General features: G+C 34.9%; 1 protein-coding gene across 3 annotated transcripts; it reads right to left on the bottom strand.

Moving 5' to 3' along the window:
- Positions 1–13,921: 13,921 nt before the first annotated feature.
- On the bottom strand, positions 13,922–27,340 carry LOC121247630 (mitochondrial adenine nucleotide transporter ADNT1). 3 transcript variants are annotated; one of them, XM_041146019.1, is made up of 9 exons: positions 26,869–27,340; positions 25,984–26,032; positions 25,376–25,539; positions 23,811–23,848; positions 22,738–22,850; positions 19,728–19,841; positions 18,241–18,585; positions 14,888–15,010; positions 13,922–14,151 (listed from the first exon to the last, which is right to left on the bottom strand). In XM_041146019.1, exons 1-8 carry the CDS (start codon positions 27,021–27,023, stop codon positions 14,927–14,929), a joined length of 1,062 nt encoding a protein of 353 aa, XP_041001953.1. In that variant the 5' UTR covers positions 27,024–27,340; the 3' UTR covers positions 13,922–14,151; positions 14,888–14,926. The 3 variants fall into 3 exon arrangements, with proteins under 3 accessions (XP_041001953.1, XP_041001951.1, XP_041001950.1); XM_041146017.1 differs by having other exon boundaries at positions 13,922–14,214; positions 26,869–27,339; XM_041146016.1 differs by lacking the exon at positions 13,922–14,151 and having other exon boundaries at positions 14,647–15,010; positions 26,869–27,339.
- Between the last annotated feature and the right edge of the window lie 44,749 nt (positions 27,341–72,089).

Raw genomic sequence — 72,089 nt, forward strand, 5'->3', positions numbered from 1 at the left:
TTTTCACGTTTAAAAAGTCACATTAGGGAATGAGTGCGGATCCCATTCTTCCATGAAATACCATGCCGCCATCACACCATGACAGGAAGGGAGGGGGCGTGTGAGATCATTATTTCCGTACACCTCTGGGCTACACGGCCGGTGTCCATTCTTCCCTACAAAATAATTTTGTGTACAGAAGGCCAAAGACCACACAAACCTGGCGATATTAAAACTTCGTTAAAACATTTGGGTGTACTCAACTGTATGTTAAGGTCAATATAATTTGTAATATGATAACAATAAACTTACTAAATACATTATTTAATAAGAATCACCGCAAGAGATATAAATTGTCTCAAAAAATCCCAATTTCATTCCAAAATAATTTTGGAGACAACAAAATTTCGTGTCTATTTTGTCTCTAAAAGACAGTCTCAAATGGTTTTTGGAGATGAAATTCAATTTTCGTCTCAAAAAATCACTTTTAGGGACGAAATTTGGCTGAACCAGTCGAAACTGTTCGAACTGGAGTTTTTTTTAGACGAACCAATTTTGTCTCAAAACATTGTTCGAATGGAATATTTGTCAATTCGAACCGACCCGTCCATTCAAACAAATTAAAGTTTTGATTCGAACAAATAACCATATTTGATCCTGTTCGAATGAACAGAGTGTTCGAACTAATAAATTTTGTTCAAATGACTTTTGTTCGAATATAAATTATGTCCGTTCGAACAAACATTTTATTTTGTGAAATTATGTCCGTTCAAACGGTTTTTTGAAAATTAATGTTGTTTGAAGAAATATTTTATTGTTCGAACGTTCGTACGAACTGTATTTCTTGTTTGTCATTTGAATTGATTATTTTTTGTTCGGATGGGTCTATTTTTGTTTGAAAAAATTTTTAAATGGTAATTTACAGTTCGAACTGGTTATTTACCATTCGAACGGTATTAATCATACAGAATATAATTTAATTAATTAAAAATATCATACTAGTATTACACAAATTGTAATTCAAACATCAATTGTTCAAATGTTTTGGAACATAATAATATAAAAGACAATGAAAGAAAAAATAAATTTTAAGATTGTGGCAGTGGTATAGAGTTTTGGGACATAATTGACTGCAACTATTCAAGTACAACTTTTTGTACCTCCGTTCCAGTCTCCTATGCATGTTCTCTTTTAATCTCGCCTCAAGATCCGTTGTTTGATCTAATCGGGTTAGTAACTTTTTTTCCTTAGACCTCAACCGTTCTATCTCAAGTGTTGCTTCCTCTAATTTCTTAGTCTTGTTGCCATTCGATCTGGCTCGAGAAAAGGATAATGATATTGAGGATGGCTTTACGCAACTTCTTAAGCCCCTCAAATATCCAAAACATGATCCAAGAACTTGAGAAAGGATCTGAACATCATTGACAGATGATGCATCAGATGGATCCACAACAGTTTCCTTAAGAGATATTATTTTGTTCTACAAAAATAAAAATATTAAAGTTAGTATAAGTAACAAAAATATTAAGTGACAATGAAATTAAAGAAACTTAAACTTATATAATTTGTCTCTGTTTCGGGATTGGCCCAAACATCATCACGATTTTTATGTGTTTTAGCATACAATTGAGTCAAATCATAGTCAACGGGACTTTTTTCTTTCTGCAAAAGGAAAATATATATTAGAACTTAAATCATAAAAGTGTATTATATGTTAATATTTAATGGGGACTAAAATAACTTATTATTTTGTTAGACAAACGATGAAAAGATCAAGAATCTTCATGATGGTGTATCGTTAAATTTGATCTATTTGTTTTGTTCACAATACTCTGTTGCTAAAAAAATATTAGTCCATATGTTTAATACATCTATCATATACTACTATAAAAGATAGTAGTGAAATTACCTGATAAGCAGGATCTTCAAACATATCACAAATCTTCTCCCATTCATTTGGTGGCATTGTTTGGAATGGATTTTGGCACGCCTCTATTATAGTACTGAACTTCTTATAGTGTGCATGACATCAACTTTTGTACCTCCAGAATGCATTTAACATCAGTTCCTCAACCGTTAATCGATCCTCTCGTTGGCTAAAATTAAGCTCAAAATCATCCTTTCAAAAATTATAAACAATTAATATAAATATAAAGTAACTTGAACGTAACATATTATATACTTAGTTGATTGAGATGTAGTTTATTACCGAGCAAAGCTTTTTGATGCGATCTTTCACATCTTGGAAAACTTTAGACCAATAGTTGTAGCAATCAGTGCGAGTAAGCGAACCAACATAAGAAGTAAGCCATGCTGCAGAATCTCCAAAACCACCGGTGTGATCATCAGGAATATCAACTTTAATTTTACCCACTTTCCTTACTTTCTCTATGCAAACACCTCTCGTAGTGCTTCTACATCGGCGCTGGCTTACAACAGCTATATATACAATAATTAAAGCATGTATTTTAATTAAATTATTTTATTTTATGGATATATTACTTAAATTGAGCATTAAATGTGACATTTAATTTGATAAAATACCTTGTTCTGGGTCTGGTGATGTTGGCTCACTATTCATGGCAGGTGAACCAAATGGGGAGTCAGTAATAGATGGGAATGACACACGTGTTACTTTGCGTTTAAGAGGCATATCTATTTGAAATTGTAACAAATTATTATTCAAAAGAACATTACGGATATTTATAAGAATAATACTTACAAAAATTCATGTTTAAAATTCATTCACTATCTGTTTTGCTGGACCAGTCACCCTTATCCTCACTAGACACTTCAATTGATTCATCTTCTTCCGATATTTCACCATCAATTACTTCGAGTTAAACCTATTCTCTATGCAATGGGACCATATCATATTGTCTTAAATCAACAAATAGATTGATGCTTACTTCGTTTTCTTGATATGCTTTTTCATTTGCTGGACTATCAACTTTTTCATGTGGTTCGTCTGCCTCAAGAATGTAATCATTTACATTTCTTGGTACAAACTTCTCCACTACCTACCATAGCTTTTCGTACTCCAGATCATCTAAATAAAAAACTTGATTCGCTTGGCAAGCGAGAACGAATGGATCGTCCTCATACCATGTGCGAGATGTATTGACACTCATAAAATAATCATCATTACGCACTCTCAACCTAGGATTTGAGACATCCCACCAATTACATTTAAATAACCAAACCATATATCCCCTATGTACTTTAACGCTATGATATCTTCCACAATTTCGTAGAAGTCAATATTATTATCCCCATGGCTTCCTTCAACTATGACTCCACAATTTTGAGTTTTCCTATATCGTTCTCTGTCAGTTGTGTGAAATTTATATCCACGCACCAAATAGCTTGACTACTGGATGGCCTTCCTGGATGGACCACATGTCAAAGCATACAATTCTGGTGAGATTTCTTATGAATTTTCACCATATTTCGATACAACCAACATCAATAAATATTATTATATAGAAAAAAAATGAAATTTAGTGGTATGAAGTTCGTACTATAAAATGAGGCTTTACAATAATACCATATGTTCAAATCACGAGGCAAATTCCTCTTCGTGAGTCTTTTTTATATCAATTACACCATTCATACGAAGTAGTTGTATATATTCGTTGTGCATGTTCATGTGAATGGTTAATTTGTATGAAGTTATACTATGTTATTATACATGGACTTAAAGATAATATTGATTTAGAGAATCATCACTAACCTTAAGTAGTGGTCAATCTCTGTGCAGTTATTCAAGACATACCATCGAGCTCTTTCAAACTCTCATCCAGATAGGTCGTAGACCCCTTGTGCGCCTATGAGATGTACGATCTAGGAAAACAGGGTAAATGTCGATGAGACTCTCATCTCTTGTCCACCTTCATAATTTCGGTCTGTCTTGTAAATCTAGTATCAACCCCACGGAAATACATTGAACAAAATGTTGCCACTCATTATCAATATATGACTCTTCAATTAAACCTTCTAAACGAGCTTTATTCCCTACAGATCGCTTAAGTTTTCCAAAAAAACGTTTATTAGGATACATCCATTTATATTGAACCAGGCCAACGACTAAAGCCTCACGAGGTAGGTGCACAGCCAAATGAACTATTAAATCAAAGAATAAAGGCGGGTACAAACTCTCCAATTTGCACAATATTACTACAATGTCAGCTTCCATTTTTAACAATGCATCAACTTTCAACGTTCTACTACAAATGTCTCTGAAAAATCCCTATAATTCTGTGAGAGTTGTACAAACATCTCGAGTAAGCTTTCCACGCACACCAATCGGCAACAGACGCTATAGAAATACATAACAATCGTGACTTTTAAGACCAGTTATCTTTCAATAATATGTTCAAACACATCTTGAAATGTTTGAAGCATAGCCATTGGGTAATTTGATTGTCATAAACCAATCACAAAATTTCTTTCTCTCATCATTTGAAAGTGTATACCATCTAATGGGTACATAAGCTGGCAACCCATTATCTTGCAAATGCAACTCTGGACTTATCCCCAACTCCTTTAAGTCTTTACGAGAGTTAGCTGTATATTTTGCCTTCCCTTATATTGACATCAAAGTGCCTAATATATTCTCACATATATTTTTTTCAATGTGCATAACATCTAGATTGTGGCGCAGTGTTAAGGTAGACCAGTATGGTAACTCAAAGAAAATATTTTTTTTTTTGTCCAATTCAACTCCACTGCGTGTTGTTTTCTCCTTTGAACTCTTGTATCTTTCCCAAATCTACATCCTCCAACAGCTCGATAATATCATTCCCAGACAACTCTGGCAGTGATGACCTGCACTCAACCCTTCTATCAAACATCGCTCTATTTGAATGCCATCTATGATAATGTGATAAATAACGACGGTGTCCCATAAAACATAATTTCATACCATGACTCAACTACTAGACTGTGTATCTTTATTGCAAATAGGACAAGCCATTTTACTTTTTGTGCACCACTCAGACAAATTTCCATATGCTGGAAAATCATTTATTGTCCACATCACTGCAGCATACATCTCGAACTCCTGCGACGAGGCCCCATCATATGTACTAACACCCTGATCCCACAACTCTTTCAACTATGCAATCAGTGGTTGCAAATATACATCTAATTCGTTCCCTAGTGACCTTGGCCCTGGTATCAGTAGAGTCATCATAAAATACGGATCCTCCACATACTTCCAAGGTGGCAAGTTATAGGGCATTAATATGACAGGCCAAATACTATAAGAAGTGCTCATATTGACAAATGGATTAAAATCATCTGTTGCTAAACTAAGACGTACATTGCAAGGTTTTTCGGCAAACAATGGATACTAGACGTCAAATTTCTTCAATTGTAAGGAATCTGCAGGATGCAGAAAATTTTCATTTTTGGACTATTTCTGTGTGATGACAAGACATATCTTTCGCATTCAACCAGGATGTAAACAATCTTTGAAATAGAAGAAATAATGAAAAATGTATTAACACTTTTTAGGATACATTACGTTTATCGAATATCCATCTTGACTCATGACACACTAGGCATGAGTCAAATTCTGCATATTGCTGCCAGTAAAGAACACAATCATTTTTACAAGCGTTAATGATACTATAATAAAATCCTAGCCCTCACTTCAATTATTTCACTTCATAAGAATTACGGGGTACTACGTTATCCTGAGGAAGAGCCACTTTAAATCATTCTAGCAACATGTCGATGGCCTTGGCAGAAATACGACAAATAAACTTAATATGAAGCAGCCTCACGCTGAAAGACAACTTGCTATGACGAGTGCACCCCTCGTACCTCTCTTTGTGCATTCTCTCACAATCTTCCAAAGTTTCCATTCCTTCAAATGACTGTACAGATGTACCTTTTTCATCTCTCATCCCAAATATTCCTGCACCCAGATTGCCTAACGTCTCAATTATATCCTCTTCATTATCATCACTGTCATCAGGATCATCCACATTAATATTGTCCATGTCGATGTCGTTACCCTCCTCCATTTGATTGGTCTGACTAGTAAATCTAATTCCTTTGGGAAATGGTTTGCCATGTAAGAGCTAAGGTAAGTATTTAGGATCGATTCTATTTATAAATAAATGATCCTCCACTACCACCAAATTATAAAAACTAATATTTTTACACTTCTTGCACAGACATCTTATAAATCATCGACTGTCAACACTCATGCAAGCAAACTCTATAAAAAAACTCCACCCCTTATGCATACTCTTTATAGTCTCGCCCCAAGTCTATCTCCCAACAGCATCTAACTTTTATCCATTGTATTTTCATTACTTGTCAGATGTCTATAAAAAAAATCTAATTCATGGAATAAACACTATCAAGAGTATATTCATACTTGTTTACTATTTATTTTATAAGATAGTTGATCATATCTCATTAAAAGGACTATCATCTATATCGCATATTACTCAATCCAAAACTCTAATGTTAGTAAAAATTTCAGCAGCATTTCCCTACAATTCTCCAAGTATGCTAGTCATAATAAGTCATCGACCCTATTCATGGGTAGAGAAACTTACAGACCACATACCCGAAGAATGTAAGGAATCATTGAACCAAAATTTTAATTGACTAACACAAGAATTTAAACTGAATATATCTACCATATAGATAATAGAATCTCAAACTGTTCACTTTGGACAATTCAAGAGTTTTACCCAAACATTCTTTAAGAGAATATTTGGCCACATTTTCAAACGGGTCTAAGGTTCAAGTACATATAAAAATTACCCTGAAATCCAAAATTGTCTAACTCCTACAATTATAAAATAAATTTGAAAACAAATCACATTTCAAATCACAAATACATTGCAAAATTACATTACTAATCACCAATATTATAAATTTTTATAAGTATTAATTATAAATTTAAGTATTAATAAATGATATGTTATATTATATTTTAAGTTTCCATTTTAATTTAAGTGCAAAGTATTTTGTAATTATACTATATAGTTTTTTAATTAAATATTTTATAAGTATTAATTATAAATTTAAGTATTAATAATTGCTATATTATATTATATTTTAAGTGTCCATTTTAATTTAAGTATAAAATATTTTGTAATTATACTATATAGTTTTTTAATTAAATATTTTATAAGTATTAAACATTAATTTAAGTATTAATAATTCCTATGTTATATTATATTTTAAGCATTAATTTTAATTTAAGTGCAAAATATTTTGTAATAATTATTAATTTTTTTATATTTTAAGTATAATTTATATATATATTAATCTTTTAAGTAAAATCTTGTAAGTAAAATCTTATTAGTTTGTTCAAACAAGATTCTGTTCGGACAAAATTCTATTCAAACGAACATTATAGTGTTCAAATGGGACAAGTCCAGATTCCAGACATGAAACAAAGACAAAATATTTGCCACAAAACAAAATTTTCACAAACACAATCACATAAGATACATATTGGTATAGGATACATTTTAAGTGGGATTGCACAAACACAAATATACTAAAAATCTTAACATAATTAATTAAAAACTGTAAATTATCAAAAATCTAAAAAGTAGAAATATTACCTCAAATTTAAGCAATCCAAACAAAATATGAATCTACAATACCTATATAAGCATAAAACACATTATGGGAAAAATCCTAAATCATGTGCAATAAACTAACATTAATGAAACTCGAAATACAAAAAAAACAAAAAAATAAGTAATACCTCTTATAAACCTCTCCTCTCTCCCAAGAATCCCTTCTCTCTCACTAAGTTTGTTCCTCTCTCTCTCCACAACTCTCTCACACATACAAAATCGTCTGTCGTGCTCTGCCTCCAAAGAAATCCAACTTCATTGTGAAAATGAACTAGAGATTAAGGTATTTGAATCAATGAAGTCCCGTTCGAACTAGACATTTACGCATTCAGACACAAAAATTTTAAATAGGTGCCAAATCTGCCACGATTTAATTCACGCTCGAACGTGTAATATTGTCATTCAAACTAACAAATTAGTCTATATATAATACTTAAACTATAGTAGCTATATAACTAACAAGTACCATATATATAACTTATTAATATATATTAATTATATTAACTTGTACAGTTATCATAACTTATAATAGTAACTAGTAACTATAATTAGTGTTATAATATTATATAAACTATATGAGTATAGTAATATATATAGTAGCTATATAATTAAGTTAATTATACTAAGTACTTAGTATGTTATAGGTAATAGAATAAGTATATTACAAATAGTATACTAAATATATTAAATAAATTAAAGTATTATAATACTATTATTAGTTTTATTTTTATATTTTGTACTTTGTAATATTAGTATTATTATATTACTATTAGAAATATATTAGTATAATAACCATTCAAACAGATATTTATCACGTTCGAACGAGACACCACAGTCCTTATATACCCAGTTCGAATTCAATGAAACAAATCATTCCAGTTCAAACCAGCAGCTGTCGAGTGCAACGATTTTGCCCTTATCTCCGTCACGAAAACCGCCACTCAAACACCATAGCAACCCCACATTTGAACTTCTAAGAGGTATGGGTCAAATCTCCACATCTATTGTTTGGTTTTATGTTCAAATGGATTGTGTTTGGGGGGGTATGGATTTCGAATCCAAAATCCCCCATTTTGGTGTTTTCCATAGGAATAATATCAAAATAATCAGTAGAAATGATTAGGATTCACTCCTTAATCATTTATAACTATTAAAACAAAGGATAACATCTAGATTGGATTTTTTCATTCAGGGCTGAGTCGACTCAGCCATGGTTGTTTGGCATGTTCCCGTTCGAACGAACTCTAGTCCGTTCGAACGCTCAATTGTCAAATAGATTTATTTTGGTTCGAACAAAATAAATTCTTTCGAATGAATACAAATTGCCGGTTTAAATAAACAGAACAGTCCATTCGAATAGATCTTACTAGTGCAAACAGAATATGTTTCGTTCGAACTTATTATTTCAATTCAGTTCAATATAGTATAATTCTTCAACAATATAATTTAAAATTATGGTTAATTATATTCTTACTTTCCTTGTAGTTAAATAGTCTACTAGTGACATCCAACAGAAGAAAACGAGGCCTATACTTGTCAAGCGTGAGATCATTTTGTCTGACTTCTTCGATCTTTCATGGGATGGACGGAGCATACAGTCCATCTTCACCTTGCGGGGATAGACACCGATATGTCAGTAGCAGGGGATTGCATATCCATAGATGGTCGGTGAGTTTTACTATGCCATGGGAGAGGATAACGTTGATGCTCTATTCTACATCATAGCGGTCCGGGGAGTGAACTTTCTCTCCCCGCATTATAGTTGAGTTCCTTGATATCCCGCGCATGGGCGGCGCATATCCTGCAGACACACTGGCCGCATCCTCAACGCTAGCGCTGAATGTAGAGCCGGATGCTAGTGAGGATGAGGATCTACCTGATGATGGTCTCACAGACGATCAGGTCCGTCAGCTAGTGCGAGACCCTTTGGCTCCTCAATATGATGGGAGCAAGGTGATCCGACAGGCCGATTGTATAACATTTTTCAGAATGCTTAATTTGATTATTGGCTATAATATCGATCCAAAAAAACACAAGACTGGCATTATTCCAGACTTATTTGTTGATAGCACGGGAGGACCCCATTGATCTGGCATTGTTTTTCTTTTTTCACATTCGATCGGAGTCACACTATTCCAGTAGATGTAGTCTACCATTTGCATTGTTAATATCTAACATTATACTCCGATCGGGGGTTACAGCGTCTATGACTGAGCGAAGGTCGCCACAGATGGGGCTCCCTAACAAGAACACATTCATCAAGAGCAAGGGACACTTGCCGAATATTGCACCAGAACAGCCGAGGGCCACGCCGACAGATCCAGCTTCTAGTAGTACTACTGATGTTGAGAGACAGCCTCCTAGGGCTACTTTGGATCAGGTACGAGTTCTATTTGTGGAGTTCGTTGAGCCCATCATGGAGAAGTTTAGGGATCTGGAATGACACATTAAAATGTTACAAGAGGATGTTGATCTACTTAGCAAATAGATCGTTTTAGTTATTATTTTACTTTTTAATGTTTGTATTAGCTCTGTTTGTAGAGTTCATTGAGCTCATTATGAAAAAGTTTAGGGATCTGAAATGACATATTAAAATTTTACAAGATGATGTTGATCTACTTAACAAATAGATCGTTTTAGTTATTATTTTACTTTTTTATGTTGTACTGAACATTATATATTTGGGTTGTAATTAATGTATAGTTTTTATTTTTTGTGTTTGCTACCTTGTTTATTTTTTTCATTTTACTTGTTCATGATACCATCTTTAAAGTTATATTTATATAAATTTAACATAAAAGAAATCACTATAAAGTTTTGAAATTAATTACATAAAATTTATTTATAAATATTTTAACTCACTAAAAATCATAATATATAATTTATACACATTTTTATATTTTGAAAATGATAACAAATTAATAGAAAAAATTTTCCTTCGAGCAAATAAATTCAAGTTCGAATGGTATTTAACTTTCCCTAGAAAAAATAAATTAATTTACTGCCGATATTATTATTCGAACAGATTATATATTGTTCGAACATACATTAATTCCATGTTCAAATCTATTTTGTTCCGTTCGAAAGGTTTTTCTTTTTTGAGACGATTTTGTTTGTCACAAAATATCTTGTTCGAATGGATATTTATCCGTTCGAACGAATTTAGTAGCTCAGGCATTTTTGGAGACTAAATGTAAATTTCCTCACCAAAAATGACTTTTAGGGATAAAATTTAATTTGTCCCTAACAAATTTTGTCCTTATAGTGAACAATAGCAACCACAAAAAATATTAATAAGAAAAATTAAACATCATGTAACAACTAAAAAAAAAAATAGCAATATTAAATCCTAATACCAAATAATTAAACTTTAAGCTAAATAGTACATGAAGAAGATATGACTAAAACCTAAAAATAATAATTATATATGTTAAGAGAACACAATAATAATAACAAATAGAAAGAACGTTGACAATGATAGAAAATCAAAACAAAACCAAATGATAACAATAATAATAATAATAATAATAAATTAAGTGAAGAAGGGATGATTACTGCACGTGTAATTGTCATCGTAAGAAGGACTTGAGAGCAAGGTTTTGAATAACGTGTCATACCGGCCGGCACATCCAATATTTGTCGTGGGGGAGATAAGTGTTTCGTATCGAATCAAATACTGATCACTTCAGTGCATTTTGGCCAATATTGGCTAATTTTCAGTGTATTGGCCAAAATTTTGTATTTTTTTTTTTTTTTTAATTTTAGTGTATTTTCATAATTTTCACTCAAATTTTCACATCTAAAGATTATTTTCTTCTAAAAAAAAACTATTTTCTTAATTTTTTTAATCCCCTTTTTTTGAGAACTAAAAATCAAATCTCTACTCTCCTTTTTGTGATGAAGATGAGTGTTTATTTCTTTAATAGTTGAATTGAGAACTTAGAAATATTACTGAGTTTTATAAATATATGTTTTAACTTTCCAAGACTTGCATTGATGTTATTTTGAAATATAATTTATACATATGTAATTAATTTATCTATATATAAACTATTCCGAAACGATACCGGTACCAAAATATTTCATTTCAATGCCTTAATCGAAACAATCACCAAAATGAAATTCAAAACTTTGCTTGAGAGTATTGCCTACGCGCACTTGACAATTTTGGCATAGCTTCCTACAAGATGTTATCTACCCAAATATCAAAAACATTATATAATATGTGAGAGAGAGAGAGAGAGACCAATGCCTTAATCGAAACAGTCACCAAAATGGAATTCAAAACTTTGCTTGAGAGTATTGCCTACATGTACTTGACAATTTTGGCATAGATTCCTACAAGATGTTATCTACCCAAATATCAAAAACATTATATAATATGAGAGAGAGAGAGAGAGAGAGAGAGAGAGAGAGCAAAACTCCAGTGCCACATGACTACCACTTCCACTGTGATTTAAAGTCTAGAGCATCCTCAGCCATCCTAATTCATTGAGTTCTGTTATATACAGTCATTTTTTCATATTTCTTGCGCACTTTACTGGTATGATTAGCCAAATTAAGTTGTTATTTTATATTAAAAAATTGATGGAGCCAATTAAATTAGTGGAGTGCTCAATGATTATGTAAGTGACTATACATAAAATTTTTATAGCTCATTGGCTCAGGAAAAAACAAGTATACTAAATAATCATGGGTTGTGTTAGACATCTAATCATATCGAGGCAATAGTCAAGCTGTCACCTAGTCACCAGACTAAAAACAACTAATTCATAAAGTAATGTTGAAAGAAATATGCACAACCCCTTAACTGAAGCTCTTGGTGATGTAATTTCAGAAAATATTAGGTATGTACATATGTTAGGCATTGCCAGTATTACATTTGGTAGACAGGTTTAATGTATTTGACCTTATTTAGAAATTTAACTGCTTTATTCTACCATTGATAGAACTTGGCGAAGAACTTCTGACTGATTTTTTATTTTTATTTTATTTTTATTATTATTATTTTATTTTTATTATTATTATTATTATTATTTTTTTTTTTTTTTTTTTTTTTTGGGACCGGATCTTATTCTACCTTTGATAGGGAATGAGATTTAGTGAAGAGCAATAACACTCGAACGGATAATAATAATAAGAATTATGAAGACGGTTGAAGATTATAAAGGATGGATGATGTTAAAAATGATGGATGATGGATGATGAATAATGATGATGGATGATGATGATTGATAATAAATAATATGATGATGATATAACTACCCTAGTGTTTTATCCTATTCTAAAATCCTTTTCTTGTCTCTTTAGTCATTTCTTATACATTTGCATATGAGTACGTATTGATTAACAGCCACCACTTCATTTTTTAAACCTACTTTCAACCCCTAAAGCATCTTGTTTAATTATTCATTGATTATTACTTTACATTGTTTAAAAGCATAACCATCACATAGGACAGGTGGTGATTTAAAAGCATAGTGCTGCCAGATACAATGTTTAGAAAAACACCACCACCAACTTCCCTAGTCCAAGCCACATCCCACATTTTAATTTTTCAACAAATTTCTCATCACCAATCATCATATATACTCAATTAAAATCACAAATTGGAAGCAGTGCCAACTCAGTAGTTTGGCCATTAAGACAATAAGTAGTGATAAACACACAACACTTTGCCTAAGGCTCCCCAAAGAGCAAGGCCCCAAAAATTATAAATGCCTTGGTACATTTTGATAAATTAATATAAGGTCAGAAATAAGATAGAAATTATAAGTTCATTTATAATTATGATGATAAAAAGCTCATGCATTGAGTAAAAAAAACCTACAATTCTTTCAAAATATAAATGACATTAAGTGATATCATGTTAAAATCAAGCGGTCTCATCTTAAACTTTTGTGGGAGTCCCCAATTAGGACTCCCAATTGAGGATTGTACGTAGACAAACTCTTTGGTAATCTCTCTCGACTCTCGCCTCTAACCTTAAAGCATTATATAGTTGAGTGGAAGTGGGAATTCTACTCGTTCGTTCTGGTCGTTGGTGGGTGACCCTGATATCGTATTTTACCCAAAACATGCCATTTATTCGAGTAGGGTTGGCTGGAGCTTTGTTTAGTCAAAGGGAGGTATGAAAGTAGAGTTGTATTCCAGTCTATTCAAAGGAATTGTCCGGTTAAGCTTGGCTCAATTATATTGAATCAAGTTCGAGCTTTTCTAAACTGACCGCCAACATACCTAAACTTTTCCTTGAAGCCATGATAACTAAACATGCCTAAACCAAGTTAAACAAAATTCCGAGCAAAGTTTACGGAAAAGTGCAAGAGGCCATGAAGCCAAAGCTTGCATATCAAGATAACTCACCCAAAGGTGGGGGAAGAAATATGAGTAGTAGCTAGAGCTCTTGGTTTCGAACGACGACACCTGATTCCAGATACTGTTACTGGATGTCTTTTACAGACCTCCAGAATATACAATAGTCTCAGTTACAAACAAAAGCTCCGTCTTTCTTGTCATCCAGTATCAAGATGCTGATAATGTATTCCTCAGCAGCAGCCTATTCTCCAACATCAAAGATTTTTTATGATGCCTTTGTCTTGCTCTACGCAACAGAAAATTTCTTCCAAGATGAAGAAGACAAGACACATTGCCAAGAGAATAATTTAGAAAAAGAAGCAAAAATGTTTATCTTACAGTTGCTGAGAAAAATGTTACCATGCATATCATGTTCTCTCATAATCGACTACTGGGAAAAAACCACAAAACAGTTCTTAGTTTCTGTTCTCTTTTTCTCATAAAATACCAATATAATATATAATGTAGGGTGACAAATGTGAAGAATTGAGTTAATATTTCGGGACACCTCTAATCCCATCCTTTAGGTAATTCAAACCCACAAGATAAAATCACAAAATATACTGAAACCTTTTGGGAACAGGGCATTATTTATCTCCGTAATTTTCTCTGTAACTCTGTTATCGTAAAATAAACAAACGATCTCTGTGTGGAGTGAGAGAGAGAGAGCTCAGGAATGAACCACAGTAAATATACATGGAGAAAAGCGTTCTGTGTTATTATGGAAGGGCATGCAAATGCGTTCTTGCATTGTCAAAACATTTATTTGACTTGGCATATCAATAAGAAGCCAAAAGCTAAAGAATATCCAGAAGGAAACATAGATAGGAAAACAAGGGAAAACCATTTATAAACAGACTTCAGCATGCTTCTAGCTCATTATTGGAGAAACGAGAAGGAAAAAATTACCCCTAGTTTACCTCTCTCCATCCCCTTACCTACAATAAAGAGAATATTTCTTCAATAATTATCACACTTCAGTCTGATATTCTGATCTCAACTCCCAGAATGTCCTTCACCACCTCGTATGTCACAAATGCAATTGCTATAGATGGAACTACCTGGAAAAGTAGGCAGCACATCAAGCAAATCCTTAGATATGTTCATTAAACTCTGACAGATGGGTATTAATTTCATGAACATACTAAATTATCTGATTATCAGTTACATTTCATTCAAAAAACATGATTTGTAAAGAAAAAAGTCTACATAAACCTTAAGTAGATGGTAGAAAGTGGAAATTGGAGGCAATCATGGGTGTATTTGCATCTTAAGAGGCACACTTACTGGGTAAATTAACAAGCAAGGGACCGATTTTCAATATTTAAGAGCTGGAAAGGAAAACTATGCTTTTACAGGTCATAAAAAGGTAATGACTCCCTGAGGCACAAAGGACCAACCTCGTTGTATAACCATCCTTCACTTCAAACCCTAAACATTTTTTTTTTTTATATATAAGTAAAAATATTGTATATATCAAAATGAGAAACCAAGTACATTGAATGTATACACGAAAACACCTTACCCAAAATGACCCAACAAGCCCCTAATGACCCAAAAAGCCTATAAAAAAAAAACCACCCAAAATACACCAGACCCGACCCCGACCCTTGCTTCCCGTAGAACTAAAACTCTACCCGAACATCAACCCCAACACCTTGATTCCCACTAGTTGAGCTATCACCCTTAGCATCATAGTTGATTGTTGAAAAAAGACGTTGTAACTCCCTACTTTTCTTGAAACTTGATTTGGTTTCAAGCACGCCGGTTGCCTCGATCACAGTAATTAGTTTTTTAAATTGGTCTTCACATCCTCCATGTGAAATTCCCATGAACTCCTGAATCTTGTTAATTTCAGGCAGAATCCAATTCACAGTTGGAGGAAGAGAGACCAGGGGAGCCACAAAATATCCCCAGACAGTATCTAACTGCACTCCCAACTCTAGATATTCCTCTATGCAAGGCACCAACGCCAAACCCATTGGTTCTTCAGTAGCTCCATTCGTTCTCTCCAATGGTATCGGGGTTTCCATTAGAGATTTTGGGGTGACAGCAAGTCCCTTCACCTCTCAGGTGATAGCGGATCCTACATCTCCTTCAAACCTCGGCAGTACACCATTTTCCTTCAACTCTGCCAAGGTTGCCATAGTTTCTTCGAGGACCAAGGGTGTAATACTGACTATCGGTCTATCCTGTTACATGAGACGAATGACATTCCATTAATGATGTCTCTACGCAAATACCCAATGTAGACCCCACTTCAAATAATCCTAATTTCCTTTTTACCCGCCATACTCTCTTCGATCTGGTTATAAGGCTAGGGCCGAATCCAATCTTCCGTTTTTTTAAAGGATTCGGGCCTATCTTGTTTCTTACCACCCTGTTGCCTCCAGCAAAAAGCCGATCTATTTTCGTAGACAAAAAAGTTATAACTGCCTTCAACTCAACAAGTTGGGTTTCCATCTCCTTTAAAGAATTGTGCATCTCGACAAGCTGGTCCTAAAGCGTGATTTGCAAACCCCTCACTCTGAACCCCCGAATCATGACCCGTCTTTAGAGCTACCGCATAGGATTGCCTCGCCACTGAGAATGTACTTGGGTCTTTATGCACCTCCAAGTTCTCCCTCTCTGCCACGCCACCTACATGTCTGCTATGCAACTCCCTAACAGAGTCATGTCCTACAGCACCTTGTCCTTCCAAGCCGTCACTCCCTCTCTTACCAAAGGCAAAATGACGCAGCACCTCTCCATCCTTCTCCAGCCATTGCCCCCCTCTTCAGGAATGAAAATAAAATTCCTCCGACCACCACCACCATACTCCTCCACCGCCATATAACGTCCTCGAGCATTCAAGCAGCGAAGCACCATGAAACTGCGTCGACCTTCCCGGATAGTGGAGAAAAAATATTGTTTCTTATCCTTAGTGCACACTTCCATGGCCTTGGCCAACCACTATACTGTTGTTGAACCCAGAACCAACTTAGATATCACCCTTCAACTCCTTTTAGTAATGCCCAACATGCTCCCCTCCTTCACCAGTATAAAGGATTTAGATTCTATGACCAGCTCCATAGAAGAACCCATACTAACCCACTCCCCTTCTTCAACAACCATTTTTCATCTCAAAGAAACTAGATCAGAAATCCGTTGAGCTAACTTTGACAGCTACAAGCACTGCAGAGTTGTCTTGGACTCCAGGTCGTGCTCACTACAAGCACTACAGAGTTGTCTTGGACTCCAGCTGCAATACTGAGATCGTGCTCATAGGAGACGCCGGAGTACTCGCCGGAGCCTTCTGAGTCGACGACACGACCAACAGAACCTTCGGGAGGATAGACGGAGTACTCTAAGAGACAATACAGCGAGATCTAGGTCGCCAGAGGTTGGACCAACGTCGGATGGCCCTCAGCGAAGTTGCTGAGGTTCATCGGCTTTATCTGTGACGACGGTGCGGTGTCTCTCACTGGCAAGGGTGAGTGGCGGCATATCTGGTTCCTTAGGGTTTTCAATCTTCGTGGTGGTTTCTCTCTCCTCAGGACCGACGCTGGACGACCCTCAACGAAGTCACCAAGGCTCGTCGGCTTTGTCTGTGATGTCGGTGAGAGGTCACTCGCCGGCAAGGGTGGTGGCGGTTTCCTTAGGGTTTTACGTACGGAGAGAGTTCTCAAGTGTACTCAAACGCTAAACATCAATCACAGTAGTTTAACCCAACTGTCCTACACGTACTAGGAACCACATTCTAGACTCTGAAGAATAAATAACTCCACAAAAGGGATAAATGTAGCATTTAGGGGCCCACATCTGGATGAACCTTAGGTAGGAGATCCCACAGCCCAAATTTATGACTAGATGATTGGAGAAACGCAACTCTAAATCTAATAACAATTCGAAGGATCAAAACTCACAGATAATTTAAAACCTCAAAAGCAGCTCAATATTTCAGGCATAAATCATACACAACGGATAGCAGGCTTGAGTACTTGACAGCCAAATAAAAGGTCTACATGCCACAGCCATTCATAATATTTAGAGGCACTTCTCTTTTTTTATTTGTTCCTCTATTCAGCCAGTGTGATTTTGGTCCTAAATCTTGATATTTCTATATTCCAGTGAAAAGAAGTGCCAAAATACCTTGGTGTCAGGAATAATGGAAATTCCCTTAGCAGGTGAACCTAAAATGTCAATTTGACCATCCAAAACAAAAATTCTATTTGGAAAGCGTCAAACCAATTAGATCTAATAATATTCCCACACTTCTCAAAACATAGATCGCATATAATAGGAGACTGACCTTCACAGAATTGGGGACCAAACCCTTGTACAATGCCCCAAAGCCCTCATGTCGAACGGTTTTCCTGAATGCATCAATCATACCAGTATATTCAAGTGGGGCCTTGTTCCTTCCATCACCAGTAACAACAGAAGCAGCATTATTCCATCCCACCATCTGCATTCGTCTACGTATGACATCAAGAGGATACGCAACCGTTTGTCCAACAGTTCCAGCAGCAGCTCCACACGCCAGCCGTGTTGTCACACTCAACTCGTTGTCTTCAACCAGTCCAAATGGTTTAGTTTGAATTAAAAAATCCTTTAGAGATTCATACACAGAAAAGTTCAGACCCACATATGGAATCTGCAAACATCAAATGGAAAATATAAATTTGCATACTATACTTCAAGAGTACATCTTTCCAGGATTACACAAAAATTGGGTGAGAATTTTTTTTACAAGTAAATCTCGTGAGAGAAACTAAAAGTGCCTAAAAAGAATACAAGTAATTCATTATGCATCGGCAGAGAAGGGGACAAGAACAGATGGTATCTAATATTTTAATTTCTCCATCCTTCATTAAACTCTTCTTTCCCAGTTACCTCTAAACAGCAGAAGAAAATCTAGACCAACATTAAGTTTTGAAATTTATCACCAATAAATGTACAGATGTTTGTGTGTACGTGCTTATGCGTGCAAGTGTTTGTGTGCATGGAGGTTAAACAGTATCAAAAACAGGAAACAACTGAAGCACAGGCCATTATTAGAGTGCAAAATTATTAGGGGTTATCCAGCCCTCTCTCTCCTCCATCTACATTCCTTTTTTTTTTTTTAGCGTTACCCCAGGAACATTCCTCCAATTTTCCCATCAATTCTTTCTACCATATTAGAACAAGAAGCACTCAAACTCTTAGATCACGAATTCAACTCGGGGCTTACAGCTCCTTATGGCATGTTGTGACGAAGATTATACAAACTAGTATTCTAATCAATGGTCGACTACAATAATTCTAATAGGAGGCACAGACAGATAAGAATCAGGAGCTTAAGCCATTTAGTCCTTGTAAAAGAATAAATAAATAATCCTTGCAACCTGAATGCAACTTAATACAAAGATCCATACAATAAAGTATTTAACAAAAATAACAACTAATACACAACATGAGAGTAACCATTTGAAGTCTAAAACCATACTTATCAATCAAGATACCAGACTCAAGGTATACTTGGTCATGTTGAGGCCTAAAATTTCATCAGCATCTCTATTATTTTGGAGAAAGAAAAATATAATCATGGGTGGAGGAAACATTGCCAAAAGTACAAGGTCGGCATGGTTGCTAAGATGAGCAGGGCTTTAGCTGCATGCAGATGTCGATATGATTACTGGGAGATATTGTGCTTTTTATTTCCTACATCCTCAATGATCAAGAACACCATACAATGATCCTAGTTGTAATAATCTACTCCAAAGTAATGGCAAAAAATATGAATAAAAAATTACTTACAACTCCAATAACAGAAGGAAGCCAGCCCTTATATAAAGCCCGTGGGCCTTCTTCCCGGAGTACAGTTGATAGAGCATGGAATATTCCTCTGTACCGATAAGGAGAATTCTCTGTCTGCAAATATACGACCAAGAAAAGGTTAAACACTAAAAGTGGAAATTAACTAATGATCACAAAAGGCAAAGATATTTTATATGAAATGAATTTCCATTCACTTTGATAAATAAGCTTCCTCTAAAAGATTAAAAATTTAAACCACCGCTATCATCTCTTTTTGCTGCCACTATTAATGGAAGCTCTCTCTGACTTTTATGAGGGAGCAAGCAAGCGTGATGTTGTGCTTAACATTTTTCATCTTTTATTTGTAGATGATACCTTGATATTCTGCAGGGAAAACTCGGACTACCGTCATCCTTTTCATATTTTAAAGCTGTTTTTGGGTTGAAAGTGAATTTCTTCAAGTCAGAGCTGGTTTATATGGGTAATGTTTATAATGTGGGATGGTATGGTTAGCTTATAAGGGTGCAAGATATCCTCTCTGTCTATATAAACATATTGGCCGACCCTTGGAATTATGTCTGTTTGAATGATGTGAATGTGAAGACTAAGCATTGACTAATTGGGTGGAAGAGGATGTATTTATCTAAAGGTGTTAGAATCACCTTGATCAAGAGTACTCTCTCTAAATTGTCTACATATTTCCTGTCCCTATTTTTCCTTCCCACTGGCATGGTCAATGGTATAGAGAAGTTTCAGCAAAAAAAATTATGGAGCAAGTTCAGTGAAGACTTCAAAGTAGACCTGGTTGACGAGGCTAGAAAGCGCTCCCTGATTTTTTACGGAAGTTCAGAAATACAAAACTTTCTAAGTGGCTTTGGGGTTAAACATGGTTGTTCTTGGGGTGGGCAGTGTTCTCATGAGGTGTATGTACAGGGTGAGGTTATGAGAGAGAGAGAGAGAGAGAGAGGATGAGAGCTTTTTTTAGTCATACCAGATTTGAGGTGGATGATGGCTTTAGGACTAGATTTTGACATGACTTGTGATGCGCTGACAGAGCCCTCAAAGAAGCTTCCCCAGAAGTGTATAATATTGCAGATACACAGGAGGCTTTAATGGCTGAGCTATTGGAGTTCTCCAATTGCTCCCGTCATGGAATGTTACTCTTTTCATATTGGCCAGGGAATGTTACTTTTTTTAGAGCAGCTCATGACTGAGAGGTTAATGCCTTCACAAAGTTTTTCAATCTCTCCTGCGTCACTAGATTATGTCTTGTAGGCGCCGATAAGACTCTTTGGGCCCCTTCTAAGAAAGAAAAGTTCACTGTTTGATCTTTCTACAGGGTCTTTAAACGAGTCCTTCCCTTCAAATAGTATTTTGCAAACTAAGGTACCTCTGAAGGATGCTTTTTTAGCATGGAATACTTAAACAGATCCTCACCATATATAACCTAGGGAAACAATTATGGGAAATCGGTATTCTAAGTGCAAGAGAGAAATCTGTAGATCACCTTCACTCCATCGTGAGATTGTCATCGCCTGGGGGAATGATATTTTAGGAGTGGGTTTGGCTAGGCTTTATGCCCAGAAGGATAGTAAACCTCTTTGCCAATTGGAGAGGATTATATAGAAGCTTTCCCAGAAATGTATAATATTGTGGATACACAGGAGGCTTCAATGGCTGATCTATTGGAGTTCTCCACTTGCTCCCGTCATGGAATGTTACTCTTTTTATACAGGTAATGGAATGTAACTTCTCTTAGAGTAGATCATGACTGAGAGGTTAATGCCTTCACAAAGTTTTTCAATACCTTCTACTTCACTAGATTATGTCCTTGGGCCCTTCCCGAGAAAGAGAAGTTCACTTTTCACATGAAATACTTCCTTAAACAGATCCTCACCATATATAACCTAAGTTAACAAATATGACAAATTGGTATTGAATTGCAAGAGAGAAATCTGTAGACCACCTTCACTCCATTGTGAGATTGTCATTGCTTGGCGGATGACTTTTCCGGACAAGGCTTTATGCCCAGAAGGATAGACCTCTTTGCCAATTGGAGAGGATTATATTGAAGCTTTCCCAGAACTGTATAATACTGCAGATACACAGGAGGCTTAAATGGATTATCTATTGGAGTTCTCCAATTGCTCCTGTCATGGAATGTTACTTCTTTAAGAGTACCTCATGACTGAGAGGTTAATGCCTACACAAAGTTTTTCAATCTCTCAGAAAGAGAAGTTCACTGTTCGATCTTTCTACAAGGTCTTTAAATGAGTCCTTAACTTGAAAGAGTATTTCACAAACTATCTTCAAACGAGTCCTTCCATTGAAAGTGTATTTTGCAAACTAAGGCACCTCTGAAGGATGCTTTTTTGCATGGAATACTTCCTTAAAAAGATCCTCACCATATATAACCTAAGTTAACAACTATGAAAAATCAGTATTGTAGGTGCAAGAGAGAAATCTGTAGACCACCTTCACTCCATCGCGAGATTGTCATTGCCTGGCGGAATGACTTTTTCAGACGAGTGGGTTTGGATAGGCTTATGCCCAGAAGGATGGTAGACCTCTTTGCCAATTGGAGAGGATTATATTGAAGCACATAGAGTGCAATGGTGTGAAAGATGGTCCCTATCTATCTAGTATGGTGAATTTAAAAGGACATGAATTACACAAATTTTGAAGATCAAAAGCAGATGATAGAGGAGCATAAAACTTATTTATTTTCAATACTTTATTCCTTTGAGCAGCTTTCCTTAATTTTAATAGGCTGAGTTTTCATGACTTTCTTAATCGTCTTTTTCTAATTCTAGTTAGGTGGTCCCCTTAAAAAAAATAAAAATAAAATAAAATTGTGAATCCCTAGTATATCGTTGTGTACTTGGGCTATCCCTTCTCTGTTCTTTAACAATAAAATCTTCAATTACTTAAAAACAAATAGAGATGCTGATTCCCAGAAACTTCCAAGAATGTATTTACTTCAAGCTATTAGAGTTAGAAAACTATGTACCTGTACAGTTAACCTGCCTCGTACCAAGTCCATTGGGTAAGTTGCAGACATGGCAATTATTCCAGCACATGCCCCAGCCCCAAGACGTAAGAGAGGAGTGAGCTGAGCATCTTCTGCATGAAATAACGAGAAAAGTACATTATACAACCGGCATGTCCACTTAACTTTTTTTATAACTGGAATGTCCACTAACTACCATCTTTCCATTTATGAATCCTAAGACACAATAAAGTTCATCATCGAATTGTCTAACTAATGAAGTCCATCTGTAGGCCATAGGCATAAATTTATAGGTTCTAACTTGAAATAGTAGAAACAGGTGCAAAGCAAGCGAATGCACTACTCACATGTAGTATGCTCATGCTTTATTAAATTAAAATGAGGCTAAACTGCATTTTTTTATTCAAAAATTCCTTTAATTATTCCATGTGTGACCACGAAGGAACAAAGAGTGCCCATGTAATGCCCCAATGAAGGCCCAAGCCACATGACCTATACTTCAAAAGAACTAGTCAATGATACAATTGGAGTCTTATTAGAACCATTATAAAGAGTAAAAATTTCTCCTTCCCAAGCAACGTAAGATCCTATACACCACCTACCATTATCAAAACGGGATATCACAATTTCCCACCCTTAAATTCCCGACGTCCTCGTTAGGTCAATCTGACGTGGGTGGCACGCCTCAAGTGCCACATTTCTAGTTGGGATAGGCTCTGATGCCATTTGTAACGCCCCAATAGAAGGCCCAAGCCACATAATCTACACTCCAAAATGACTAGTCAATGATACAATTGGAGCCCCATTAGAACCATTATAAAGAGTAAAAACTTCTCCTTCCCAAGCAATGTGAGCACTCATACACCACCTACCCACCCTTATCAGAATGGGGTATTACAACCCATCAAATCATTCTTGTACCAAGTATCTCCCCCCCCACCCCATGTCTCTTCATTCTTCTCAAATCAAAGCAAATTATTATGTTTCAACCAAGTCTCCCAATGAGTCTTGTTAATGCAAAAACAATTACACAACCCATTAATGTGAAAATATTATGGTCAAGACGAACATACCATTGCCAGTTTTTTGCTGATATAGACGCAAGATTCCCCTACATAGAAATTTAAAAAATATATATATAATCAATTGTCCTCACTAATCAGTGGATATTTCTCTTTCTAACCATACAATTACTAATACGCCTATACAATATCAAAGAATGTATAGCTATACTACTTTATGGTAGCTAATGGCGAAAACATTCAAGTTTAGTTCATCACACAGTATCATTACTTCATATTGATAAGACCCAAATTGGCCCTGCCTTGGAGAGGTTCCCCGACATAAAAAAATAAAAATTGCTAAGACCCAGACATGCACATAATGTAGAAGTATCTGAAGGGTATATAATAACTTTTCCTCTCCTTTAGAAAGTTTCATGTGATTCAGAATTATAAATACAATCAGTAAATTCACACATGACAGCTACATCTTTAAAGTTAACAACACAACCAACAAACATAGTTTGGCTCAAGTTCATGTTTCACTGAATTTGCTAACGATAGGAAATTAAAATTCATATATTGGACTACGGGTGAATTCGGTCCGGTCGGTCCATACGGTGTTTTTGGGACCAGACCGGACCACTTCGGTCCACGCTTTTCCCACTTGGACCGAACTGAATTTCCTTATGGACCGGACCAGACAGTTAAGTATCGGTCCGTTCCGTCTGACCCAATCCCAAATGGGTCAGTTTTATATTTTTAGGTCCAACTAACCTTTCTAGCCAGATTTCGGCCCAAGTCCTGACATTTTATCCCATTCTCAGCCTAAAATTATTTATATACAAAAAATAGAAAAAAAAATTGAAAAATAATCAAGTGTAAATAGTAAAGTATGTATAAATGTATGATGTATCTACATATGATGACATAAATTATCATATGATTTATGATATATTATTAATTGATAGCATATATTATTAATGCTTGCTTTCAACTTAGGTATCTTAAAAAGAACTACCTAGTTACTTTAATTAAGTGTAAATAGTAGAGTATATATGAATGTATGATGTATTTATATATAATAACATAAATTATCATATGATTTATGATATATTATTAATTGATAGCAAATATTATTAATGCTTACTTGCATCTTAGATATCTTAAAAAAATTATCTAATTACTTTAATTAACTGTAAATAGTAGAGTATGTATGATTGTATGATGTATCCACATATGATTACACAAATTATCATATGATTTATGATATGTTATTAATTGATAGCATATATTATTTAAAATTTTATATGGTCAATGATAATAGATTAAATGAAAATTACATAATTAACTTAAACAATTACTATATAAAATAATATTATCTATATAATATTTTTTAAAAATATATATTGTTCAGTCGGTTTCAATCTGGTCCGGTCAAAAAATCACAGACCCCATTCAGTCCCACAAATAGAGAACAAAACCGACCAAACAAATTTTCGGTTCGGTTCGGTTCGGACCGAAAATTTTACACCCCTATATTGGACCACAAAATAAAATCCACAAACACAAATTAAAAGCATAAGATAGATAATAAAACACAGAACTTAACATAGGTTCTGAGCAGAAAACCTTACTTTGAAGCCTGTTCATAGCTGAAGAATTTGACTGCAGAATTCGGAACAATACGTGCACAGTTAGTACCATTTCCTTTGAACAGTCCACGAAAACCCTCAGCTCTCCATATATATTTCAACCCTTGAATTGTTCCATTGTATTTTATGTTATGGGGATTCTGAACCTGCATATTGCCTGAGCTAATTAACATATCATAAAATATTTCACTCAGAATTTCACTTGGAAAAGAAAATTTTCCATACTAATGAATTTGGGTCCGTAAACATTGATTCCAAATTGCGAGATCTTGTAGCACTTACTAATGGGGCCTTTACGCTGAAGAAATTAATTATAGACAGTAAAATAATTAGATCTCTCCTCTTCATTAAAATACTTGGGATTCATGATCCCAAGAAAGATTGGTGCATGATCACAGAATTTTTCTATCAGGTCTCAATGGCTCTTTCACAATATCTATTTCCAATAATTTCCCCATAGATCCTTTCTATCCATATGACAGGAAATCACGTAAAGAATGGGATATATCCTGTCAAAGTGACTGTGCATATATAAACAAGTATAAGTATCAATTGCAATTAAAAGAAAGAATAACTGAATATAAATGAACCTGGAGCAGTATTTTCAATCTTTCCAAGGGAGCAACAGCTGTGCGTGACCTGCATAGACATGAAAACTTTTCATTCTATGAAATGGCACTACCATGAGAATGGGAAAGAAATGTGCAGCATGCTGTCTCAGCCATCAATCAGCAATGCTTAGGTGCAAACATGAACTAGTTAATAAATATTTCCACCAAAGCAAGTTAGAAGTTAGTGATACCATAGTTTGCCAAGGCAGCTACATTTTATAAAACTTGGAAAATTCTGGAGGAAATACAGTTTTTCTAGCCACTTCTTGTGGAAATGGGATGATTCTTTTATATCAGGTCCCATATGAGAATAGTAACTAAATATTAACAATCTTAAATTTCTTTCTTCTCCCAACAACCAATAAAAATCTCAGTTTCAGTTGATTATCCTACTTTATTTTCGCAACTAGGCATTTGAGGCTTGGAGATGTTAGAGATAACGTTTCTTTTTTCTTTTTCTTTTTTTTTTTTTTTTATTTTGGCTCCATCAGGGAACAGCATCCCGACCAACTAATCCCGGGGTGCACAGGCCCTCGGCAAGGAGTTTCCGCTTGTGCACCTCAGGGAGATTTCATTTCTTTTTTTTTTCACCAGTAAGCAACCAGAAACACAAAAGAATCAGTTTTCCAGTTTTGATCTCCCATTTTTCCTCAGCAATCCAAATGTGCAAAAGGCATTTGACTACATAGCTAATAAGATTCAATCCTTTCCATCCTCTTTTCCAGATTTTCCAATAGTCAAGCAAAATTAAATAAATAACAGACCAGGAGTTCCGTTTCCATTTCCTTTATAAGAAAAACTCGTATAACAGAAAAAAAAAAAAAAAAAAAAAAAAAAAAAAAAAAGAATGAAAATGCAACTCACACGCCTCCAGCGACCCCACCAGCGACCAGAGACTTGCAAATACTGAGAACAGCATAGCTCGGAGCTCTCACACCCTCTCTAGCCAGTTTCGCCTCCTCCGCCAAATTCACGATCGTCGACACCGCTGATTCGCTCTTCACATCCTCCGAAGCCATTGGAAGAAAAAATATATCTATATTTAAAGGGGAAAAAAAAAAAAAAAAAAGACCCTCAAGGAGAATAAACAGCGAAAACAGACAGAGTCCTAACGTCTTCGTTTCGCTGACGAAATCGGTTTCACGACGTTCTTTTTCCACACGGATCAGATGTCCGGCGATGATATTGAAAGGCTCGAGCCTTTCCGCGGTTCAGAGTTCACTGTGTAGTCGCAGGTGTGGTAGTGACGGCTAGGGGTGCAGAGTGAGGGTTTAACCGTGCGATTGGCCACTAAGTGACGCCGTTTCCGTTTGTGGCCTAGGGAAGTGTCGTCTACGGGGTTGTTGAGAAAGGAGCGATAACATTTACAACTGCTCAAACAAATTTTATTTCGAGTATTTGTATAAGAGGAATGAGAAATTATTTTAGTATTGTATATTTTGGATTTACTGTATAGTTATTTCTAGTTAATTATTTCTAATATTTATTTGGAGAGATGTATAGTCTAGATGATATTATATCATGTGTACAAAATAGATACTTCTAATAATAATTTCTATCTATATTTATTTTTTATATAATATAATTTAATTTAAAAGATAAATTTTAAATTTTATGAATTAAGAATTAAGTATTGGACAATGCTAGAGTCGAGAAAACCCACCGAGGAGTTGTACCAAAGGTGTAAGCTTTTTTGTTTCTTTTTTTTAAAGCATTTTTTACGTATTTTTTTTAAATACAGAAAAAAATAAACAAACACAATACTAAGAAATAAACAAAAAACAAATCTTAAAAGAAAGAAATAATCGGTACAAATGATAGGTACATATTATTTTTTTAAAATATTATCATTTAAGTGATGTAAATAGTGTGCTATACATATCTATTTAAGAATAAAATAACTCTAAATAAAATATTACTTAGAATATAATACAATTTGAGATGATGAAAATAATTCATAAAATTAGATCACAAAAATATAAAACAATGAAAGAGAAAATAAAATTATTGAGATTGCCAATACTGAAATTAAGGTTCTATTTTAATACTAAGCCCTAATTTGGATTCGGAGATGAGTTGAGATCAATCTCAACCCATATAGTAAAACTATCTCCAATCCAAAAATGAAGTGAAGTGCATCTCATATTATTCACATACAACAAAATGCTCCATGATCGTTACTTTTTACTTTTTAAAATGGACTTTTTTTTTTCACAGGTGTAATGAAAACTCCTCTGCCCCTCATCCACCCTTTCAGGCACCCCTCATCTCGACGCTGGGATCATCACTATGGGCAGACACACCTCGTGCTGTCATCAATGCTAGGCCTCACCAGTTCAACTCACTTCACGGCATGGGCGAGGGGGCACCCCTGCAATCATAGTCGATTCTTCTTACGCAAGGGTTGAAAGGGCTCATTTGGATACATAAATAATCTCACATCATCTCATTTCATCATCACAATTTTTCTAAATTTTCATCCAAAATATAATAAGTAATTCAATTTTTTTAAATTTCAAAATAATAATAATATTAAAAAATAATATTATCATAATATTAAAATTAATATTATAATAATATTTTATTCAACTCATTTAAACTCATATCATCTCACTATCCAAACGAGCCCTAAGAGTATTTCAGATGATTTGTAAATAGTAGTAAAATAATTTATAAATAGTAGTGAAATAATAGTGAATAATTTATAAATAATAGTGAAATAATCTGATAATATTTAAAAACAATTATATTTCCAAACATACTAATTTTCACTTAATTAATTGAATATGAAATTATAAATTTGAGTCTGTACAACAATAAAATAAATAAATAAAACATGTTCTGGTAATATAATTTATAATAGATTTGACATTATTTTTTTTAATATAAAAATGAGTTGCTTTTCAAATAAATTCCACGAGCTATTATAATTATTTTTAGTTTTTAGCATAATAGAATTATGTCGGGATAGAAAAATAAAACATAAATATAAACACACGCGTACGTACGTGTGTCGTGCAAGAGTGAGCATCTTGAACAGGAGACATTGGACAGGAGACATCTACAATTAACCCAGGATGCGCAAGTTTGAAGTTTGTACGGTTTCAGACTTGTTTGTTACAACAAATAACAATAGCGGAAACCTAAAAATAGATTTTGACGGCGTTGCATAATGCGCATTGGCTGGGTGGACCCGTCCTGCCTGTGTTTTCCTTTTACGCCAAGTGACGATGGCGTGGCCCATGGCTCCCTGGAGTTTAGTTTTTTTTTTTTTTGTAATAATTATTATTATTTATTTATTTATTTAAGCAAGCATTTATATTATGTAGATATAATATAAATATAAATACTCCAGGAAGTTTAAACTTCCTAGCTTATTAAACTTTCAACTAGGGGGGATAAAATTAGGAAAATACTTTAAATACAAAAGATTTACACAACAGTAAATTCACAAACTGATGTAGCTTGTTGTGGTACGTTAGATTGTAAAATTATTTTTATTATAAAGTAGATCTAACGGATCCCATGAAACCACATCAGTTTGTGAGTTTAATTTGTATAATTTTTTGTGTATATAACAGTTCTCATTAAATTAAGAGGAATATTTCCAAGGGCCTGCGTTGAAGCTGCCTATTGCGCCAAGTTGAGCGCACATCGAATTTCAGATCGATGAATTTTAACAACTTGTCAATCTTCAAAGTTGCTAAGTTGATGCTTGATATCACTTATAATTGGTTGCATTTTCCAGTCCATTGAAAGAGTTGGATTGTTGATGGCATGTGCTACCAAGCTAGAGTCACCTGCTACTATGATTTTGTTCAAAACCATTGAAACTGCCTCATGTATAATCATTCTTGTTGTAGATGCTTCTCCTACATTTGGATTAGTACTAGGAATGTGATCTGTCTTAGCCAGGATTGTAGTACCCGAATTTGATCTACTAAGAGCAGCAATGATGCTACCATTATTCCTGACTGCCACATCAAAGGAGAGGAGGTAGTAATCTTTACAGAACAAATGACCCTCATTATCAACCTGTCAGTTTTTTAGGGACCAAAAATTTTTATGCTCAATGTAATTCTTTCCCAAGTTGGTGAGAAATTCTATCTGTGATGGATTTTCAAGATTGTGGACAACTTTATTTCTTAGGAACCAGAGATTATCCATCGCAAGTGTTGTAAAGATTTGAAAAGAGTGATATTCACTTGCATATAAATGAAGACTCAGAGGGATTTATGATATTTTGGATCCAATTTGGGACAGAGAGATCAAAAAGTGAAGAGATATCTAAGGGCCAAGGAGCATTTCTCCATAGAATCCAAGAATAATGCATTTCAAAAAGAGGTGGATGAGACTTTCTTCCTCCAAATTACACAAAGGACAAAGGAGTTGGTCATCTTCCAAATTGATTATTCTTTTTAGGTTGAACCTGGTTGAAAGAATATTATAGGTAACTTTACAGAGGAAAAGTTTGAGTCTATCTCGCATTTTAATCTTCCAAAGCTTCTTCTAGTTGATATCCTCATTCTGAGTTGGATTTTGGTTAAAAACCAATGCTAAATAGGCTGATTTTACAGAAAAATTGTCAGTTGTGTGATGAATCCATTTAATTTTGTCCTCAATGTTATGAAATCTGAAGTTAGAGAGTGGAATCTTTTCAATTCCATTAGCAATCTCAGTATTGAACATTGATGGAGAAGAAGAGTATTCCATCTTCTAGGTTCCTCAAGAGTGAGTTCAGAAGCAGTGGTGCTTGGATAGAATTGATTGTTATTCTAATTTGGGACAGGTTTGAAATGAGCAAGAGTGAGAATCCATGGATCAATCCAAAATCTAGCTTTCGTTCCATCATTGATTTGGTAACAATAGCTAAATTTTAGAAAGTCCCTTTGTTTCAGCAAACCTTTCCAAATCCAAGAGTTAGAGGCTTTTGGAGTTGCCTCTGAAAATGATGAATTTCTCAAGTATTTTCCAGTTAAAATCTGTTTCCAAATGTTGTTGGAGTCAGTAAAAAAAAAAAACCAATTTTGAAACAAGGGCACTATTGAAGAGGGAAAGTTGTTTAAGCTCAAGACCTCCCATAGTTTTTGAAATGGTTTTCCAAGATTTTGTCATATATTTATGAGAGTTTTCAAAGTCCTTTCCCCACCAAAATCTTCGAAACATTGAATCTAGATTTTTTGTTACAAATATGGGAACCACTGTTGTAGTCGTCACATAAGAAGGAATTGTACTAGCTACTGCACGAGTGATAGTAGTTTTTGTAGCTTGAGAAAAGAGCTTAGATTTCCAGCCTTGGAGTTTGGTCTGAATTTTTTCTTGGATTTCAACAAGGAAGATTTTTTTCTTTGACCCAACAATCAGTGGGAGACCCAAGTGTTTGAGATTGGGGAGGAGGTTTTTAGGTTTAGGATCTCTTTCACTAACTGTTTTATATTTGCTTGAGTGTTGTTGTTGAAGTGAATGGATGATTTTCCAATATTAACTCTTTGACCAGACCAAGAATTGTAAACCTCCAAACAGTTAGCAAAGGCCCTAATAGTCTGTGTAGTAGTTGTTCCAAAGAGAATAATATCATCCGCAAAAAGCAGATGTGATAAGGAGGGACATCTACTGGACAGTTTTATACCTTTGATATGGTTTTGCAATTCTTCCTTGTGAATGAGTCTTGTCAAAACCTCACTATCCAGAATGAAAAGGAAATGGGACAGAGGATTCCTTGTCTCAACCCCCTCGATGGCTTCAAAAAAACCTTTGGGTGAACCATTAATGATGATTGAATAAGAAACAGTGGTAATACATTCCTTATCCAATTAGTTTGATTGAACACAAGGCTTCGAAAGATGCTAAGGATAAAAGACCATTCCATATAATCAAAAGTTTTTTCCATAGATTTTAATGGTCATTTGTCCTTTTTGACCTTTCTTCCTCTTGAGGTGGTGAAGAATTTCCTGGGCCAATATAGTGTTTTCTTGGATAAGCCTACCAAGTACAAAGGCTACTTGGTAGGGGGAGATAATGCTTGGGAGGATGAATTTGAGTCTATCAAGAATTTTGGCACTGATTTTATAATAGACATTTGACAAACTAATGGGACGAAAATGATGAATTTCATTGGAGTTTTCTTTTTTTGTTGGAACAAGAGCGATGTTAGTGTGATTTAACTCCTTTAAAAGTTTTTCATTGATAAAAAAGCTCTTTATTACAACAACTAAATCGTACTTGATGACCTCCCAATAAGTCTTGTAAAACAAATCTGTGCAACCATCAGGTCTAGGACCTTTTGTTAGTGGATTTGTTTTACTGTTTCCCATATTTCTTCATCAGAGGGAATTTTGCACAAGTTAAAATTCTCCTCTTGAGAAATTTTATTAGGGAAAAGATTTTCCAAATCATCTGAAGCTGCTGGGTTTAAGGATTGGAAAATTATTTGAAAATGATCTTGAAATTTCAGATTTATAGTGTGAGAGTTAGAAATCCATTGACCAAGGCCAATTTTCAAGCAATCAATTATGTTTCTTCTACGCCTGATTGTAGTGGAGGCATGAAAAAATTTGGTGTTTAGGTCAATGGTTTTCAACTAATTGATTTTGGATTTTTGTCACCACAAACCTTCCTCTCTTTTCAGGAGAGTGTTCAAATGTTCTTTGAGATTATTCTCCAGATTCGGTGGGATTTGTTGTGGAGGTTGAGATTGAATAATATTGAGAGTGTTGTTCAGATTTTTAATCTCAGTTTGTATGTGACCAAAACTTTCTTTATTCCAAACTTTTAGAGCAAGTTTTGTGGCTTTGAGTTTTCTTGTGAGAATGTAAGCTGAGGTTCCATCTATGTTGAAATTCCAGGCTTTTTTTATGATATCAAAATTGGAAGGGTCTTAAGTCCAAAATTCCTCGAATCTAAAGTCTTCGGGAGAGTATTGGGATTTAAGGTATTCAGTGGGATAGGGGAATGATCTGAGGAGGTCCTAGTGAGATTAGTAATGTCTGCTTCAGGAAATAGGGAGTTCCAGCTAACATTTGCCACCCCTATCTAATCTTTCATGAATGTTGTTTGGACCTTACCTATTATTAGACCATGTGAATGTTGGGCCAGAAAATCCTAAATCTAAAAGCCCATATTTCTCCATATAAAGATGAGATATCTAGGAGCATATGTGCAAGCCACTGGTTGGCCTCCAATTTTTTCCGATTGTAACAACACAAAATTAAAGTCTCCTATGGAGAGAATTGGCCCTGCGAACAACTCAGTTATACCTTCTAGCTTATCTCAAAATTTCTTTTTTCTTACAGAAAGAAGCAGGACAATAAATCAAATTTAGCAACCAAGGCATGTGCAAAGGATCCGAATAGACTAACACAGATATTATATTAGGAGAAAGGTTAACACAATCAACATCAAACCTAGGGTAATATAGTAGCAAAAGACCACCACATTTCCCTATCGGGAGAAAATTTACATACTGAGCTAAACCTAGAGTATTTACAACATTAGGAGTATCAGAAGCATTGAGCAGTGTTTCAGAAAGGAAGATAGCATCTGGGTTGTGAACCCTGATGATGGCCTTGAGGGATCTGATTTCACAAGGTCAGCCTAAACCCCTGCAATTCTATGAAATGAGCTCTATGGATTCTCTAGAGGCAATGAAGACCCTGCCTTATCAGTCATTGGATTTGTGGGAAAAAGGTTTATTATCTAAGAATAAGGTTTGTTACCGACATTTTTCTCCTTTGGCTTGAGGTACGACGAGAATCTTGAAACCCTAGTAGCTCGGCTTCCTCTTTTCTTTTCCTTCTTCTTAGCTTTTTTGTTCTGGTTCAGTTCTGGTAGCACTTGCTCCTGGACACCTCTATTAACGTTTTGCTCTTCAATCTCTTGGCTTCCTTTATCTTCAACTGGAATTATTGTGCTAAAAAAAATCGATTGAGAGGTTGGTATCCCACACTATTGTCCAGTGTTAAGTTTTTTCTCTTTTTCTCAGTAGTGGCAAGGGTTGGAGAAGCTGGGCTTTCAACAGGGGAGGTGAAGGGTAAACTGGTTTCAGGAGGTTTTGCCATTTTTTTTTATTATTTTTTGAGTGGGCTGGGGCAATTTGAAATGTCCGTTGAGCTTGGGTGGATGTTTAATTTGGGCTCAATTGAAATGTGTTGAAAGCTATACATGCTTTCCCCAATGGGCTCACCAATATAGTTAGGTTATGATTGGGCTAGCGTGCTTCAAGTGGCCCATTTTGCTTTTTGAACTGGGATATGATCTACTTAAAAACAGACCGGTTTGACTTAGGAGCTAAACCAAAGGTTGTGTTAAGTACTTGTTGGGTCTTCTTACCAAAGAGGCATGCGTGAGGTTCATTTAATTTTGTTATGCTTTGCTCTGACAATGTGTGATAGAGAGCAGAGTTCTTTTGCTGATTGTTTGCATCATCTGAGATCAATTGCATGGATGAGATAATTTTGGCTGCTAAGGAAGGGGACATCAAACGAGTTGGCATTAAAAGCCCTTGACTGTTGGATTGAAGCGCCGACTCTAATATGCCTCCCACATTAAAACTCTGCATGAAGTTTGTCTGGGTGCTTGGATGTGCGCCACGTGTTGTTGTAAACATGCATGGATCACTTTATGGATTACTTGGAGGGGAAGACTAAAGAAGATGATGAACAGTGGCAGGGCTTGATTCTCCTACTAGAATAAGTTTTTCTTTCATTTTTTCCCCAACTTTTTCAATAAGTATCGCTTTTCCTTTATCCATTTTCCCTTCTAATACTTCTTTCTGTTTCCCAGACCCGATTGTGTTGTGAGACGCAGGTGCTTGTTCTTTTGGCTCCCTTATATGGATTGGAGGCAAACTTGGTGGTCTTTTTTGTGCTACTAAACTGGGGGCAGCTGACTGTGTTGGTGCATTCTGTTCTTGCATTCCTTCTCCTATCCGATTGAAATGACAAGACTCCTGCGTATCGGCTCTCATCCACTGTCCAAATATAGGTTCTACTACATTGCCAAGGAATATTGGGGAGCTTTGTTGAACATGGTCTAGACTTCCACAACCATAGCAAAATTTCGAGAGTCTTTCATATTTGAAAATAATTCTTGCAAGAAGTTTTTTGTTCTTGGCAGTGAAAATCCATCAAACGATGGCTTTGTAGTGTCTATTTCCACTATGATATGTAAATATTTTCTTGCACTCATGGTAAACATAACACTTTGATCAACTTGTAACAGGTCACCCATGACTCTTCCTATCTTCCTTGCATTGTTTTCTATCATCAGTTCTAGCGGGAGCCCATGTATTTGCACCTAGATGGCCGAATGAACGAGGTTAATTTCTTGCAGGCTTTGTCCTAGTAGCCACTGTTTAAGGATTATGTGATAGTCCTTGAGATTCCAAGGTCTTTGCTGGAATATCTTGTCCTTGTCCTATTCCAAAGAGAATGTGAACAGATACGTGTTTGTCCCAAAATTTTCGATGATAAGGCCAATAATGAAGTTACAAACAGCCTTGATTATGGAATGGATGGTGTATTTGTTTAACGGCTTTGCTAAAACTAGCTTGTCGATCAGTGCATGATTTGAAATTCTTTCTGCTTCCTCTTGAGCTGGTTCTAAGATAATGTCTTCCCATGTGAGTGCTTCAGTCTGAGAAACTAACATGTCAATTTCCTCTTGGTTTTTTTCATAGCTAGACTAGTTTTTCGTGACTGTAAGGGGAGTTCTCAGAATTTGGTTATTTGGGTAAGGTTTAGTGAAAGCTTTGTTGGCTGGAAGTCTACTGAGAGGAGGAGAAAACAACTCATCTGGAGAAAGAGTGGGCTGTTCTTTTTGAGTTATTATGGACTTATGTTATACAGTTTATTTTGTCTCGTATTATTTATATAGTGTGACGTGATTTATTAAAAAATAAAGTAAATATATATAAAATAAAGTAAATATTTTAAAATATAAAATAAAGAGTTTTATTATTCATTATCTTCACACACTACACATTACACTTAGGAGTGTAACCGGTCCGGTCCAGTTCCGTTTTGGACAATATGTTATAATATATCCTATATACTATATACTAAAATACTATATACTAATATAAGAATAATTTATAGGATAACATATATTATACTATATACTATAATATAAGAATAATAATAATATAAGTAATATAAGTATTATAATAAGTATTATATAAGTATAACATAAAGTCTAACACTGTAATGTATTTATCAAAATTATAATAATAGCCATACTATCATACATATATGATATATTATACTAGTACTATATATTATACTATTAGTCAAAAGTATATAGTAATACTATTGGTATAGACTACTGTATAGTACTATATCAATATGCAAGTGATAATACTATATTAAATAATAGTAATACTACTAATATATACTAGTACCATGTATTATACTATTATAGCGTTACTAGTACATATAGTTTTTTTTTTTTTTTTGGATAGAAAATATGAACTTCATTGCAAAGAGGTAATAAAGACCTCATATTTGAGTACAAGATAATTGATCAACAAAAATAACATGTTCAATAAAAGTGGGAACAACATGCCACATATAGTTATACATTAAAGAATAATACATTGATACTAAATATATATAGTTATAGTGATTTGGTTATAACTATTAGTATAAACTATATAATAGTATTAGTATTAAACTATTAGTATAGCTATATATTAGTAATATTGGTTATAGACTAGATTATTAGTATAGCTATATATTAGATTACTTGTTCAAAACTAGTTTAACTGGTCAGGTCCGAGCCGGTTTTCCAATTTTTCAATTTAAATTTACACTACTAATTATACTTATTTTAAAATCTTAAAATTTTCTTTGATTTTATTTTTCTTAAACTAATTGAGTTCTTCTACTCATCATCAATATACCAGACATTTGGTAAAATAAAAATAATTAAAAATTAAAAAATTAAGTGTGATGTGTGATGTAAGAATAATGAATATAATTTTACCTTTGCAATACCTACTCCATCATTTTCGGCCTTATTAATTCGACTAGTTGGAGGGCACGGCAATGAAGTCATTAATCCTCCTAGTCTAATAATTAATAAATTTTAATTAAAACTTATTTAATATGCCGGGTGTATTTGACCTTTTATCTATTCTCACGATTTTTAATATTTGCCAATAAAAAAAATCTATTTAGTATGTTAAAGTACAACGAAAACTTGAAAATAAATAAAATATTGATAATTTGGTTTAAACTCTTTACCAACTCATATGCATAGCCAAGTATGAGTAGTGGGTCCTAATTATTTAATACTCCATATTTAATTAATTAGTTGTGATATCCATGGTAAGAAAAACAATAAATCAACCTCATAATATTGCTTCTTAGTACAATATCTAAGCAATGGGCGAGAATTATGACTCGGATGAATATTAATGTTGTAAGAGTCATGAATAAAATAGAAGGCCAAGAGCCTGATGGCCTGAAAGCATATGATCCGATTCTCTAAATAGAAAATTTGAGTTTGAAATCTCCCACCTTGTATAAAAAAGAACAAAATATCAAGAACTAAAAGGAGGCTTCACAAAATTATAAGATGACTAAAAGCCTAAGGACAAATTCAATATTCATCTATAAAACCAAAGCATGCACTGTGCATCATCAATTAAAAGAGGGGCATTTTTGTCCATCAAAGTGCTAAAAAAAAACCCTCTCCTTTTTTCTAATAGAGAAAGATAAAACAAGCAATCTCAAATAATTACAGTAGAAGAAAATATCGACAATAAAAGTCTAATAATTTCAACAAGAAAATATGGTAACAACATAAGGTTTTAATATAATCTTTATTATGGTTAGCTTTACTTTTTTTTTTTTTTTTTTTTTTTTGTAATAAAGAATTTTGAAGATTGTGCAAATGTAGTATGTGTTTTATCCGAATAAACATTGAAGTCATATCATTTACTACTTTATATTATTTTTATATTTTGATAATTTTGAATTGAGTTTCAAAAGTAACAATATAAATATGTACAACAGCTATCGAGTATGGGATAGTGACCATTTAAATAAGATTGAGACCAGCTCAAGTGTTCAAGGCTATAATTTTATGGAGTGGAGGGGAGAAGCTAAGTACTTAAAGAGCAAAGCTTGAAGAGACTAATAGGATAAGAATTGTGAGAACATCTGACAATGGCAATAGGTAGAGTGGCTCACAGTGAGGGATGGCTGAAGAGTGAAAACTTAACACAGAGAGAGAGAGAGAGGGAGAAGAGTAGTGGAGATGAAAAGAAAAATGAGAAGCCTTCATCCCTAAATATCTATACTTACGATAAAAGAGTCAGTTTAGTCTCAAGACTCTGTTTTTCTTGTTGTTATGTAGATTAAAATGCCCCTTATGGTGATTACATTGTTAGTTATAACGTGTGCTAATAAGAATTGTTTTACTATATAGCATTGGTACTCTCATGTCAACCACTGTTCGAGCCATCAACGTGACTAATACAGACCTCAAGTTTTGTTATTCTGGCTGAGAGATCTATCTACTGGGAAATGTGAGATAAATATTATGGATATATTGTGAGATGTAACATTGCATATTCTGTAACCTTGATCTTTTTTCTTATGAAATAATAAAATTTTCCCTCATTATGTTCACGAATATCTTTACATTGAGATTTTGAGATATTAAGTTTGAATGGTTTAGATTGGTGATGTGATGATTTTGGGTGCTGAGTCTTGTCATGCTTCAATCATCATGGATGGGTTGAGGAGTCCCTAAGCTATTTCTACAACACGTTTCCACGAGTTTCATACAAATGAGTAAGGATCCTCGTGATGATCGAGGTGGAACGCTTTTGTATTGGTCTCACCTGATAGAAGAGTTGAGAAATTCCTATGGCGTATCTATTGGGAGAAATCAATTACCGATTTGGAATAAAATCAATCACTAAATAGAGGAAATAATTTCTCCCACTTTGTGTGAACCTGTTAGGAATAATTAAATAGAGCACAATATAAACCAAAATCACACACACAGAGACAATCAATTTTTATGTGGAAAACCTCCCCGCTGATTAGGAGAGACCTCACCAAAACGATTTAATGTTCACAGCCTTTGACACTGGAAATACTACTCCAAATCCAATCTCCACTATTCAGATTGTAGAGCCTTGAGTTTTAAACATGCCCACACAATTTCAGCTCAATCGGACCACAGAAGACTCTGATCAAAACTGACTGAAGCTGTACGAGCTCCAATATTTTGGCTGTTGTCTTTTTCTCTCCCAATATCAGTCATACGTTTTTCTCTCATTCTCTCTTCTCTAATAACAACAGCACTTAAGTTATAAAACCTAACTAACTTGATCCTAAACCCTCTATCCATGTGGGCTTAATGATCCCGCATGGGCCATCCTCCATATAGGAGGAAAAATTCAACACAACAAATTTCTCATTTCTCAACTATGTGGGTGGACTCACCATCCTAGTAATTGAGCAACAAAACTCAAAATTCTCCTTTGTTACAATCTTCGTTAACATATCAGAACCATTATCATTAGTGTGAATGTTTTTTTCCAAGTTCTAACAACACACAGAGAAAATCCACTCTGTCTTATGTTTGTCTTCCATGGCTTCTGCATAACAGTCAAGCTCTCCCCTGTTAATCATTAACACATACTCGTCTGAAGAACATTAAGTGGAAGGATGTTGATCAATGATGGTTGACCTCCTAAGTGGAGAATTTGGTGGTATCTCCGATTATGGCAATTGATCAAGGGTCTCATTCTGTAAGGGAGTATCTGCATCACTTGGACTTTGTTGCTCATGTTGAACAACATGTTCAACCTGTGCTGGCAAATCTGTCAATGGCACCGCATCTAAATTAATTGAACTATCATTACACCGAAACACTGCTCTATCAATCTTCTCAATATCTTGCATGGTTTGATCTTCAATAAACACAATGTCTCAGCTTCTCATTAGTTTCTTATCAACTAGATCATATAATCTGTATCTAAAGTCATCTAGACCATAACCTAGAAAGATGCACTATCGAGTATTCACATTGAGCTTAGACCTCTCATCCTTGGGAATATGTACAAATTCTTTATATCCAAAAACACGTAAATGATCATAGGTAACATTCTTATCAGTCCAAACTATGTCTGGTATATCGAACTGAAAAGGAACACATGGTTTGAGATTAAGAACATTTACAACTATACTTAAAGCCTCACCCCAAAAAGATCCCGGCAGTTATGCCTGTGAAAGCAAACATCTCACTCTCTCAATCAGTGTTCTGTTCATCCTCTTATCTTAAACCATTAAGCTGATGAGTCTTTGGAGGTGTCTTTTGATGCCAAATACCTTGATGTCTGCAATAATCATCAAATGGGCTTGAATACTCTCCCCGTTATTAGTTCAGATGCACTTCAGTTTCTTTCCAGTCTGTCTCTCAACTAAGACCTGAAACTGTTTAAACATCTCCAATACTTGATCTTTTCTTTTCAAGGTATAAACCTACAAGTTTCTTGAATGATCATCTATGAAAGTCATGAAATACAAAGAACCACCAAGTGTTCTTGTCTTCATAGGGTCACAAATATCTAAATGCACTAGATCAAGTATAGTTGACTTTCTTGAAGGAGGAGAACTTTTGAACGGAACTCTATTATGCTTCTCTGCCAAATAGTGAGTATACTTTTTTAAAGGTTCATTCCAAACAAAAAATTCTTTTTAGCCTATATAGTCAAGGATTTCTCACTCATGTGGCCAAGTCTCTTATGCCGCAATTGTACCTTGAATTCATTCTCTATAATATTAATAATGCTATTGGAAAGTACAAGGTTGAAACCTTCTTACCTCGAGCTATAACAATAACAACCCTTGTAAGATTCCATTGGCAATTTGTAGAAATCAAGTTCAAACAAATATCAGGAATGTGCTTTACATCTCTAAGAATGGACATCATGCCATTATTTGTCTCCAAGCACGCATTTCCAATGCCAATAATTTTAGCTAAGCCACCATTGTCTATCTTTATTGTGCCAAAACTACTAGGTCTATAGTCTGTAAAGAAATCCTTTCAAGGTGTAGCATGAATGAAGGCACCACTACCAATCACCTAGCTAGTTTCATGAGAAGAAATAATTACAACATCATTATCATCATAAACGATAAAGAAGTCTCTGGTAGTAGTGGTGACAACTTGATCATCATCATTTCCATCGTCATTCTTCTTCTCATTCATTTTCTCCTTGTATTCTCTTTTCAATTTCTTACAATATTTCTTTATATGTCCGTGCATGCCACAATGATAGCACTCAACGTTAGCAAAATTGTTTGGCTCTTCTGCCTTTATCTTTGTTCTTCGGATCTCTGCTTTTACTCGTCCCTTCTTTTCTATAACCAAAACATCTGACTGCGAAGATGAACCCTGTGATTTTCTTCTCATATCTTCATTCAAAACATTACTTTTCACCAAACCCATATTGATTACACCATTCGAGGTTAAGTTAGATAATGACATTCTAAATGTCTCCCAAGAGTCTGGCAATATACCAAGCAAACACAATTCCTGTACCTCATCTTCGAACTTAATGCCCATTCCAGCCAGTTGATTAATTATTCCTTGGAATGTTCAAGTGATCTATCAATAGAGTTCCATCTTGGTATCAAAGTCATCAAATGCTTGATCAAATACATTTTTATTATTTCCAGTCTTCCGAGCATATAACTATTCAAGTTTATTCTAGAGTGTACATTCATGTGTCTCCCCACTAATATGGTTCATACATTATCATCTACCCACTGCCTAATGTATCCACAAACTTGTCGATGTTACAAAGTCCATTATTCATCAGATTTATTTTCAGGCTTCTCAGAAGCAAACACCTATAAATGAAATTGCTTCACAAATAAAAGTCAAATTTTCCTTTCCAAGTATGATAATTAGAACCATTCAAAGTAACAATTCTATTCAAATTAGCTTCTATTATTTAACACAAAATATTCAATAGTTATGACCCCGTTCTGATACCACTTTATTGGAAAAAATCAATTACTGATTTGGATTAACCAAATCAATCACTAAACAACAATAATAATTTTCTCCCACTTTGCGTGAACCTATTAGGAATGATTAAATAGAGCATAATATAAACCAAAATCACACACACAAAGACAAGCAATTTTTACTGGAAAACCTCCCCGGTGTTGGAGGAAAAACCATAGGACCATAGTCCACCCAAATCTCCACTATCAACATATAATGGGTATATAATTGGTCTCTCTAGATAGAATTAGAGGCAAACAATAAAAAATAAGCTCAAGAAACACTTTATTGGCAACCAAAAAGTGTGATTAAAAGAGATCTCACAAAAATGTGTTACTGTTCATAGCCCTAGACACTGGAAATATTGCTCCAAATCCAATCTCCACCTTTCAGATTGTAGAGTTTTCATTTATGAACGTGCCTACAAAATCTTAGCTCAATCGGACCATAGATGACTCCGATCAAGGCGTATGACTTAAGCTACGAGCTCCTCTGTTTTGGTTGTTGTCTTTTTCTCTCCCAATAATCCTCACACGTTTTTCTCTCATTCTCTCTTCTATGATAAGGCATCACTTAGGTTATAAAATCTAATTAATTTGGGCCTAAACCCTCTCTCCTTATGGGCTTAATGATCTCACATTAGCCATCCTCCATATAGAGGGAAAAGACAAAAGCTAACTCAAGAGGTGAGACTTTTCCCCACACTTATAAACTAACCATCAGCCTCTTCCACAACCGATGTGGTACAAGCTCAACAATCTCCCCCTCACACATCGAGCCTTGGGTCGGAGCAGCAACAACTCGTTTCCCCTGTGGACTATTTGGCCTGAGACTGTTGGCTATCCTTGGCTTAGATACCAGTGTTGGCTGATCATGAGCCTCTCTCAACCCCGGAAACTAGGTCAAGAGGTGAGACTTTTCCTTACACTTATAAACTGATCACCAACCCCTTCCACAACCAATGTGGGACAATCCCAACAGTATTATGTGTGACGTTTTCAAGTTAGCTAGCCAGGTAGAATGTGTCTCCGGCGCAACATGTATACTTGGTGTGTTTTGGATGATTTGAACCAGGCAAATCAACTTGTGCGTTGGTCGGGTGGGAGTGAATCCCTTGCTTGACTTTCTAATGGATAAGAGGTTATGAAATGAGATTCTACATGATGAGATGTAACACCCCCTTCTCTAGGCTTAGGGATGTCACGTACTTAAGTAAAAATAGCCAAGTAAGAGATTATATAACTTAAATAAATAAATATAAGAAAATATATAATTAAATCTTGAAACTAAATCCAACCGCTCCTTTTAAGCCTAACTCACTTACTCGTACTGACCATTCTCGCATGGGTGGTTAAAAATATGAAATAAAATTAAAGTGAATCAAAAATTCAGTAAGAAACTTATCAAAACTTAAACATAATAAATGTAAGGTTTTCATAAAAATTTTCATTCTGAGAGTTTAAAATCATGATTGATCATACTGATGCTTATGCTATGCATGACTGATTTATCTGAATTAACTAACTGATTTGATTTATCTGTCAGATCTAATTGGCCAACACACTTAATCCTGTGTACGAGGTTATGCACCAGCCTTACATCCCGTGTCCACAAGGGGAGCCGCTAAGCAGTATTCTGAAATACTACAATGGACCATGCTTGAGTCTGTAGCCTGCACATCCACCCTGAAACTACATTGGTACCATGCATCTGAATGATTATCTAATTAAACTGATCTAGTTTTTTTTATCTTGCACTTGAACTTAAGAAAACTTACAAGTCGTATGTGACATGAGATGCATGGCATACATACTAATATACATAATTGTAAAATGACATGTTTGCATATATCATGACATGTGAGATTCATAAACACTAACTTTCAAAAATTGGCTTTAATAATAATCTATCTGACTAACTAATATGCTACTCCTGATTTATGATCAAGCTTTACCTCGCTGCGCTGCTTCTTGAATCTCGCTTCGTAACTCGTCACTTATACGAAATATTAAACGTCACTAAATCTATCTAGGAAAACATGTCCTAATATCTCACTTAATTAAATTTATATTGTAGAAAATAATGAATAAGTACGTTGTTTAATATAAAATCAATGGATGCTTATATCTTAAATTATTTAAATACCAATTACATATTTTCACTTTCAAATTATAATTTAGTAGAATACTTGGGCTATATTCAATTCTATTAAAATAAGTTGTGAAAATCTCAATTCTTAAAATAGGTTTACTTTCTTATAATTAACATAATTATTCAATCTTATAAGAAATCTAATAAATACTAATATCATTTAAATATTCTTAACATATTTCTTTATTTTCTAGTTATAAATGTAGTATAATAATTTTATCAAATCTGACAAAATAACAACGAGAAGTTGTTTTAATTGAACTTAATCATATTTAAAATTCAAATCCTGGTTAAACTACTATTATAATATAACAATAGCTTAATACTAATAACATTTTATAATTTAGTAGGAAATCGTATTATATTTAAATGTATTAAATAACAATGGAAACTGAGTTCATAAAATAGACTCATTATATAATTAGACCATTTATTATTTACTACTGAAATCTAGTTAAAAAAAATTAATATTTAATAAATCAATAATTTCTAATATTTTCTATAAAACATAGATTTGTGGGTTAACATAGATTAGTGGAGGTCTCCCTACGTCGGGTAGTTTGTGAAGGATGGGAGGTTGAGCGGCAACCTAGTTTTAGAATGGGTTGTTGTGCGTGAATTTTAAACCTTACGGATATCTATATCTATAGACACACTGCTTCTAGAAATCCTAGGTGCAAAGAGATCAGGGAGATGAACGTACGTGTGTGGGGCTGAACTTAATTTAGTGGTTTTTTGGGACAGTTTCATGTTTCAATGTGGATCGGTTATACATGATAATTAATAACTAAAATTAATTAAATAATAATAATAATAACTTCAATTAAAATTTCACATGTAATTAATAGAATTTCATAAAATTCAAAATAGTAATATATGTTAAAATAAAATATTTTTGATAATATTTTAAAATTTAATTAAGTAAATAATATATAGTCTAATTTAGACTCAACATGTCACAAACTTAGATAAATAATAGCCCATTTGCTTATTTAAAATTGGCCCATTAAATCTAATTTAAGCCCAAGTAAGATTATCTATATTCCGACCTTAGGAATATTGAGCTGGGTCGTTACATGAGATTTGATGAATTTTACATGCTTGAGAAGATGGTGTTTCCTCGTCTCGGTGATATATATGTATACTTAAGATTTGCACAAAGAGTAATTCCTTAGAAGGTGATTCCTCGCCGTGCTTATATATTTGTGTTTTATTCAGAGGATAATTCATCACCATCACTATGGATGCACGTGTTTTGTTTAGAGAGATTTCTCGCCATGCTCGACTATAAGTCTATATATGGTTTAGACTTCAGTTACAGATAGTAATTAGTGTCTAATTAAACATTCACTTATTCCATTGCGATTAGATGTCTATTTATTTATACGTACACTTCCTTGTGAAATTTGCATGCTTATTCTCTATCTAAATTCAAGATGTTGCCGACCGGCTGGCACCCTTGACATCGCGGATCCTCTCCAAATCCTTTATCGAGGAACGAGGCGCCACATATGCCATGACTTCTGAATCCAATGTAAGGGTGAGAGAAAGAGCTTCCCCTAGTGTAAAAAATCGATCCATCCCATTGTAGGCTGATGACAACATAGTGATTATCCTAGTCTATACTAAAATCAAAATAAATATATCAACAAAAAGTCTCTTGAACTCAAAAATTTAAAGAAAAAATAAAATAGAGACAACTGACTATGCTTTCTCTGGTTACACATTGGGTTGGGTGGATTGGTTTTCCGGGAGAGGTTATTTACCGGAAAAGAATACAGTAACTTTAGCATCTACGACTCCGCCAGGTATTTTCACCTAAGTTGCAACTTTATAATTTTTGGGCCAGAAAAAAGAGCCAGCCTAGTTCTAAGTCTAAACATCGAAAGATCAATTGGACCGCAGCTCTTATTCCAAGTTGGAATCCTCAAAGCCCATGATTGGAACAGAAGTTCAAAAGATTGAAACGTTCCTACCAAAGTTGGTGAAGGCATGATAACTTATTGAGAAAGTCTACTTTGCCTCTCCAAGTTGACACTTCTATTTGACTGCTGATCAATTTTTTTTTTTTTTTTTACTTTGTGATTAAGGAAGTGATTTTAAGTGTATTAGTGTATTTTTTTTTATGTTTTAAATGTATTTAAATATGTTAAAAAAATGTGAAAAGAAAAAAAAAAATTTACGCTGGGTGGTATGCTCAGCGGTCAAAATGGGACGGCACCCTAACTTATTCATGCAACTAATATCTTCGAAAAAGTTGAGAAAAGCAAATAAACTTTCAAGAAAATTTTACAGTTCCATGAAGAGGATTAACTCTAAAGCAACAATGACAGAATCTTCGAATGAAAAAAGCTGAAAACAGACGGAATATTGAATAGAGAAAAGTATTTTGCACTTGAAAAAGCTTATTAACCTGTCATTACATATAGATTTAAAAAAAAAAAAAAAAAAAAAAAAAAAAAAAAAAAAACAGGATAGGCTGCCTGGACCATGTGATGGTGCACAATTTCAGTTCATTCACCCCGTGGTAATATTAATTTAGTGATGTTTTTGGAATGATGCATTTCACTGATGAAGTGCATCCTCGTGGGTAATAATTAAAAATGATAATGACACGAATATTCGCGGACATAAATTGATGCATAAACAGAAAAATTACTGTTTATGTACGACAATAATTTCATAATTCATGTGTCTATTTATGTGCGTTGATTTATAACAATACTCTTGTCGATTAACCTTTAATCATTGTCGTATATAACCAAAAGCTTGCACCCACAAGTTTAGTAGCACCTTTTAAAATTATGCGTTAATTTTAGATTCAGATCATCTTGGAGTTTTATCAGATCTAAAATATGAGAGAGATAGATATATAATGTAGATTTCACTACATTTATAACTATTTGAATGAATTTTTTAAATGGTATTCAATGGTAAATAAATACTATAGAGTCTATTTCATGTATCTTGGACTCTAGAATTTAGGTAAAGACTCTTAAGAAACTCAAATCCATTCATTTCAAGTCTTGATCAGTTCCATACAATATTAAACAGAATGGTCGCTATACTTGACATGATGGTATGCCTTCCCATCTGCCTTTCTAATTAATTTGGACGACTTTGGCACTACTTTCAAAAGATTTCAGACAGAACTTTTAACACACTAGAAGATTCTTGACATAACAAGATTTAAGTTGCAAATGAGATTTAAAATTGAATTACTTGTAACTAAAATGTTATGGGACCTATATATCTTAGAGACCTAAGTTGGGAACTTTGACTTACTATAAGAAAAATGTTTAATTTTAGTCAATTATTTCCTATCTAAATGAGTCTATTTTCATCATAACTAATCATTCTCGTCACAAAATAATCCTTCACAAATATTCATTTTTTTTTTGTACTCTCTTATGTGCATTTTTCTTTTAAAAAAAGATGACGGTACCCTAAATTTTATTGAAAGCCCTTATTTATGGCGGAGAAAAACTGTGGTTACCACATAGATACCTAGGGGATACAATTTTCCAAGAAAGCCTAAACCCAGGCATTAAAAAACCTAAAGCTACCAGCCACAATACAAAAAAGCCTAAAAGGAACAAATACCTCAAAAGACAAACCTGCAAGGGAAACAAGAAAGTAAGAACATAAACCAAATGATAAACCCGATGCAACTAACTAGGAACAAAACTACGAGATCCGCAAGTAAGGAAGGCCAATTCTATCGATGCGTAGAAGACCTCTTAAGTTGTTGGGCAACGTATCTCTATCACTAGTCTAATTCATATTTAAACCCCTAGCTCCACTCTTGGCTAGAGAGACAGCCACCACATTACCTTCCCGAAAAACATGTTTCACACGGTACTCCATGGATGCAAAATAAACACGAACCTCATCCCAAAAATCCTTTAAATACCAGATGTTACAGTCACCCCTAGTGATCCAGTTAATAAGGATTTGGGAGTCAGTCATGTGCATTACTCCCATAAAGTTGGAGATCTTACATGCGGCTATACATGATCGTCTTGAGGAGGATAACTCCTACAAAGTAGGAGATATCTTCCTTCAGTTCGCAAAGGATCACAAAGGATACCTCACGTCCAAGTCCTTCTGTAAATAATCCATGAGAGGTAACTATCATCTTTATTTTATATACACTTATCTTTACATTGTTATTGACTTAAGCAACGGAGTCTACCCAGGACGACCAGCGTCGTCTCTTCAATACTGTAGGTTATCCGTGCGGTTAGTGGTGTGAAACATGTCCTTTACAGTAACAATATAAATATGTACAACAACTCTTGAGTATGGGATGGTGACCATTTAATTTAATTTAATTTAGGGAAATGCTAAGTCAACAGATGATGTGCATTGATAGTGCATTTCATTTGTATTTTTGTTAATATTAGAAAAAATACAAAAGGCATATCGGTGCACATCGTCAGTGCACATCATTGGTTCCATTGAGGGACCCTTCAATTTATGATTTTTTAGTGTAAAAGGGTTTTGCCGCCATTTGGTTTAGTTTGCTACCCAATTCGCAAACTGTTCAAGAGGTGGCAGACCTTTTTGGTGATAACCAAAATCGCATTAAATGGTGTTTAGCTTATAGTCAGCACTAATCTTGATTGTTGTCAGTTGGTTCCAGTTGGTTTGGCCAAACCGATCCAAAATAAAATCAACAAAAACCAAATAAAATTCTAGATTCACCAAAACCGAATAAAACTTATAGATTCAACTACCAAATCCAAATAAAGTGATGAAGAAAGTGACATAGAGAAAGGAAGAGACTGCGTGCAAGTGAGAGAGTGAGAGAGCAAAAAGTAGCAATACATTTATGGAGAGGAGGGAAGAAGCTAAGTACTTGAAGAGCAAAGCTTGAAGAGACTAATAGGATAACAATTGCGAGAACATTTGACAATGGAAATAGGTAGAGTGGCTCACAGTGAAGGGATGGCTGAAGAGTGAAAACTTAACAAAGGGAGAGAGAGGGAGAAGAGCAGTGGAGATGAAAAGAAAAATAAGAAGCCCTCATCCCTAAATATCTATACTCACGATAAAAGAGTCTGTTTAGTCTCAAAACTATGTTTTTCTTGTAGTTATGCAGATTAAATTACCCCTTATGGTAATTACATTTTTAGTTATAACGTATGGTAATAAAAATTGTTTTACTGTATAGTATTGGTATTCTCATGTCAACTATTGTTCAAGCCATCAATGTGACTAATGCAAACCTCAAATTTTGTCATTCTAGCTGAGAGATCTATCTACTGGGAAATGTGGGATAAATGTTGTGCGTATGTTGTGAGATCTAGCATTGCATGTTCTGTAACCTTCATCTTTCTTCTCATGAAATAATAAATATTTTCCCTCATTATGTTTACGAATATCTTTACATTGAGATTTTGAGATATTAAGTTTGAATGGTTTAGATTAGTGATGTGGTGATTTCGGTGCTGAGTCTGATCGTGCATCAATCCTCATGGATGGGTTGAGAGTCCATAGGTCATTTCTACAACGCAATTATATGAGTTTCATAAGAAGGAGTAATGGTCGTCGTGATGATCGGGGTGGAACGCTTTTGTATTGGCTTCACTTGATAGACCAGTTGAGAGATTCCCCGAGTGTATCTATTGGGAGAAATCAATTACCGATTTGGAATAAAATTAATCACTAAATAGAGGAAATAATTTCTCCCACTTTGTGTGAATTTGTTAGGAATAATTAAATAAAGCATAATATAAGTCAACATCACACACATAGAGACAATTAATTTTTATGTAGAAAACCTCCCTAGTGATTAGGAGAGGCCTCACCAAAATGAGTTAATGTTCACAGCCCTCGACACTGGAAATACTACTCTAAATACAATCTCCACCGTTCAGATTTTATAACCTTGAGTTTTAAATGTGCCTACAAAATTTTAACTCAATCGGACCACAAACGACCCCAACCAAAGAGTATGGCTTAAGCTATATGAACTCCTCTATTTTGGTTGTCGTCTTTTTCTCTCCCAATATCACTCATGTTTTTCTCTCATTCTCTCTTCTCTAATAGCAGCTACACTTAGTTTATAAAACCTAATGAATTTGAGCCTAAACCCTCTCTCCATGTGGGCTTAATGGTTCCACATGGTCCATCCTGCATATAGGAGGGAAAACCCAACACAACTAGGGGTGATCTCGGTCCGGTTTGGTCTTGGGCAATTTTGTGGACCGGACTGGACCTATTCGGTCCAGGAATTCTCCACCCTGGACCGGACCGAGTCACGTATAGGACCGGTCTGGTCCAGTTCATTTTGTTCCAGGGTTGGTCCAGTTGGTCTGGACATGCTTAAAATGGGTCATTCAGCCCATCTAAATCTGATTTTTTTGGGCCCAATTTCAATTATTTTCTACCCAACTCAAATTTTGTACATTTATTTAGTTAAAACTACTAAAAAAAACTTAATCTTGAAAAATAAAATGATAAAAAAAAAAACTAATCTATCTAAAAGACAAAAAAAAAAAAAAACAAAAAAAAATGATAATACAAAAGTTATTACAAATTAAAAATTATAATCCAAAACTTAACAACTTAAGTACTTAACATATAATGGGTAATTTACAGAGTTTTGAAAGACCAAAATATTCGAACAAGCTTGAAATTTCACATCAACAAAACTGGTTAGTGATATTCTAGCCAGTTTTTAAAGAGGAGTGACGTTCAAGTTAAGTACTCAAGTTCCCATGTAAGAAATCCATGCAACCAAATTTATGCAATAAAGCAAAAGCTACCAAGGACCCAAAATGAAAAACACTAAAAACCAAATTGAAATTATCCCATATGCTTTGGTTTGATTATGTAATAACAGAATAAAATCTTGTCAAGAAAAATAGTTCTTATTGAACCGCCAAAAGGGGAAAACAACCATTTCCTCATTACGCAAATATGGAATCAATCAATGAAGTATCAAAATACATGTGCCATAAAAAAAATGAAAAAGCTATGGAAAACTCATCTCAATTACTATAGCCAAAACTAACCCATAATTTCTTTTTTAATCCCAATTGACTGCATAATACAGAAATTTCAATAAATGTAAGATGTGCTGCAATCTACAGGGAAGAAAAGAAGCATAATGCAAGAAAGAAAATAAATTGTAAGGCTAAAGGACTTAGTACAGTGGCATCAAGTATAAGAAAGATAGCAAAGATTTGGAACAGTGGACCTTCAAGAAACAGTAAGATTACATAAACTTATAGCCTAAAGGAGGAAATGAAACAGGATATCATGGTATCAGAGACTTGATGGTTTTTAGTGCAAGGCATGTGAACAAGGCTTCATCTATATCTTATTTTCCTGATCATGCTAATATTAGTGCAAGGCATGTGAACAAAATTATAAGTTGTTTTCCCCCTTTTTACGAGCATTACTTCCATCTGGTAAAATTATTGTGATGAATATCGTTTAACATGCACAAGAACCTCAGATTTGTTGATTCAATGTATGGTTTTTACTGGTTAAGGAATACCACATGAAGATCAGGACATATTTTTTGTCCATGAAAGGCTTCTTAGGGCCAACGCCAAAGACTATGGAAGATACGATCCAACACCAGCTCTTGTTAAGCCTCCTTTCAAACTCCTACCCAACTGATGTTTTAGTCATTAAGATTGGCAGTCATGTGCAGGACTGACAATAGTATCTAAATAAATGAAGTAAATCATGATCCACTACATTATATGGCATATAAAAACCATTTATACTAAGTTTTGAACCCTCATATATAATGGGTTATATATATATAGCTTGTTTAGATAAAGTACTACATTATGTATCCAATCTATCTGCAATGATCAGTAATTTAGTACCCAATGTGAAACGACGCCATTTCACGCAACTCAGTTTTAAAATTCTCCCTCTCGTGGACTTAACTAGCTCCGTTTAGGTCCTGTTTTATACTAAACGGCGCCATTTTGACTTCTTGGCAAATTAGGTATCTCCCCCTCCTAGACTTAAATGGAGCCGTTTAGTATTGTTTTATACTAACTGGCACCGTTAGGTCCTGTTTTATACATTGGAATTTGGCACATAATTTAATTAAAAAAATTATTTAAATTACTAAAATTAAAATTAAGTAAACTATTCAATGTGTATTGTTTAATTAAGTGATTAAAAAAATAGTTAATTATAATTATATTTATGATGTTAATTGCTAATTTGGTACTAACTTAGAGTATGTCAATATATTAATACTATGAATAGATGTTAATTGTCAATATATTAAACTTTTTAGTTTTTACTTTTTACATTTTGTATATGATTACATTTAGTTAATTACATTAATATTTGTAATTGCTTAATTTGCTTTATACTAAATAACTATAGATTATACCAATATTAATAGTGATACTAATATTATATATTATATAATAATACATTAATACTATAGGCTTATAGTGATTAGTTATTATGAATCATGATTAGTATAAGTTATAACTATATAATAGACTAATAGTATTAGTATTAGACTTTTAGTAATAGAGTATAGCTATATATTAGTAATATACTAATATTAGTTCTGGTGATTTCGTATAAGTTATAACTATATTAATATAAGTATAACTATTAACTATAGCCTTAGTCTATATTAGACTATTAGTATTTTTTTTATACCATATTACAGTCTAGACTATTAATATAATACTTGTATTAGTATAAATATTAGTATTACTATAAAATTATAAATATTACTATTAGTATAAAATTATAAATATTAGTATTAGTTAATAATTACTTAATAGTGAGTTAGTGATAGGATTAGGTTAATTGGTTAAATGAAAATTATATAATTAATATATATAAATTATATATATTTTTTTATTTTAATCCAGTCCTGTCCGAAAAACCCCTGGACCGTGGACCAGACCGAATTCATTCGGTCCTATGAAATTCGGATCGGACCTGACTGAGACCACTCCCGGTTTGGTCCGGTCCGGACCGAATTGGCTAGTCCTGTCGGTTTTTCCGGTCCAAACCGCCTGATTCTCACCCCTAAACACAACAAATCTCCCCCTTCCTCAAATATATGAGAGGACTCGCCATCCCAGCAATTGAGCAACAAGACTCAAACTTCTCCCTTGTGACAGTCTTCGTTAACATTACAGAACCATTATCATCAATGTGAATTTTTTTTTCAAGTTCTAACAACACATAGAGAAAACCCACTCTGCCTTATGTTTGTCTTCCATGGCTTCTGCATAATCGTCGGGCTCTCCCCCATTAGTCATTAACGCATACTAGTCTGTAGAATACCGAGTGGAAGGATGTCGGTCTTTGGTTGACCTCCTGAGTGGAACATTCGGTGGTATCTTTGGTTATGGTAACTAATCAAGGGTCTCATTCTGTAAGGGAGTATATGCATCACTTGGACTTTGTTGCTCATCTTAAACAACATGTTCAACATGTGCTGGCAAATCTATCAATGGCACCGGATCCAAGTTAATTGAATCATCATTACACCGAAACATTGCTCTATCTATCTTTTCAATATCTTGTATGGTTTGATCTTCAATAAACAAAAAGTCTCGACTTCTCACTAGTTTCTTATCAACTGGATCATATAATTTATACCCAAACTCATCTAGACCATAACCTAGAAAGATGCATTCACGGGTCTTCACATCGAGCTTAGACCTCACATCCTTGGGAACATCTACAAATACTTTACATCCAAAGACATGTAAGTGATAATAGGTAACATCCTTCTTAGTCCAAACTATTTTTGGTACATCGAATTGAAGAGGAACACGTGGTAAGAGATAAAGAACAATTACAACTATACTCAAAGCCTCACCCCAAAAAGATCCCGACAATTGTGCTTGTGAAAGCAAACATCTCACTCTCTCAATCAGTGTTCTGTTTATCCTCTTAGCTAAACCATTCAGCTGAGGAGTCTTTGGAGGTGTCTTTTGATGCCGAATACCTTGATGCCTGCAGAATTAATCAAATGGGCCTAAATATTCTCCCTTGTTATCAGTTCAAATGCACTTCAGCTTCTTCCCAGTCTCTCTTAATTAAGACCTAAAACTGTTTAAACATTTCCAATACTTGATCTTTTCTTTTCAAGGTATAAATGCACAAATTTCTTGAATGATCATCTATGAAAGTCACAAAATACAAGGAGACACCAAGTGTTCTTGTCTTCATAAGGTCACAAACATCTGAATGCACTAAATCAAGTATACTTAACTTTCTTGAAGATGGATAACTTTTGAAGGTAACTCTATTCTGCTTCTCTGCCAAATAGTGAGTACACTTCTTAAAGGTGCACTCTTCATTCCAGACAAAAAATTCCTTTTAGCCAATATGGTCAAGTCTTTCTCACTCATGTGGGCAGGCCTCTTATGCCACAGTTGTATTGTGAGTTCATTCTCCATAATATTAATAATGTTATTGGAGAGTACAAGGTTGAAACCTTCTTACCTTGAGCTATAACTATAGCAATGTCCCTTGTAAGTTTCCATTTACCATTACTAAATGTGTTGCAATACCCTTCATCATCAGGTTTACTTGTAGAAATCAAGTTCAAACAGATATCAGGAATGTGTTTTACATGTCTAAGAATGAACATCGTGCCATTATTTGTCTCCAAGCACATATATCCAATGCCCATAATTTTGCCAACCCACCATTGCCCGTCTTTATTGTGCCAAAATTACCGGGTATATAGTCTGTGAAGAAATCCTTTCGAGAAGTAACATGAATGGAGGCGCCACTACCAATACCTAGCTAGTTTCATGAGAAGAAATATTTACAACATCATTATCATCATAAACAATGAAGAAGTCTCCGGTAGTAGTGTGGTCAACTTGATCATCATCATTTCCATCGTCGTTCTTCTTCTCATTCCCTTTCTCCTTATATTCTTTCTTCAATTTTCTGCAGTTTTTCTTGATATGCCCCTACATGCCACAATGATAGTATTCAACATTAGCAAATTTGTTTGACTCTTCTACCCTTATCTTTGTTTTTCGTACCTTTGCTTTTACTCTTCTCCCTCTTTTCTATAACCAAGACCTTTGACTGCGAAGGGGAATCTTGTGATTTTCTTCTCATCTCTTCATTTGAAACACTACTTTTCGCCAGATCCATATTGATTACACCATCCGAGGTTGAGTTAGATAATGACATTCTAAATGTCTCCCAAGAGTTCAGCAATGTACCAAGTGAACATAATCCATGTACCTCATTTTCGAACTTGATGCCCATTCCAACCAACTAATTAATTATTCATTGGAATGTGTTCAAGTGATCTATCAATGGAGTTCCATCTTGGTATCAAAGTCATCAAATGCTTGATCAAATACATTTTATTATTTCCAGTCTTCTGAGCATATAACTATTCAAGTTTATTCTAGAGTGTACATGCATGTGTCTACCCACTAATATGGTTCAAAACATTATCATCTACCTACTGGCTGATGTATCCACAAACTTGTCAATGTTGCAAAGTCCATTGTTCATTAGATTTATTTTCAGGCTTTTCAGAAGCAAACACCTGTAAATGAAATTGATTCACAAATAAAAGGTCTTCAATTTTTCTTCTCCAAGTATGATAATTAGAACCATTCAAAGTAACAATTCTACTCAAATTAGCTTCCATTATTTAACACAAAATATTCAACAGTTATGACCTCATTTTGATACCACTTTATTGGGAAAAATCAATTGTCGATTTGGAATAACCAAAACAATAACTAAACAGCGAATATAATTTTCTCCGACTTTGTGTGAACTTGTTATGAATAATTAAATAAAGCACAACATAAACCAAATTCTTACACACAAAGACAATCAACTTTTACGTGGAAAACCTCCCCGGTGTTGGAGGAAAAATCACGGGACTGTAGTCCATCCAAATCTCCACTATCAATAAATAATGGATATACAATTGGTCTCTCTAGATAGAACTAGAGGCAAACAATCAACAATAATCTCAAGAAACACTTTCTTGGCAACCAAACAGAGTGATAAGGAGAGATCTCACCAAAATGTGTTACTTTTCATAGCCCTCGACAGTGGAAATACTGCTCCAAATCTAGTCTCCATCGTTCATATTGTAAATCCTACAGTTGTGAACGTGTTTACAAAATCTCAGCTTAATCGGACCACTGACGACTTCGATCAAGGCGTATGACTGAAGCTGCGAGCTCTTCTGTTTTGGCTGCTATCTTTTTCTCTCTCAATATCACTCACACGACTTTCTCTCATTCGCTCTTCTATGATAAGAGCAACAATTAGGTTATAAAACCTAATTAATTTGGGCCTAAACCCTCTCTCCATGTGGGCTTAATGGTCCCACATTGGCCATCCTCCATATAGGATGGAAAACCTAACACAAAAGCTAACTCAAGAGGTAAGACTTTCCCTCACACCTATAAACTGATCACCAGCCCCTTCCACAACCGATGTGGGACAACCTCAACAACCTCCCCCTCACACATCAAGCCTTGGGTCGGAGCAGTGACAACTCGTTTCTCTTGCATACTGTTGGGCCTGAGACTGTTAATAAACTTGGGCTCTGATACTAGTGTTGGGTGGTCATGGGCCTCTCTCAACCTCAAAAGCTAGCTCAAGAGGTGAGGCTTTTCCTCATACTTATAAACTAACCGCCAGCCCCTTCCACAACCGATGTGGGACAACCCCAACAGTATCATGGGTGGTGTCTTCGAGTTAGCTGGCTGGGTAGAATTTGTCCCCGGTGCAACATGTATCCTTGGTGTGTGTTGGATGATTTGAAATAGGCAAATCAACTTGTACGTTGGTTAGGTGTGAGTGATTCTCGAGTTGAACAACAAAGTAAATCCCCAGCTTGACTTTCTATGTGATAAGAGGTTATGAAATGAGATTCTACATGATGAGATGTAACACCTCCTTCCCTAGGATTAGAGATGTCACGTACTTCCATAAAAATAGACAGGCAAGAGATTACATAACTTAAATAAATAAATATAAGAAATTAAATAATTAAATCCTTGAACTAAATCCAACTATTCCTTCTAAGCCTCACCCGCCTGCTCATGCTGACCATCTTCACTTGAGTGGTTAAAACGATGAAATAAAACTAAAATAAATAAAAAAACTCAGTAAAAAATTTATCACAACGTAAACATAATAAACGTAAAGTTTTTAAAAGATTTTTCAATCTGAGAGTTTAAAATCATGATTGATCATGTTGATGCTTATGTTATGTATGACCGATTTATCTGAATTAACTGATTGATCTAACTAGCCAACACACTTAATCCTGTGTGTGAGGTTGTGTACCAGACCCACATCCCACGGCCTCAAGGGAGCCGCTGAGTAATATTTTGGCATACTACAGTGGACCACGCTTGAGTCCGAGGCTTGTACATCCACCCGGAAATTACATTGACATCATGCATCTAAATGGTCATCTGATTAAAAGTGATCTATTTTTTATCTTGCACTTGAACTTAAGAAAGTTTACATGTCTTATGCGACATGAGATGTATGATATACATACTAATATAAATAACAGTAAAATGACATGTTTGCATATAGCATGACATGAGAGATTCATAAACACTGGCTTTCAAGAACTGACTTTAATAATAATCTATTTGACTAACTAATGTGCTACTCCTAATTTCTGATCAAGTTTTACCTTGATGCGTTGCTTCTTAAATCTCACTTTGTAACTCGTCACCTATATGAAGCATTAAACGTCACTAAATCTGTCTAGGAAAGCATGTCCTAATATCCCACTTAATTAAATTGATACTGTAAAAAATAATGGATAAATATTCTGTTTAATATAAAATCAATGAATGCTTATATCTTAAATTATTTAATACTAACAACATATTTTCACTTTCAAATTATAATTTAGTAGAATACTTGGGGCCTATATTTAATTATATTAAAATAAGTAGTGAAAATCTCAATTCTTGAAATAGGTTTACTTTCTTATAATTAACATAATTATTCAATCTCACGAGAAATCTAATAAATGCTAATATCATTTAATATTCTTAACATATTTCTTTATTTTCTAGTTATAAATGTAATATAATAATTTTATCAAATTTGACAAAATAACAATGAAATTTTTTTTTAATTAAATTTAATCATCTTTAAAATTCAAATCCTGGTTAAACTACTACTATAATCCAATAATAATTTAATACTAATAACATTTTATAATTTTGTAGGAAATCATATTGTATTTAAATGTATTAAATAACAATGGAAATTGGTTTCATAAAATAGACTCATTATATAATTAAACCATTTATTATTTACTACTGGAATCTAGTTAAAAAACTAATATTTAGTAATATCAATAATTTTTAATTTTTCTATAAAAAATGGATTTATGGGTTAGCATAATTATTTAATTAAAATTAAGCCCAACTTAAAATATTAAGCCCAATCCAACTTAAAATAACACATTGCTCTCTGTAATAACTAATCCCATTATAAAATTAAGTCCAGCACAAGATCAAGCCCATCCTAAAATGGTCAGGGTTATTTTGGTCATAACACTTAAAAGGGTTCAAAAGGTTTATCAGATGGCTACGTAACAAGGGCTTTAATGGCAAATCCTGTAATTATAGTAACATATGTATGTACTTTCTAAAAACTGAAGACCTAAAAGCAACTTAAAAGCATTAAATATTGATTCTAGAACCAGAGAGTTGAGCGACATAGCATACCCAACAAAAACAGAGGACATCGTGTGGAAGAAGGTAGGGGCAACGTGGGTGGCTGAGTTGAGATCAACGGTGGCAAGCGCGGCGGTAGAGCACTAAGAGAGAGAGAGAGAGAGAGAGAGAGAGAGAGTGCTATCATACCGAGAAGCAAGGAGCAGAAGAAGAAATGTGAGTCGTCATGGGCCTACCGAGAGAGGGAATGTCGTGCGACGGAACCAGGGTGGCTGGAAGCTCCCTGCGGCAGTTTCATTGGAGGTTCGCTAGTTCACGACAACCATGGCCACGTTGGCTCGTCACTGCTTTGTACTATCCGTGGTAGAGCAGTTGGCGTGATGGTGGCTGTAGGCTTGCGTGAAGGAGCATCACACGGTGGAGGAGAGAAGTTGTTGCCGTGGAGAAGCAAAGGACGGCTGTGGAGGGTTGTGGTTTTCTAGTTTTCCATTCTTGGTGGAACTGTCGTGCTCTGTTTTTGTGGTGCAAGAATAGAGGTTGCATTGGTGTTTCGTGGGGCTACTAGGCTTCATGTCGTGCGATACAACCATGATGGGCAGTGCAAGGGGTGGAGTGGAAGGGGAGGAAATCGTTTGTGCATAAGGGTGTGGTGCTGCCGTGAGAGGTCCTTTTGTTTGATAGTGGGTTGCTGGTGATTGGCCGACTGTAAGTTTCTTCTCTATTTGGACGTGAAGGATCATGTAGTGGAGGTCTCTCTACGTCGGGTAGTTTGTGAAGGATGGGAGGTTGAGCGGCAACCCTAGTTGTAGAATGGGTTGTTGTGTGTGAATTTAAATCCTTTCGGATATCTATATAAATATATACTTACATACATACATACATACATACATACATACTGCTTCTAGAAATCCTAGGTGCAAGGAGATCATGGAGATGAAGGTACGTGCGTGGCGCTGAACTGAATTTTGTGGTTTGTTGGGACAGTTTCATGTTTCAACGTGGATCGGTTATACATGATAATTAATAACTAAAATTAATAATAATAATAATAATAACAACAACAACAACAACAACAACAACAACAACAATAACTTCAATTAAAATTTCACACGTTATTAATAGAATTTCATAAAATTCATAATAGTAATATATGTTAAAATAAAATATTTTTTATAATATTTAAAAAATTAATTAAGTAAATAATAATAGCCCATATGCTTATTTAAAATTGGCCCACTAAACCTAATTTAGGCCCAAATAATATTATCTATATTCCGACCTTGAGAATATCGGGTCACGTCGTTACATGAGATTTGATGAGTTTTACGTACTTGAGAATATGGTGATTCCTCGTCTCGATGATATCTATGTATATTTGAGATTTGCACAGAGAGTCCTTAGAGGGTGATTCCTCACTATGCTTAAATACTTGTGTTTTATTCAGAAGGTGATTCATCGCCATGACTATGGATGCATGTGTTTTGCTTAGAGAGTGATTTCTTGCCACACACGACTATAAGTCTATATATGGCTTAGACCTTTGGTACAAATAGTATTTAGTGTCTAATTAAACATTCACTTATTCTACTGCAATTAGATGTCTATTTATTTATACGTGCAATTTCTTGTGAAATTTGCATGCTTATTCCCTATCTAAATTCAAGATGTTGCTGACCAGCTGGCACTCTTGACACCACGGATCCTCCCCAAGTCCTTTACTGAGGAACAAGGTGCCACATATGCCATGGCTTCCGAATCCAATGTAAGGGTGAGAGAAAGGGCTTCCTCTAGTGTTAAAACTTGATCCATCCGATTGTGGGCTGATGACAACATAGTGATTATCCTAGTCTATACGAAAATCAAAATAAATATATCAACAAAAAGTCTCTTGAACTCAAAAATTAAAAGAAAAAAAAAAGTTGATAACTGACTTTAGAGATTTTCAATATGTCCTTATATATATAGATTTTTAAAAAAAAAAACAAGATAGGCTGCCTGGACCATGTGATGGTGCACAATTTCAGTTCATTCAACCCGTGCTAATATTAATTTAGTGATGTTTTTGGAATGATGCATTTCACCGATGAAGTGCATCCTCGTGGGAAATAATTAAAAATGACAATGACACGAATATTCGCGGACATAAATAGATGCATAAACAGAAAAATTACTGTTTATATACGACAATAATTTCATAATTCTTGTACGTTGATTTATAGCAATACTCTTGTCGGTAAATCTCATTTAAATGTTGAATTGAGTTGAGTTGAGATGATAAAATATTATTAGAATATTATTTTTTAATATTATTATTATTTTAAAATTTAAAAAAATTAAATTATTTATTATTTTTTATATTAAAATTTAAAAAAACTATAATGATAAATTGAGATGAATTTAATAACCAAACGAAGCCTTAATCATTAGGGTATATACACAAAAGCTGGCGCCTACAAGTTTAGTAGCACCTTTTAAAAAGTATGCGTTAATTTTTTATTCAAATCATCTAGAAGTTTTATCAGATCTAAAATATGATATATATATATATATATATAATATGTAGATTTGACAACATTTATAGCTATTTGAATGAATTTCTCGAACGGTATTAAATGGTAAATAAATACTATAGAGTCTATTTCATGTATCTTGGACTCTAGAATTTAGATGAAGACTCTAAGAAACTCAAATCCATTCATCTCAAGTCTTGATCAGTTCCATACAATATTAAACAGAATGGTCGCTATATTTGACAAATGATGGTATGCCTTCCCACTTGCCTTGGTAATTAATTTGGACGACTTTTGGCACTCCTTTCAAAAGATTTCAGATAGGACTTTTAATACACTAGTATGATATGCATATTTCTGTCCTTTTATATATATGATCTAGTCTAGTTCATCCCAACAAGTTAATTTATAAATCAAATAGATAATTGGTAATAATTATTTATATTTATCCCATCTAATTTTCTAAATTAATTTAAGTGTTTTCTGTTAATTAATACAAGTCGGTATAGAAGACTGTTGACATAATAAGATTTAACTTGCAAACGAGATTTAAAATTGAATTACTCGTAACTAAAATGATTTGGGACCTATATATCTTGGTGACCTAAGTTGGGAACTTCGACTTACTACAAAAAAACTGTTTAATAATGATCTGTTATTTCTTGTGAAAACGACTATTTTCTATCAAAATAAGTCTATATTCGTCGTAAATAATCATTCTCGTCGTAAATAATTTGTTACAAATATTTATTTTTCTTATAATCTCTTATGTGCATGTAATTTGCATGTCCGTCCATGTTTGTCATGTTTAATTTTATAAAAAGTTGCAAAATCATTTCTTAAATTTTAGTGCATTTGCAAATCACTCTATTAATTTCGAGTATCTATTAATTACATGGCAGAAGTAGGTGTTATTCGTATTATCTTAGTAATTACATCTGACCAATTCTACCTAACAATGCAATCTCTCTCTCTCTCTCTCTCTCAATGATACTAATCAATCGTTGTAAGCAAAAAAATGATGCCAAACCATTGCATGTATTATAAAAATCCAAAAATAATAAAATAAAATAAAATAAAATCCTGATCACCATCTTAAAATTAATGGTTTTAAAGCATGATTACCTATCAAACAGTCAATGTCTCTGCCCCTCAAAGAATTCTTAATATCCAACCACAACATTTGTCGCTTCCAATTTTGAAACGATACAAAACACGAATAGGTCAGTGGTTAGCATCAATGTTCTCCATCACATTATGTCACAAAACATCAATACATGACAAGGGATTAGTTTCTTGTTTACTATTGTAATTTGTTTGAATTAATATATATGTATAGGATCGAAAGTGACAGAAAACTAACTTTGAATTTTTTAATTACGCGTGCATGGCAAGTTCAATTAAAAGGAGAATAGTCATTTTATAAGGTCACATGCATCACATTTTTCTCGATGTTAAAATATAGCCATCCAAGTTTCTATTTTACTCATCACCATTAATTGTACTGAATTTCTATGCTCAAAAGAGTTACCTATCCATTCAAGAACGATTTGATTTCCTTTCTAAATGAAGTGAACATAACAATTAAAATTCCTTTAAATAGTTGTAAAAGATAAAAACTCCGTCTAAGTTATTTCATTCACTGTTTTTTTTTTGTGTTCTTATCATCAAATCAAGATATTACAATAATAGTTATATTCCTCTTCTCTTCTGGTAGGAAAAAAAAAATGATTTGTTTACAAAAAAATTTACAAAAACAAATTTACACACTGATGTGACATGATATAGTATTTTAGATTGTAAACCTATTTTATCATAAAGTAAATCCGACGTATAACATTAAGACATATTATTTTATACTCATTTTTCATAGGAAATAACTAACTAAAATAAGCAATTTTCTTGTTCAATTGAAAGATATCCTTCACTCAGAACGTCGCTTTGTCTAGTCATTTTGGGTTAGTGAGTTTTCGACTGTTTGTAGATGATTTTTTTTAGAACTTATACTCCCCATGTGATCACCTCAAATAATAGACAACGTTCCATATCCATCGTAGGATTTTTATGAGCAAAATCTCAAGTAATTAAGCATGCCAAAATTGGGAGATAAGAAAAATGAAGACTAGGTGGCTGTTGTCATTTTCTTCAAAGCCAACCAATTTCGGCCGCATCATTTTAGACACTATGCGATAGCTGTTTTCCAAGCCCTAAATCAATATTACAAAGACCAATAGTTAGAGCAAGAAGAATGAGTATACATTTATAGTTAAGGAAGTTTGACATCGTTTTTCTCTATGAAAGATGCACGAAGAGTGTGGTGAAATGTGTACAAGGCCGATGATTAACTCAGCACAAATTCAATACGAAATTAACGAGTTAGATCAAAGAATATGACTTGTTTAAACCAACGGATTGTGATAATTTATTTATATACTATTCAAATTCTATTTGAAATAATTCGAACTTAACACGCGACATTCAAAGTTGCATTTTTTGTTTCTACCTACAAACGTGAGACGAACAAAATTATCCAGCTAAGCATGAAGGGTCTAATATATTTAATTAAATGAATCAAATTAGGTTTGAGTATATGAATCCAGCAGCACGTACTTTGCCAAAAAATAAAAATTCATGGCTTAATAAAAAAAAAGAGTATGGGGATCCCGTTTTGGGGCAGTGGTGGTCCCGATGGACAAAATTTGTACATAATTTAAAAAAGAAAAAAGAAAAAAAAAGAAAAAAAAAGAGAGTCAAGGACCCATGTCCATGAGTGGCCCCTACCTCAAGTTTTATTAGAAAACCCTCACGTATGGCAAATGAATGCCGTGGTGACAAAAAATCTCTCAACAAACAAAACTTCATCTCTCTAATAAAAGGAATTCTCAAACGATCCATATGAATCAAACCTCGTAAACGGATTTGTACTACTTCCGAACCAGCAAAATCTATGTTAACTCCATGCAAACCTTCCTTTGCCAAAAAAATCCGCTACATATTTTGCTTTCCGAAAAATGTGCCTAAACCTTGCATTAATCTCATTTGCAAGCTTTTTAATCTCCTCCCAAAAGTCCCAAAGAAACCAAAGTCGACAAATCCAGGATGCAATCCAATTCATGACAACTGCTGAATCCGATTCGACTAAAACATCCTGCATTCTCAAACGTTTACATATCCAAAGGCCATCGAGTAAAGCTTGACATTCGGCAATAGTATTAGATGCAAAGCCATATAAATGCGCAAAACTTGCTATAACTTTGCCATTTGAATCTCGGACGACACCTCCACCCCCTGCCTCTCCTTGTTACAAGCACCACCATCAACATTCAGCTTCACCATTCCATTTCCAGCGGCTCCCATTTAATAAAAGCCGATCGTTTCGTATGAAGAGGGACAATCTGAAGATTTAAACTTTCCATCACCAAACTATCATTCTTCCTCATATGCTAGAATTTTTCCAGATTACAAGAGGCATCTTTAATTAAAAACTTCACAGTCCGTATAACATCATCTATCTTAAACAAACTACCTTTCATTTTAGCAACACATCGAGACTTTCATAAAGCCTAAGAAATAATAATAGGAAGGGCTCCACGTATCCACCCTACTTGAGAGTGTACCATCGCTCGCTGCCACCAAAAGGACACCATACCCTTCCACTTTCGGATCAACGGCAGCCTTATCTGACAAAGATTTACAAAAAACTTCCATACATTTTGAGCACTTGGCCCCTCACACAAAATATGATGCATAGTTTCCACTTGAGGCATGGTACAACAGTGGCATTTAGAAACCAACGGAATGCCCAGGCGTTGAATACAATCACCAGTCAGTACAACCCCTCTCTTCACCCTCCAACAGAAGAAAGACATTTTCTTGGGAATATTTGCTCGCCAAAGCCACTTCCTCCATTTACACACTTGTCTACATTGGCTAGAAATATCCCACGCAGATTTAGTGGTAAAGTGACCATCCAAAGAATGTTGCCATATCAAGACATCCCTCCCTTGTCGAAGCCGCACACCTGATTCACAAATTTTCTGCAGCATTTTTGGTGTAACCAATTCTCGAATGACTTCAATTTTCAGGCCCATGTCATCAATTACTTCAGCAACAGACAATTTGCTGCTCCTTACCACTGGACAAAAATCTTGCAAAGGACCACACCTCACCCAATTATCCATCCAAAAATTGACCTGACCATTCCCAACAATCCATTTAGAATTCAGGATCACTCTAGGCAATAACGCTGTTATGCCCTTCCAAAGTTGGAAACCTTTGTTCATTTGAATCACCTTATAGATGTGATCCCACCCAATGTATTTTTTCCGGAAAAAATCCGCCCACATAGACTCCCCCGTTAACAATTTCCATCCAAATTTCATAAGTAGAGATTCTTGCAACTCCATCAAATCTCTAATACCAAGGCCTCCCTCATCCATTGGCTTACAAACAAGCTTCCATGAGATCCACTTCCGCTTTCGAAACTCTATCGAGGAGCCACAAAGAAAATAAAATAAAATAAAATAAATTTAAGAGTTGCAAACGCTTTTGGCATCTTCAAAACTGATAACATATAGATTGACATACTGTTCAACACATGTTTAATAAGAATGATCTTCCCCCCAAAGGATAAAATCTTGCTTTTCCTCCCCGCTAAATTTTTCAGAATCCACAATATAATCAAATAAACCGCCCCCACATAGAGAGGAATTCCCAGATACAAACAAGGCCATGAACCCTCTTCAAACCCAGAAATCAATTTGAGACTATTCTTTCTAACCATAGAAATGGAAGAGCAGAAGAAAATAGTAGAATTACTTGGGCTAATCAACTGACCAGATATATCTTCATACCGATGCAATGTTGTCATGAGATTCCTAATGGACACCTTTCCACCATTTGCAAAAATCAAAATATCTTCCGCATACATCAAATGAGAAATAAGGGTACCTCCACCCGGATGGTAAGGTTTTATACGACCCAAATTAAATTGTTGATGCAGCATACGAGAAAGAATTTCCTGAGACAAAATAAACATGTAAGGCAATAATGGATCACCTTACTGAAGGCCACACGACGCTTGAAAAAAACCCTTTAGTATAGCCATTCAATATCACCGAGTAATGCGGGGAAGAAATAGCATTGTAAATTAGATTCCTCCAATTATCAGAGAAACCCGATTTACATAAAACTTCCATGAGGAACCTCCAATTAACTCAATTGTACGCTTTTGCCATATTAATTTTCATCATCATATTACCCCCTTGCATCTTCCGATTAATACCTTGAGCCAATTCCTAGCCAAAACCATATTATCAAAAATACTCGACCTGGGATGAACGCTGCCTGCTCCTTCGAAATAATTCTTTCAAGTATAGGAGCCAATCTAACAACCATAATCTTCGTCATAATTTTATACACCACGGAGCACAGACTAATAGGCCAAAATTGTCCAAATTCCACAGGTTCCTCTACCTTCGGAATCAAGGCCAAATTTGTAGCTCCATAAAAAGAAGAAAAATGTTGACCCACAAAACAATCATTCGCCATCTCTACAAGGTCATCTTTAACAATATCCCAAGCCAGGGAAAAGAAAGAAGCTAAAAACCCATCAGGGCCAGGGCTACTATCCGGAGGAATGGACCAAAGAGCATTCTTGACTTCATCAACCGACAACATCAAACACAGCGACTCATTTTCTCCAATGTTACAGACGGAACGAGCAGGTCAAGTTCCGGTACGCTGAAATTCACTTTAGTTGAAGAGAATAACCTCTGAAAAAATTCCACAGCTTCCGTATACACAGCATCAGCCGAGTCCTATACTCGTCCATCATCAAGAACCATTTTCTAAATTTTTTATTCTTTTTCTTCTCTCTCATAGCCGCATGATAAAAGGTTGTATTAGAGTCCTCTCTCGTAATCCATTTGAGTCTTGACTTTTGACAAGCCAAGGTTTCCTCCCTGTGAATCCACTGCAAATGTTCTTGTTTACAATGCATTAATTCATTTTTGGACTGAACTGAAAAATTTCTTATCATTTCCTCTTCCAGCCAATTAATCCAATATTCCAGCATTTTGATTTCCACCTCAACATGCCCAAAGACGTCTTTATTCCAATTCAGCAACACACCTTTTAGCCTTTTTTTTTTTACTGATTCGCACCATGGCACAACCTTCCACATTTGCCTCCCAAATCCACCTCACCAACGGAAGAAATTCTTCATGGGAACCCCACATTCGTAGAAATCGAAAAGGCCACGTGCAAACCTCACTATTACTAAAAAATTGAATCAACATCGGGGAGTGATATGACGATGTGCGCGGAAGGTAACTAATATTCGCACCTCCCAAAACAATTAAGAAATTGCATATTAACCAAAACTCGATCCAATCGAGCCCAAATTCGCCTTCCACCAAGTCGTCCATTGCACCAAGATAAACGATTGCCTTTGAAAGGGAGATCAAGCAACGCACAATCATGAATGCACCCATTAAAATCAGCCTTAGCTCGAGAAGCCTGTAACAAACCCTCAACTTTTTCACTATCATTTTGCATAATATTAAAATCCCCTCCAATGAGCCATGGAAGCCCCTAAGAGTCTTGCAATCTGAGATATTCCCATAGTTCTATTCTTTTTGCATGGAAACAACTGGTATACACAAAAGATGTTAATGCACACCTAGTGCTATAAGAAAACCAACCCGAAATAGCTTTGTCAGAAATTGAGATCGCCCAAAATAACCAGATTTTCCCACCCACTTCCGCATTATTCACAAAAGACTGTAAATGTAACCATCTCGCCCATCTACTACATTTATTATCATTTAGAAAAGGTTCTAAAAAAGCCACAACCAACGGCCGGCTTTTATTCAAAATACACCAAAGCCTATGTTTCGAGGAAATAACTCCCCTAATATTCCAGATCAGTATAGACATCAAAAAATCAAATAAATTTTTTCGAACGCGTACGACACTCTAGAACCACAATAGATTTTTCTTTTCGCACTCCCTTTACCTTCTTTAAAGGAACATGAATTTCTGGATCAGAATCAAAAAATTTTGCAATCAATTCATTCAGCTCACCTTCTTGTTCCCCATCAGAAACCGTTCGGCAAGGTGCATCCTCCTCAATAAAATCCATAACAGCAAAGAAATCTTCTCTTCCCAACTCACCTAGGTCAAACTCTAAAGCCTCATCAACCGCCCTCAGCAAACTCCTGGGACAAGACTCAACCGTATTCTGCGGTGCCTCATCATCTGAAACAGTCTCCATATCACACCACTTTTCTGAATTTGCTGCTTGCGTCTGGGTAGTCAATAAATTTTTCAACATTCCATCTTTCCCAAGCTCTTGATAACAATTAGTCGCAGGTGTGGTAGAATTACATACATTAGAATTGCGCATCTCAGGAAGGCCCTTCGTCGACCCCGCTTCTGCATCTCGAAGGACACCCTCCCAATTTTCATGCACCACTCCCACCTGTGAAATAAATAAAATTGGCTCCAATCAACCATTTTTTGTAGCCTTATGAGCCTGCATACTCTCCAGAATTGCCTGACGCCGAGACCTCAACGCCTCCCCAATCTCAACCTGCACGATTGGCCTATTTTTCTGCCTTTCCTTATTTTCAACCTCCTTCCAAGCTAGTTTTCTGGACTACTTATTACCACCTCATACCGCTGCAACAGTATGCCGTTTAATATCACGACGTCTTTTACATCTAATATCCGTATGGCCCTGTTTCCGACAAGAGCCACAATAACTCGGTACCGCCTTATAAAAAACTTCATGAAAATGGCTAAAACTCCGATGAGGAGGACCCAGCCAGAAAGAGTGCCTCAAAGGAGAAGAAATACTCCAACTCCACACAAATTTGAGCCACCTCAAGTAAACAAACACAAGTCTTGACATTATCCCGCTTCAAATATTTACAAAATCCATCTCCAATACTACGCAACATAGATTCCTGAAAATAATTTGGAGGTAAGCTGGGCAAAGTCATTCACACCGGAACCCAAGGCGAATCCTCATCTTCCACATAATCTGGGGTCTAGTGAAAAACTCGAAAAGGCACACCAAGGATTTCTGAGTTCCCTCTCGCCATCACAGAGATAAAATCTTCTTCCTTAGCCATCCGCACCAACACATTACCTGGATTTCTCAATTGACCAATAACTGGTATCGCTTTCAACCCCTACCTATTATTAATAAATCCTTGAATGTGGTCAAGCGAAGGTCTTCGACGTAGGAATTTCAAAACTACCGAGAAACAAAACGGTTCGGACGATAACTACACTTTCGCTTTTGAGAAAACACAAAACATTTCACGATCTTGGAATCTCGGGTCACGATGTGGTATATGGATGTTCGGCAACAATTGAGGATTGGATCATACCACATTTGCAAAACGTTACCCTGTAGGTTCCATCAAATGCTTCCCCTTCTTAGTAGTCAATCTTGGCTCTACATTCCAACTCAAGTCCTCCCCTTTCCTCCCGAAACCAACCGATGGAGGCATAGGGCTAGTGCCATGCACGATAACCCTAGGACGTTGCAAAGTTGAGAGAAAATTGCCCTAGTGCCACACCAGCTTTTCTATTTTATAATTTACTTAAAAATTCTTTACAAAGTAGTTAATTTGTGATGAAGTTGCAAGAAATGGAAGACTAGTTTGGTTTTTTCACACCAAACCAACGTGTATTTGATTGAATATATATATATATATATATATATATATATATATATATACAGCAGCAGGGTTGCTTACACTTGGTATAGAAAGTACAACAAGAAAGGAAATATATGATACAGCAGATTGTGTACAACTAAGAGTATATTACAAAGATCAAAATGATTGATTAGTTCCCATCTGAAGCTTGATCGATAGACAATGGATGAGAGATATCATTTGAATTAGAGGTTGACCTCCCATCTATGGCCTACTGATCTGATGCTCTTTCCTTAGTTGAGACATGTTTGTTAACGTCCTCCCTCAAGCTAAAAGGGGTGACACACACCTTTACCTTATCTTGAAGGAGGAAGAAACGTGCTGAGGTTAAACTTTTAGTAAAGATATCTGCAGTTTGCTCGATGGTGGAGAGGTATTTGATCTGTATATCTTTTTGCACGACTTTCTCATGTATGAAGTGATAGTCAACCTCCACATGCTTGGTTCAAGCATTAAATACTAGGTCGGAAGCCAAGGAAATGGCACTCAGGTTGTTGCACCACAATGTAGGAGTAGTGGAATTTGAAGATCTTGGAACAACATCCTTAGCCAAAAAAGTTCTGCAGTAACTATTGCAAGTGCTCTATACTCAGCTTCAATGTTGGATTTAGAGACAACAACTTGCTTCTTTGCACTCCAGCTGATCAAAGACGGACCAAGAAAGATGGCATAACCATAGGGGGATCTTCGATCATCAAGATTTCCTACTCAGTTAGAGTCACTATATGCTTGCATATGTAAGGGACCTTTGCCAAAGAATAAGCCTTGATCAATGGTCCCCTTGAGATATCGAAGGACTGTCTTGGCAGCTGTCCAGTGTGTGGTTGTGGGGCTATGCATGAATTGGCACAATTGGTTCACAGAGAAGGCAATGTCGGGTCTAGTTAGTGTGCAATACTGTAATGTTCCAACTAGATGGCAATATTTTGTAGCATTTTCAAGAGGGTCCCCATCAGATTGAGATAATTTGGAACCAGTAGGAGGTGGAGTCTTAGCAAGCTTGGCTCCAATCATTTTGGCGCGATCAAGAATATCAGCAACATATTTTGATTGAGAAAGATGAAGTCCTTCTCGGGTTGAAGTCACATGAATTCCTAAGAAGAAGTTCAAGGATCCAAGGTCCATGGCAAAGTTCTACTTTAAACTTGAAACCAAACGAGTTATGGCAGATAAATTGTTACTAGTAACAATGATATATCATCAACATATATCAAAAAAATATGTGAATATTGGAGTGGTGAAAGGTGAAGAGGGAGTAGTCCACTTTTGATTCAATGAACCCAAGACTGAGAAGGGTGCTGGACAACTTATTAAACCAGGCTCTAGGGGCCTGTTTAAGCTCATAGATTGCTTGCTGTAGTTTACAAACATGCCTTGGACAATGCTGGTCTTCAAAGCCTGAAGGTCGCTCCTTATAGACCTTTTCTTCAAGAGAGCCATGAAGAAAAGCATTGAACACATCCAATTGCTTTATAGGCCAATTGAATTGGACAACAAGAGCAAGTATAGTCCTGATGGTTAAGGCTTTGACTACTGGACTGAAGGTTTCAGTAAACTCTATCCAATCTTTCTACTCAAATCCCTTGGACACTAGTTTTGCCTTGAATTTGTTAATTGTGCCATCTGCCCTTTGCTTGATCTTAAAGACCCACTTGTTGGTGATGACATTCTTGTGAGGAAGTCGAGGGCAAAGTGTCCAGGTGTGGTTGGCTTAGAGAGCTTGAAATTCATCCTGCATAGCCTTATACCAGTGTGGTTGTTTCACTGCTTGAGCAAAGGTTCTTGGAGTACTAGGTCGGGATATTGAATGGAAGGCTTGAAGAGGATGTTTGGTGGAATAGTACATTTGGAACTCAGGCAAAAGTTTTAGATTTTCTAGAGACATCTTGGGATCAAGTTACCATGGGATGATTGGAAGAGGTAGGGATAGGTTAATGAATTAGGTTGAGCAGAAGAGTGAGCAAAGGTTTCTGATATGGCCATTGGATCAT

This window comes from Juglans microcarpa x Juglans regia, chromosome 1S (genome assembly GCF_004785595.1).
Source record: "Juglans microcarpa x Juglans regia isolate MS1-56 chromosome 1S, Jm3101_v1.0, whole genome shotgun sequence".
Classification (NCBI taxonomy): domain Eukaryota; kingdom Viridiplantae; phylum Streptophyta; class Magnoliopsida; order Fagales; family Juglandaceae; genus Juglans; species Juglans microcarpa x Juglans regia.

Bases quoted from the DNA above. Each gene is read 5' to 3' on its own strand.
- LOC121247630 (XM_041146019.1), bottom strand. From the start codon at position 27,023: ATGGCTTCGGAGGATGTGAAGAGCGAATCAGCGGTGTCGACGATCGTG. The intron at 26,033-26,868 runs GTGAGTTGCATT...ATGTCTATGCAG, and splicing joins GGTGGGGTCGCTGGAGGCGT to GTCACGCACAGCTGTTGCTC. The intron at 23,849-25,375 runs GTAAGGTTTTCT...ATTTCTATGTAG, and splicing joins AGCTATGAACAGGCTTCAAA to GGGAATCTTGCGTCTATATC.